At 38.1% G+C, this 72,089-nt stretch overlaps 2 protein-coding genes, 1 long non-coding RNA gene and 1 other non-coding gene across 10 annotated transcripts; 2 read left to right on the forward strand and 2 right to left on the reverse strand.

Annotated features, from left to right (window-relative positions):
* Nucleotides 1–18,106: 18,106 nt before the first annotated feature.
* On the reverse strand, nucleotides 18,107–24,753 carry LOC142181249 (uncharacterized). Its single transcript, XR_012709846.1, has 2 exons — nucleotides 24,376–24,753; nucleotides 18,107–18,409 (listed from the first exon to the last, which is right to left on the reverse strand). It is a non-coding gene; the product is annotated as an uncharacterized LOC142181249 (long non-coding RNA).
* Nucleotides 24,754–28,263: 3,510 nt separating this feature from the next.
* LOC107798656 (replication protein A 70 kDa DNA-binding subunit A-like) lies at nucleotides 28,264–42,797 on the reverse strand. Of its 6 annotated transcripts, none has more exons than XR_012709848.1 (14): nucleotides 42,641–42,797; nucleotides 42,002–42,044; nucleotides 41,145–41,205; nucleotides 35,690–36,190; nucleotides 35,467–35,554; nucleotides 32,756–32,934; nucleotides 32,606–32,675; nucleotides 32,394–32,520; nucleotides 32,136–32,296; nucleotides 31,922–32,045; nucleotides 31,523–31,831; nucleotides 31,289–31,434; nucleotides 29,724–29,784; nucleotides 28,264–28,435 (listed from the first exon to the last, which is right to left on the reverse strand). XR_012709848.1 is itself a non-coding variant. In XM_075254138.1 (14 exons), the coding sequence occupies exons 5-8, from the start codon at nucleotides 35,475–35,477 to the stop codon at nucleotides 32,433–32,435; spliced, it is 300 nt and encodes a 99-aa protein (XP_075110239.1). In that variant the 5' UTR covers nucleotides 35,478–35,554; nucleotides 35,690–36,190; nucleotides 41,145–41,205; nucleotides 42,002–42,044; nucleotides 42,641–42,797; the 3' UTR covers nucleotides 28,264–28,435; nucleotides 29,724–29,784; nucleotides 31,289–31,434; nucleotides 31,523–31,831; nucleotides 31,922–32,045; nucleotides 32,136–32,296; nucleotides 32,394–32,432. The 6 variants fall into 6 exon arrangements, 3 of the variants coding, with proteins under 3 accessions (XP_075110239.1, XP_075110238.1, XP_075110237.1); XM_075254138.1 differs by having other exon boundaries at nucleotides 32,804–32,934; XM_075254137.1 differs by having other exon boundaries at nucleotides 31,983–32,045; nucleotides 32,603–32,675; nucleotides 32,804–32,934.
* Nucleotides 42,798–43,480: 683 nt separating this feature from the next.
* On the forward strand, nucleotides 43,481–47,242 carry LOC107798125 (histone deacetylase HDT1-like). Of its 2 annotated transcripts, none has more exons than XM_016621088.2 (10): nucleotides 43,481–43,635; nucleotides 44,665–44,735; nucleotides 44,839–45,056; nucleotides 45,175–45,200; nucleotides 45,279–45,317; nucleotides 45,398–45,555; nucleotides 46,236–46,286; nucleotides 46,377–46,467; nucleotides 46,743–46,869; nucleotides 46,940–47,242. In XM_016621088.2, the coding sequence occupies exons 1-10, from the start codon at nucleotides 43,623–43,625 to the stop codon at nucleotides 47,001–47,003; spliced, it is 858 nt and encodes a 285-aa protein (XP_016476574.2). In that variant the 5' UTR covers nucleotides 43,481–43,622; the 3' UTR covers nucleotides 47,004–47,242. The 2 variants fall into 2 exon arrangements, with proteins under 2 accessions (XP_016476574.2, XP_016476575.2); XM_016621089.2 differs by having other exon boundaries at nucleotides 45,440–45,555.
* A 1,427-nt stretch (nucleotides 47,243–48,669) lies between these two features.
* On the forward strand, nucleotides 48,670–48,752 carry TRNAL-UAA (transfer RNA leucine (anticodon UAA)). The gene has a single exon. It is a non-coding gene; the product is annotated as a tRNA-Leu (tRNA).
* Nucleotides 48,753–72,089: the final 23,337 nt, after the last annotated feature.

Raw genomic sequence — 72,089 nt, forward strand, 5'->3', positions numbered from 1 at the left:
CCAAATAAATATTATGGGCTAATATAATTGAATAAGTTATATATGTTCAATATATATAGATTAAATAAATAAGTCTTGATCCATTGGGCTAGCCCATTTAATTGAATAAAGTGATAAGCCCACTTCATTAAGCCCAGACGTCATCTTCCTAGAGGCCCAGTTTGGTACTGTAACGACCCGACTGGTCGTTTTGAGCTTTAGCACGTTCTTCAGCGGTTTGAGGCCATGAACAACTTCATTTCAGGTATTATGACTTGTACGCATCGTCGGAATTGAATTCCGGGCAGTTCGGAGTTGATTTGGAAAGAGAATTCTCATTTTGGAAGTTTTAAGTTGAAAGAATTGACTAAGGTTGGATTTTTAAGTAAACGACCTCGGAATCGGGATTCGAAGGTTCCAGCAGGTTCGTATGATGATTTCGGACTTGGGCGTATGTCCGGATCGGGTTTTGGAAGATCCGGGAATGTTTCGGCACCTATTATGGAAGTTAGCATTTTTGAAAGAATTTAATAAGTTTGGGTTGAAGTGCATTCTAGTGTTATCAATGTCGTTTGGGATTCCGAGTCTGGGAATAGCTCCGTATGGTGATTCTGGGGTTGGGAGCGTGATCGGAAGTGAATTCGGAGGTCCGTAGGTCATTTTGAAGTCATTTGGCAAAAGATAGAAATTTGAAGGTTTAGGGAAGTTTGACCGAGAGTTGACTTTTTGATATAGGAGTCGGAATCTGATTCCGAAAGTTGGAGTAGGTCCGTAATGTCGAATATGACTTGTGTGCAAAATTTGAAGTCAATTGGGCGTGAATTGATAGGTTTAAACATCAAAAGTAGAAGTTTTAAATTTTGAAGTTCATAAAGCTTGGATTGGAGGTCGATTCTTGATTGTAGCGTTGTTTGATGTGATTTGAGGCCTCGACCAAGTCCGTAATGTGTTTTGGGACTGGTTGGTATGATTGGTTGGGGTCCCGGGGCCTCGGGTGGATTCTAGATGGTTAACAGATCGAATTTGGAGTTTGAAGAAGAGTTGAAGTTGTTGGTTGCTGGTGTAACCGCACTTGCGAGTCTAGGGCTGCAGGTGCGGAGCCGTAGAAGCGGCCCTATGGTCGCAGATGCGGTATTGGTGAAAGAGAGCTGGGACCACAGATGCGATCATTTGGCTGCATCTGCGGTAGAGAGGGCGCAGAAGCGGAATGGGCTGGGGAGCCCCGAACCGCAGAAGCGGTAATTGGTCTCGCACCTGCGGAACCGCATAAGCGGTCAGGAGATCGCAGGTGCAGAAAGTGCTGGAGACAGTGGGTGTTTTAAAAATCGGGGTCTTGGCCATTTTCTCTCATATTTTCTTGGCCTGGGCGATTCTTGGAGGGTTTCAAGAGGGGATTTTCATCATCAACGATAAGGTAAGCTATCCCCCACCTATCTTGAGTTAAATACATTGATTATGTACGAATTTGAGCATGGAAATTGGTAGAAACTTGAGGTTTGAGGGAAAACCTAGAAAATTAATATTCTTGGAATTTGACCACGATTTTGGGTATGAAATTGAGAGTAAATTATATATTTGAGTTTGTGAGGTTATGGGTAAAGTTTATCTTTGAAAGTTTTTGGAATCCGGGCACGTGGGCCCGAGGGCGTATTTGTCAACTTTTCGATCAGGGTTAGGAATTGTTATAAATTGGATCGTTAGGGGTAATTGAGTATATATTAATGGACTAGTGTTATTATTAGCTAGGTTTGAAGCTTTGTTCATCGATTCGAGTCTTCGGAAGAACGTGGGATGCCGATTATGGATCTTCGGAGTGAGGTGAGTTTCCTTTCTAACCTTGTAAGAGGGAATTATCCCCATTGGTGAAATAATTGGTTATGTGCTCCTATTTGTGGGGGCTACGTACGCACGAGGTGACGAGAGTCCGTGCGTAGCTACTAATATGTGTAAGTCCGGGTAGTCTAGGACCCAAAAACATGCTATACTTGGAATATATGTAACCTTGTTGGCAGTTGAATTGCTTAAATCCTATCGAATTGGTAAATAAATTTCTAAAAGGATTAAACTTTATTTTCTTAAATCATTAAAAGAGAATTGGCTTTTATTTGGATAAATGTTCCCCGATAAATTCTTAATTGACTGTTTGAGCATGTATTTCTATGTGTACCTGCGTCGCATGTATGCTTCGCGAGCAGGGTGTTTGTTTATTTTATGTTGACCGCGTCGCATGGAGGATTCGCGAGCGGGGTAATAGATGCATCTATGGTTCGCGCCATTCGGCCCTCGACAGTGCACATTTTACAGTTCTGTTGGATCGGGCCGTACGACCTCGGCATGATTTGTGCATGCTTGTATTGCTTGCCTTGAAACTTATTGAAGTTGTTATTGCCTCTTCCCGGCTTAAGAATATTTGTATAAATGATGAAAAGAAATTTTGAAATTTGCTATAAAAGAAAGAATTGTTTTCTTTCTTCAACCCATCGAATTACAATCATGTTTATAAAAATCCACGATTTAATATATTGTTGATATAACATTATTGGACCACTAGTAAGTGTCGAAGTCGACCTCTCGTCTCTACTTCTTCGAGATTAGACGGGATACTCATTGGGTACACATTGTTTTCGTACTCATACTACACTTCTGTGCATTTTTGTTGCACAAACACATGCATCTTAGTGGCCTAGTGAGCGTAGCAACATGGTTGATACAGAGACTTAGGTGAGCTGCATTTCCCGAGACGACCCGCAGCCAGCAAGTCTCTTTCAGATTACTGTATTTATTTTATATCCAATATTGTATTTCGGACGGTTGTTGTATTACATTATTTCTTAGAAATTGTTCATGCACTTGTGACACCGGGTTCTGGGATGTCTATGGGTTTATTCAGAAATTTTAAAAGTTGTTAAATGTTTCATTATTTATTTAGAGGAATTTACTATATATTATTTAAACTTATGAAAGAAGTGATTTTGGAAGTATTTAAAACGAGAATTTAATTAAGTATTTTGGTTGGCTTGCTCAGCGGTGTCCGGCGCCATCACGACCCTTAGTGAATTTTGGGTCGTGACAACATGGTATCAGAGCTCTAGGTTCCCTTATGTCTCACAAGTCATGAGCAAGTCTAGTAGAGTCTCGCGGATTGGTACAGAGACGTCTGTACTTATCTTCGGGAGGCTACAGGGCTGTTATGAGTACTTCCCTTCTTGATTCCTCATCGTGTGATTTGATTCCTTGAGGCTTATGCCCGTGTTTCCTTCCTACTCAATCTTATGCGACGCGAACCGCTAGTTATAAATCAAGAATTTAGGATTGTAATAGTACTACGAATGTAATGCGAGGTGTTTCTCCCTGCGGGGTTGTTTGAGCTATTATCGTCGCCTTGTGGAAGGATATTCTACTATTTCAGCTCAGTAGCGGTACTTCTGAGAGCTCTGAGGCTAGGCACAAGTTTCCATGATGCTTATGAACGATTATTCTGTAGTATTGATATGATGGTAGGATGTTTGCCTATGTGTCGGGGCAGTGAATGACTTAAAGGGAGGTTTATTCAGTGCACGTATTTTATTCCCGGCGGGGGAAAGGCAATCGGACTAAGAACGTTCCGATTTGGGTTGATGGAGTAACAAGACTTGGTATTTGCGAGCGTGGTGGAGTGTTCTTCTATGATGAGGTGTCATTGTCCTTATTGAATGTACTAAGTTCGATGGTGTTATGATCTTCTACAATTCACCTTTGGAGCAGGATATTGCGAGATAGTATTAAAGAAGCGATTGTCAGAGATCGAGGGGTGTGGTGGTTCAGGATTGAGTCGGTGTTTCTAATGTCGACGGTTCGAGAAAGATGATTCTCGTAAAGGTTTAAAGTTAGTAGCGATTTGGGGGGTGGGGGTGGGGGGTTAAAGTACTACGAAGATAGATTTTATTAAGCCAACAACCGAGCAGCAAAGAATGAGGAAGGACATGTGGGAATGTCAGGCAGTGGTTAAAATTTCTAGAAGGCCAGGTATAAGAAGCGAAGGTCGAGTAGTTGATTAAAGGAGTGAGTTCCGCCAAAGTGGGAGAGTGGTGGAGTTGCATATGGGTTTTGTGATAGGATGACAACACACCTTAAGGAAAAGTTTTGAATGATCTGGGGGTTTTATCGGTCGATGATTGGGTTTACAGATTTAATTTGAAGCATGGGCTATTATGCGGCGAGAGAATTGATATAACGGAAAAGAGCTTTTTGAAATGAAGAAGGATACAATATAACTTGAATTGGAAGGATGTTGTCGCACATTTAATTGATGTCCACGAGGGGTGAATGGACTTATGCAGCTAGAGAGTGAGCCCGAACTTAGGGTGGGTTATTGATGTCGTAGTGATTGTACCCCGTGCAGCAACATTGGAAGATGTCGGGAAGTGATTTCCATAGGTGGGTTATTCCCCGTGAGCAGGTTAGCGGTCGCGTGGTTGGCGAAGCTTCTGCGAAGCATTCTATTGGTTATACCGTAAAGAGATCAGTCGTGCAAATGTCGTTGATGATTCAGAGTATAAAAGGGGGGTTTAACATTTACGGTCGATTGCGCATGGTTATGTCAATAAGAGATAAGGAATCATGGTGAATTTCAGAGTTATGTAATAGTGGCTTCAAGCTAAGTGAGAGAGTCCCACCGCCTACGATTGGGTTGTATGGTTATCTTCTTGTGAGGTTTCGGGTTATCGGCGTATTGGTAAGTTATTTCAGCTACGGGAAAAGAGCATAAGTGATAATTTGAGCAAAGGAATTGTTAAAGGTATGCTATGATTGGCCTTATTGGCTCTTGCTCAGACTCGGGGAAGGATTCAGGATTTATGCCTTGTATATATGCAGGTTTCAAGGGAAGTGATTCTGTCGGGTGCTCCGTCGAAAGGGTATTCATGTGCTAGAAGATTGATGGAGCTGATTATATTCGGGACCCATTTAGAGCGGGTGGCTCTCAGCAATGGTCCTAATGAATTCTAAAGTTAAAGTGTGGTGCCTAATGATTTCGAGCCTACAAGTACGGTTAAGAATCGAGCTTTTGTAGTAGTTTATGAGAAGAGGCCCAGAATGTTCTATGATGTTTTGACTTGCGGTGTAGCATTTGGGAGGTATTAAATGGTTCGTGGGATTTGAGACAGTATGGTTTCGTGATTCGAGCTCATTCGGGATGAGTGCGGATGGAAAGTGTTATATGTGGAATAGAGTTATAACTATTTCTAAGGCGATCAATGATAAATTGGAAGAAGATATATTGATTAGACATAATTGAATTGGCATATTGGCGGCAGTGATCAGTTCCTGCAACGGGACCAACTTATGCGAGTGATTTGTGACGGTATGTGCGAGGTCGGTCGGCCACCGTAATTGATGTTATTCAGAAAGTATTCTACTATTATGGCCTATCATGTGTAGGCGGATCCCGGAAGGGCTATGGTGGCTTAGACCACTACTTAGAGATTTGCATATTCCACGGTTATAAGAATTCACTTGTGTGTTGCTATGGTTCTCCTGAAGTGAGTTAAGTGAAAAGTTTTTACATGATGAAGTGTTGATCTGTTAGCGGTTCAAGAGTTATGATGAAAGTCGTGTCCTATCGTATATTGGCATGATGGGTGCAGTGAGTGGTATGGAATTCGAAGTGAGGATCAAGGTTGCAGTTAGGTATTGGCAAGGATGTCACGAGCTCAGATGAGCAGGAAAGGAGTTTCGATGTTTAAAGTAAGTTGGTATTGTCTTCAGCGTCACCTGAGATCGGTGTTTTGTGAAAAGGGCTTTGCATCCTTGTTAAGGATTCTTGGTCGCTTTTTAGCGTTAGTGCGGCCGATAGTTGGATGTACAAACCTGTTATTTGTTATGGAAGGTTATGGGCGCGTGCCCCACGGGAAGGTTGTATTAGTGTGGCATGTAGCTACTTGATTGAGTGAAGAGTTAAGTCAAGTATGAATATTGTAGTGATGTCGTTAAATTGAGAATTGATGCTTGGAGGGCATGCGATTTATTGGGTTGCGGACTGTGGAGGATTACTCCGGTTATGATGATTGTTCTTATGTGTTATGAGAAAAAAGGAGTTATCATGGATCTTTGAAAGGTTATTAGCCTAGTTCAGTGCGATCAGAATCAACTTGAGGTCTGTGGATGGATTTAAATGTGAATATGGGCCTTATATCAGGCCGAATGTGTTCATTTCATCATAGTGCTCCTTATGGAGGAGTATTCAGACATGGGGTATTATTTCGTCGCCAGCTATTTCATGTAATGATGTATTGCGCTGTGTGAGTCGTGAGACAACTTGGTGAATTTCTTATGTGTTGAGGTTCTACAAAGAGATGATGTTATATGAACAAGATGGCTCTCGAGATTCAGATCGTATGTCGCACCTCAGTTGTGCTTGAGTTTTGTAGCCTATGGCGCTATATGTCTCCCCAATGATGGTATTATGCACTTAGTGTGCTTGTGACCGATATTCGGTATTTTGTTGTAATGAGCAATCTGGCTCGGTGTGTAACTCCTTTGTAATTTTTATGTGTGGATCGGGTGGTAAGCCGCCATGGGTATGTTGTTTGGATCGGGTTTCGCGCCGTAACAGTGTGATGTTGAGTATAGGTTCCTATATCTATTTTTATGTGTTTTGTTTCCTATCTTTCTAAGGAAAACTCATATTAATTGTGTGACCGCTTCGCATGTATAATTCGCGAGCGGGGTATTTGTTTAATTATGTTGACCGCGTCGCATGTATGATTCGCGAGCGAGGTAATTGGATTTCCTTTTCAGAGTTCATTTTCCTTTTGTATCGCGTTCGGATTGGTAGCCTATTGGCACGTTATGGCATAATATGGGATTTTTGATCATGTCCGGGGTGGCTTATTGCCTGAGTAGTTCGTACTGGATGAGACAAGATTATTGGATTTAGGGTCATTGCAATCTGAATATATGAAGTATATTAAGGAGAAAAGACCATTATTTGGTTCAGAATAAGGTGATGGTTCCTGTCAGGAGTATAAACCCAATGAATTGTGGATTTGGCAGTTGGTTATGAATTTCTATACATCTTTTCCGTCGTGGCGGTATTTTAAGAGTTAGAGCAAGACTTATATATATCATGAGGTGCATTGGGAGCATCAGATTCGTGGAATTTTGACTAATTTGATCAGAGAATGTTATTGTGGTCCTGTGAGTAAAGTGGTGTAAGGTGTGAATTCGACTAAGGTACACAGACATGTTTTGGTGCTGCGTGTAGTTAGTGATTCGGTGAGCGTATGTTGGAAACATGCCTGGCAGAGAATTCCGGATGTTGGAATTGGGCTCTAGGTCTTATCTGCATAAGTGAAAAAGGATGTCTTCATATTTATCGAACTAGGGTGCTCAGCTGAGTTGTGGTAGCACGGGTAGGTGCTTGAGGTGTTAAACGGTGATTTCGGGCACTCCCAGCACAGTTCTTAGCACGTTCGAGGACGAAAGTATGTTTAAGTGGGAGAGAATGTAACGACCCGACCGGTCATTTTGAGCTTTAGCACGTTTTCGGCGATTTGAGGCCATGAACATCTTCACTTCAGGTATTATGACTTGTACGCATCGTCGGAATTGAATTCTGGGAAGTTCGGAGTTGATTTGGAAAGAGAATTCTCATTTCGGAAGCTTTAAGTTGAAAGAATTGACTAAGGTTGGATTTTTAAGTAAACGATCTCACAATCGGGATTCGAAGGTTCCAGCAGGTTAGTATGATGATTTCGAACTTGGGCATATGTCTGGACCGGGTTTTGGAAGACCTGGTAACGTTTCGGCACCTATTGTGGAAGTTAGCATTTTTGAAAGAATTTCATAAGTTTGTGTTGAAGTGCATTCTAGTGTTATCGATGTCTATTTGGGATTCTAAGTCTGGAATAACTCCGTATGGTGATTCTGGGGTTAGGAGCGCAATCAGAAGTGAATTCGGAGGTCCGTAGGTCATTTTGAAGTCATTTGTCTAAAGATAGAAATTTGAAGGTTTTTGGGAAGTTTGACCGAGAGTTGACTATTTGATATAGGGGTCGGAATCCGATTCCGAAAGTTGGAGTAGGTCCGTAATGTCGAATATGACTTGTGTGCAAAATTTGAAGTCAATCAGGCGTGAATTGATACGTTTAAACATCGAAAGTAGAAGTTTGAAATTTTAAAGTTCATAAATCTTGGATTGGAGGTCGATTCTATATTGTAGCGTTGTTTGATGTGATTTGAGGCCTCGAGCAAGTCCGTAATGTGTTTTGGGACAGGTTTGTATGATTGGTCGGGGTCCCGAGGGCCTCGGGTGGATTCCAGATGGTTAACGAATCGAATTTGGAGTTTGAAGAAGAGTTGAAGTTGATGGTTGCTGGTGTAACCGCACCTGCGAGTCTAGGGCCGCAGGTGCGAAGCCGCAGAAGCGGCCCTATGGTCGCAGATGCAGTATTGGCGGAAGATAGTTGGGACCACAAATGCGGTCGTTTGGCTGCATCTGTGGAACCGCATCTGCAGTAGAGAGGGCGCAGAAGCGGAATGGGCTGGGGAGCCCCGGACCGCAGAAGCGGTAATTGGTCTCGCACCTGCGGAACCGCAGAAGCGGTCAGGAGACCGGAGGTATGGAAAGTGCTGGAGGCAGTGGGTGTTTTAAAAATCAGGGTCTTGGCCATTTTCTCTCATATTTTCTTGACTTGGGCGATTCTTGGAGGGTTTCAAGAGGGGATTTTCATCATCAACGATAAGGTAAGCTATTCCCCACCTATCTTGAGTTAAATACATTGATTATGTATAGATTTGAGCATGGAAATTGGTAGAAACTTGGAGTTTGAGGGAAAACCTAGAAAATTGATATTCTTGTAATTTGACCACGATTTTGGGTATGAAATTGAGAGTAAATTATATATTTGAGTTTGTGAGGTTATGGGTAAAGTTTATCTTCGAAATTTTTTGGAATTCTGGCACATGGGCCCGAGGGCGTATTTGTCAACTTTTCGATCGGGGTTAGGAATTGTTATAAATTGGATCATTAGGGGTAATTGAGTATATATTAATGGATTGGTATTATTATTGGCTAGCCTTGCAGCTTTGTTCATCGATTCGAGTCTTCGGAAGAACGTGGGATGCCAATTATGGATCTTCGGAGTGAGGTGAGTCTCCTTTCTAACCTTGTAAGAGGGAATTGTCCCCATAGGTGAAATAATTAGTTATGTGCTCCTATTTGTGGGGGCTACGTACGCACGAGGTGACGACAGTCCGTGTGTATCTACTAATATGTGTAAGTCCGGGTAGTCTAGGACCCAAAAGCATGTTATACTTGGAATATCTGTAACCTTGTTGGCAGTTGAATTGCTTAAATCCTATCGAATTGGTAAAATGAATTTCTAAAAGGATTAAACTTTATTTTCTTAAATCATTAAAAGAGAATTGGCTTTTATTTGGATAAATGTTCCCCGATAAATTCTTAATTGACTATTTGAGCATGTATTTCTATGTGTACCTGCGTCACATGTATGCTTCGCGAGCAGGGTGTTTGTTTATTTTATGTTGATCGCGTCGCATGGAGGATTCACGAGCGGGGTAATAGATGCATCTATGGTTCACGCCGTTCGACCCTCGGCAGTGCACATTTTACATTTCTGTTGGATCGGGCCGTACGACCTCAGCATGATTTGTGCATGCTTGTATTGCTTGCCTTGAAACTTGTTGAAGTTGTTATTGCCTCTTCCCGGCTTAAGAATATTTGTATAAAGGATGAAAAGGAATTTGGAAATTTCCTATAAAAGAAAGAATTGTTTACTTGCTTCAACCCATCAAATTACAATCATTTTTATAAAAATCCATGATTTAATATATTGTTGATATAACATTATTGGACCATTAGTAAGTGTCGAAGTCGACCTCTTGTCTCTACTTCTTCGAGATTAAACGGGATACTCATTAGGTACACGTTGTTTTCGTACTCATACTACACTTCTGTGCATTTTTTTTGCACAGACACATGCATCTTAGTGGCCTAGTGAGCATTGCAGCATGGTTGATATGGAGACTTAGGTGAGTTGCATTTCCCGAGACGACCCGCAGCCAGCAAGTCTCTTTCAGATTACTGTATTTATTTTCTGTCCAATATTGTATTTCAGATGGTTGTTGTATTATATTATTTCTTAGAAATTGCTCATGGTTCTGGGATGTCTATGAGTTTATTCAGAAATTTTAAAAGTTGTTAAATGTTTCATTATTTATTTAGAGGAATTTACTATGTTTAAACTTATAAAAGAAGTGATTTCGAAAGTATTTAAAACGAGAATTTAATTAAATATTTTGGTTGGCTTGCCTGACAGCGGTGTCCGGCGCCATCACGCCCCTTAGTGAATTTTGGGTCGTGACAGGTACCACGTGTCATATGACGCGGTATGCCAAGTTAAACAAAAGAGCCAATAAAATCATGTCACATGTCAAAATGACAAGGCATGCCAAGTCAAATTAAAGGGCCAATAAAATTACGCCACGTGTGTAAGTGACATGTTTTAGCCAATCAAATGGGGCTATGTCACACTTAAATTTGATTGGTTGGAAAGAGTTTGTTCTTATCATAACTCTTTCCTCTCACAACTATAAATAGGGGTCTTCATAACTCAGAAAAGACACCAGAAGTTATAACAAGAAGCAAGAGAGAACTCGTGGATCAAACGCCGCAAATTTCTTTACAAGTTTCAGGCTTCAAGCAAGCAAGCTCAAGTTCAAGTTCAAGAACGAAGAACAAATCAAGTATTCAAGATCAATAACGAAGAACAATTCAAGTATTCAAGATCAAGAATGAAGTCAAATCAAATACGAGGCGTTCAAGATCAAGGCTACTTGTTCGTGATAAAATTCGTGGCAACAATCAAAGTGTTCGCGACAGATAAATCAAATTCAAGTTCAAGATCAAGCTCAAAGTCCCTTGAATTTATACTAGAAAAGTAGAATAAGAGGAATCATAGATATTGTACACTCATATTATTTGAAATCAAATACTACGATTGTTACGATATTTTCCGATCTTGATTTTATTTTCTCGACGTAATTTATTGTCTATAAATTCTGGCACGTCTAGTGGGATAATCTTTAACTCTCATCTCAACTTTTCAATCACCAAAATTCAAGAGAATCGAAATGGCTTCAAAGAAAATCAACTTCGGTTCAACTTCCACCAAGGCTGCTAATTCCAGGTTCTATGCTGATGTGGAAAACATACTCGAACTTACCTTTATAAGCTTTGGACCAGTTACTAGGAGCAAAGCAAGCTCGTTAGGACAACAAGCACCCCAAGTGTCATCCGCATCTACCCCTATTTTCGGATATTCATTCTTAAAAAGAGCAAGATCTTCCACAAACGCACCCGAAAGAGGAAGTAATGTTGCTGAAAAGATCAAGAAAACTCTTGCTCTTCTTGACCTCTCCGGATCCAAGCATTCTGCTGTGAAGGAAGATGATGATGCTTCAAGTGATGGATCCTCCCCACTTACACCACATAGAATGAGTCAATCAAGGATTAATCTGTGTGACAATCCAAGCTACTCACCATTGTCCACAACAATCATGCAAGCCATGGTGACAAACACTTCATATGTGGAGGAGCAGTTGGCAAACTTGACGGAAGCAATCGCTGGTTTAACAAATTGTATGCAAAATCACGATGCTAGAATTGACAATCTAAGAGACAGGGTGGGAATCTTGATGGAATAAGAATCCACCCATGTACCTGGCAAACTCCCAGAAGTTCAAGAGGTTGATCCTCCCCCGTGAAAAGTTACATCCACTAAGGAAATTCCAGTCTCTACGGAAAGGATGATTCCAATCAATCAACTAAAGGAGTTCATTGAAGGGACTATAAAAAACAAATATGAAGTTGCTTCCAAGTCCTCATTTACCTATGCAAAGCCGTACACTTCAAGCATCGATATGTTGAAGATGTGTGCTGGCTATCAACCTCCAAAATTTCAACAGTTTGATGGCAAAGGCAATCCAAAGCAATATGTGGCGTACTTCGTTGAGACATGCAACAATGCTAGGACTTATGGAGATTACCTCGTCAAGCAGTTTGTCCGCTCATTAAAAGGAAATACTTTTGATTGGTACACGAACCTCGAAGTTGGATCTATTGATAGCTGGGATCAACTAGAGCAAGAATTCCTCAATCGCTTTTATAGTACGAGGCGTACTGTGAGTCTGATAGAACTTACAAATACCCATCAACAAAAGGGTGAACCAGTTATCGACTTTATTAATCGTTGGAGGAATGCAAGACTCAACTGTAAAGATAGGCTAAGTGAAGCTTCAGGCATAGAGATGTGCATCCAAGGCATGCATTGGGGATTGCGCTATTTCTTGCAAGGTATCAAGCCTAGCAAATTTGAAGAACTTGCAACTCGTGCCCATGACATAGAATTGAGCATGGACTCTGCTGGAAATGAAAGGTTTCCCATCTATGAACCTCACAAAGGGAACGACAAGCAAGAAGTGGGGCAAGTTCGTACCCAAGTCTGAAAGCAAAGAAGCTAGGAATGTCAACACGTCACCTATGAAGTTCACGACGAAGGTGAGCAAGAAGAATAGTATGAAATCCACTTCTTTTCAAGATAATCCAAGTGGAAAGTTGACTCTAAAAGAAATTCTAGAGAAAGAGTACCCATTTCTGGATTCTGATATGCCAACCATTTTCGAAGAACTCCTCGAGTTAAATCTCATTGAGCTTCCAGATATGAAGCGACCAAATGATGCTGGGAAAATAAATGACCCAAATTACTGCAAATATCACCGACTTGCACCCTCTAGAGAAATGCTTTGTCTTCAAGAAAAATGTTATGAACTTGGCATATGAAAAGAAGATCGTTCTTGAAGATGAGAAAGCAAGCGTGAACCAAGTCTCTATCACCTTTCGCTCATTCAGTCTAGATTAGTTATGCAGTTTAAAAGGAATAAAAAATGAAGAATTACTTGAGAACAACAAATTTGAAGACGATCAACCTGATGATGATGAAGGTTGGACATTGGTAACTCGTCGTAGGCGCCACAAAAGGAGCACACGAAAAGAATCAATAGAACAACCAACAAGGAAGATGATGGTAAAAAGACCAACGAAAAAGAATCTAGTTAGGCATTTAAAGAGATCAAAAGTGGAGGTGCACCACTCTCAAAAGCTACGAAAAGAGTGATGACCTACCATTGGCACGATCTTCGGAAAAGCTCGTCGAGTCCACTCCTCAAGAAGTTAATGTTTGTGAGGAAAAAGTCATGTTCACAACCGCCCATTATACCTGGTTGGCTATATGCATGATGAAAGGGTAAATCAAATTTTGCTTGATGGAGGATCCTCAGTGAACATTTTGCCAATTCGCACTGTGAAAGAACTTGGTAGTCCCATGAACAAACTCTCAAAAAGTCGTGCGATGATCCAATGATTCAACCAAGGGAGGCAACGAGCCATAGGTGTGATCAAACTTGAAGTCACCATTGAAGATATGCAATCAAGTGCATGGCTACATGTGATCGATACAAAGACTTCATACAATGTCTTTCTTGGAAGGCCTTGGATATATGAGAATAAAGTAGTTCCATATACCTATCATCAATGTTTAAAATACTACAAGGGTGAAGTCAAGAAGAAGATAGTTGTTAATGATGAGCCATTCACCGAGGCTGAGTCATACTTCGCCAATGCAAAGTTCTACTTGAAGAACCGTATTGTGAAGGAGCTAAAAGCCGATAATGGCATGAAAAGCAAGAATAACGAGCCCACAACTAAAAGAGAAGAGGTGACTACTGGTGAAGCCAAAGCTGTTACTGATGAGGTACAACCCAACGCGAATAAATCTTATAGAGGGAATATTACGTCTTATGGCAAGAAAGTAAGTCCTGCGCTCCAATATGTCCCTAAAAGGAAGAAAGATGAAGGTGAATCATCTAATCTCCAAGCTAACACGCTAAAGGAATTAACTCTTTTGGTCAAACAAATTGAGGAAGTAAAGTCGTCCTCAATGCCGCTTACAGGGTTTGTAGCTCAAAAACGTTTGCAGAATGTGGCACTCCCTACAAAGCGAACAAATGAAGGTTTTGATCCTAACACTTACAGGCTATTTGCAAAAGCTAGATACAATCCTAATGAGATATCAAAGTTAAGGAAACTACCATCAGAAGCTGCAACGAGATAACCACGTGAACGTTCTGGGATACAAGCAACTGTCACCAGTGCACATCTTAATAAGAAGGGTGAGTAGCAACTACATCACTGTAGAAGACAAATCTGTCGCTTCTAACAGGCCTTCTGTCTTTGACCGACTTAGAAAATCAACTATGAGAACTTTCGTATTAGAGAGATTGGGTTCATTAAAGAAGGGGAATAAGTTCTAGAGAAATTATCGAAATACAAGAACACTCGCTTCGCCCAAAATTCAGAAGATCTCTAAAGATTTCCAAAGTTTGGTTCCTTCTAGAATGAAGCGACAAATAAAAGTCATGGTTTCGTGTGATGAAGTACTGAGGGTGAAGCCATACACTATGGTCTACACTAAAGAACGTGAAGAAGACAAAGAAAGTGTGGGTTCTTCGTATCACATTACTGTACAAGGCGACAATGGTGTTCCATATTCAATGGAGGATAATGCAGAATTGGAGGATGTCTCACCATGTTATCACATATCCTTCAATAATGGGGAACCTCAAGAAGATGAAGATGCGAAAGATGCTCCCCTGGAACTTGAAGAAGGGGTGAAGGCAATAGTTGATGCCTTAAAAGAAGTTAACCTTTGAGCTGATGAAGAATCAAGACCCACCTACCTAAGTGCTTTACTAGAAGTTGATGAAGAAAGCACTTATATTGAGTTACTCAAGGAGTTTAGGGATGTCTTTGCTTGGAGCTACAGAGAGATGCCTGGCTTGGACCCGAAAGTAGCAGTCCATCACCTTACCGTCAAGAATGGTGCTCTCCCTGTTAAACAAGACCAAAGGCGCTTTAGGCCAGACTTGGTTCCTTTGATTGAAACCGAAATTAACAAACTCATCAAAGCTGGCTTTATTTGTGAAGTCAAATACAAGCCATGGGTTTCAAGAATTGTTCCTATAAGGAAGAAAAATGGCCAGATTCGAGTGTGCGTTGACTTTAGCGATCTCAACAATGCATGTCCGAAAGATGAATTTACGCTTCCTATTCTAGAACTAATGATTGATGCTACTACTGGGTACGAGGCAATATCATTCATGGATGGTTCATCAGGCTATCACCAAATTCGCATGGCGCCAAAAAATGAAGAGCTTACTGCATTTCATACCCCCAAAGATATTTATTGCTACAAGGTAATGCCTTTTGGCTTGAAGAACGCTGGTGCTACTTACGAAAGAGCTATGTTGAATATCTTTGATGACCTTCTCCACAAGAATGTCGAATGTTATGTTGATGACTTGGTAGTAAAATCAAGAAAGAAGAGAGACCACTTGAGAGACTTGAGAATGGTATTTGAATTGCTCTGGAGGTACCAACTTAGGATGAATCCATTGAAATGTGTCTTTGGAGTTGCTTCTGGAAAGTTCCTTGGTTTCATTGTCCGACATTGAGGGATTGAAATTGATCAAGCCAAAGTGAATGCCATTTTGAAAATGCCTAAGCCTCGGGATATTCACGAATTGAAAAGTCTGCAAGGAAAGTTAGCGTACCTTAAAAGATTAATCATAAACCCAGCTGGGAGGTGCCGACCATTTAGTCGTCTTATGAAGAAAGGCGTTCCTTTCAAGTGGGACCAAGTTTGCAGCAATGCCTTTGAAATTATCAAAAACTACTTGATGAAACCTCCGGTTTTAGCAGCTCCTATACCTGGAAAGCCATTGATACTATACATTGCGGCGCAAGAAAGGTCTGTTGGAGCACTGTTGGCCCAAGAAAATAGTGAGGGGAAAGAAAACTCTCTTTACTACTTGAGCAGGATGATGACACCAAACGAGCTGAATTATTCGCCAATTGAAAAGTTGTGTTTGGCGCTAGTCTTCTCAATTCAAAAGTTGAAGCACTATTTTCCAGCTCATGTTGTTCGTCTTGTTTCTAAAGCAAATCCCATCAAGTTTGTGATATCAAAACTAGTCCTTAGTGATTGACTAGCGATATGGTACCTCCAATTTCAATAATTTGAGATTTTGTACATCCCTAAAAAGGCTGTAAAAGGACAAGCATTGACAAACTTCTTGGCAGATCATCCGATACCTGATAATTGGGAGCTGACTGATGAGCTACATGATAAGGACGCAATGATCGTTGAAGTTCAACCTCCATGTAAGATGTACTTTGATGGTGTTGCACATCGTGGAGGAGCTGGTACTGTCGTAGTATTTATCACTTCCCAAGGTGAAGTCATGCCCTACTCCTTCACCTTGACACAACTCTGTTCCAACAATATTGCTGAGTTTCAAGAATTAATACTTGGGCTTGAAAGGGCCGTTGATATGAAGCAATTGCAGTTGTAAGTCTTTGGTGACTCTCAGTTAGTGGTCAATCAGCTTCTAGGTAGTTACGAGGGTAAGACGCCTGAACTATGCCCATATCATAATACGCTAAAAAGTTAACATGGTGGCATGTGCAAAGGAAAGAAAATAAGAAGGCTGATGCTTTAGTTTCCCTAGCTTCATCATTAACCCTTCTTGATCAAGCACAAGTTACTATTTGCCAAAAATGGGTAGTATCGCCGCCAAATGAGGCTGAAGGTGAAAAAAATGAACTCAAGCATCTTGTCGCTGTTTTTGAAGTTGAGAAAAATGAATGGCGACAACCCATTATCGACTACTTATGCTATGGGATACTTCTAGAAAATCCGCGGAGAAGGACTGAAATCCGTCGTCGCGCACTCCTTTACTACAAAGATACCTTATACAGAAGATCATTCGAGGGAGTACTCTTGCAATGCTTAGGGGAAGATGAAGCACTCCAAGCTTTACAAGAAGCGCATTCTGGGGTATGTGGGTCACACCAGTCTAGACCAAAGATCCACTTCCATATAAAAAGGATGGGATATTATTGGCCAAATGATGGTAAAAGATTGCTTGGACTACGCTCGAAGATGCAAGGCTTGTCAATTCCATGTGAATTTTATTCATCAACCTCCTGAAGTGTTACACCCGACTGTTGCATCCTGGCCATTTGACGCTTGAGGATTGGATGTTGTTGGACCACTGCCAAAGTCCTCTGGTGGGCACCTATACATCTTAGCTGCAACTGACTACTTCTCAAAATGGGCTGAAGTTGTTGTTCTTAAGGAAGTAAAGAAGAAAAATGTTGCAAGTTTCATCCGAGTAAACATTATTTATCGCTTTGGCATTCCTTGTTACATAATAACGGATAATGGCAAGTCGTTCGACAATAGGTTGATGAACAAGATTTGCGAACTCTTTGGCTTCAAGCAACGTAACTCTTCTATGTACAATACTGTCACCAATGGTCTAGCCGAGCATTCAATAAGACTCTATGCAACTTGTTAAAGAAAGTCGTCTCCAAATCCAAACGAGATTGGCATGATCGTATGGAGGAAGCTCTGTGGGAATATAGGACAACTCACCGCACACCAACACAAGTGACCCCTTATGCACTCGTCTATGGAGTCGAAGCTGCCTTGCCGCTCGAGCGTCAAATACCTTCATTACGATTAGCTATTAAAGAAGGGATCACTAATGAAGAAAATGCTCGACTTTGGTTAGTAGAGTTGGAGGCTCTCGATGAGAAGAGGTTGGAAGCTCAACAGAGTCTTGAATGTTATCAAGCTCGATTGTCTCACACTTTCAATAAAAGAGTTTGTCCGAGATCCTTTCAAGTAGGAGATCAATTCCTTGTCGTATGAAAGACCCATACTTACTTCCCATAAACTTGTAGGGAAATTCACTTCAAAATGGGATGGGCCATATGTCATACAAGAAGCTTACTCAAGCGGGGCTTACAAGCTGGTTGATGCAGATGGCATGAGAATCGTCCCTATCAATGGCAAGTTTATGAAGAAGTATTATCCTTGAAGTCATTATGCTCCTCGACGTACGAGCCTAAACTGCAAGTCATGTGTCACGACCCTAAAACAGACTCAGTCATGATGGCACTTATCGTAAAACTAGGTCAGCTGACACAAACCCCCAAAACCAACCAAACAATTATAATAAGTCATTTAAAAGTCATTAATAAGCTAAAATCTCAAAATTTAAGGTAGAATAGAACAGTGCGAAAACAAAACACGGCCCGACATCAGGGTGTCACCAGTCATGAGCAACTAAAACTCGTCTATAAATACGAAAAGACAACAAAGTCTGAAACAAAGCTAATACAAAGCGGAATAAAGATAGGAAGGAGAAGCACTGGGCTACAAACGCCAAACAGCTACGTAGTCAACTCCGAAAGCCTGCTAGAAGACAAATCAGCACTCGCTAGCGTGACCCGAGACTCTTGGATCTGCACACAGGGTGCAGGGAGTAATGTGACTATGCCAACTCAGTAAGTAATAAAAGTAAATGCCGCTGAGCAGTAAGAAACATGTAAACCACAACATAATGCTACAACAAAACAGTATAAGTCCATAACAATGCAGTAAAATAGTAAAACTCGTAAAAACATCTCAGTTCAGTAAAACCTTTTACAACATTTTTAATAGTTTCAAACGAGTGATGAAAACTGTGAGTAATATGATAGAAACGTAAAACATCCCCTCGGGCAAAACAAGTACAACAACCGCCCCTCGGGCAAAATATCAACAGATCCACCCACTCGAGCTATCTCACAATCACTCGTAATCAGCCCCTCGGGCAATATCATGAAACAATAACAGCCCCTAGGGCTAATATCACATCTCACACTGGGTATCCGTGCTCACTAGAGGTGTTCAGACTCTGGAGGGGCTCCTACAACCCAAACGCTATCACAAGCCACCTCGTGGCATAACAAAATCAGGCCCCTAATCTCTCATATATCACGATCAGCACACATGCTGAGGTGCGCAACCCGATCCCATAATAATCCTCACAACACAAACCCTCGGCCTCACTCAGTCAGAATCTCTCAAGCCCCTTGGGCAACAGTAAAACATGATGCTCAACCCAAAATATCATTTAGAAATATCAGAATGGAGTAAATATGACTGAGTTATGAAAACAGTAGAATACAGTATGATTGAGTATAATTATAAAGTAAAACAGTAAGGAATAACAGTAAAAAACCCTAAGGGTCCAAAACAGTTGGCACGAGGCCCAAATATGGCATTCAACCCAAGACATGATAATACTTTCCAAAACACAATGATATCAAACAATTTTCAATCAAATACGCGACTTAATAGTCGTACGGAACGAACCAAGTCACAATCCCCAATGGTGCACGACCTCACGCTCGTCATCTAGCGTGTGCGTCACCTCAAAGTAGTGAAACGATGTAAAATTCGGGGTTTATACCCTCATGGCAACATTTATAATCATTACTTAACTCAATCTAGTCCAAATTCTAGCCCGCAATACCTTTGCCTCTCGACTCGGCCTCCGGATGCTCCAAATCTAACCAAAAATAGATTTATACCATCAAAATATACTAAGGGAACGAAACTCACTCGAAAATAACCAATTTATATAAAAACGAAATTCGTCAAACCCGACCCTCGGGCCCACATCTCGAATTCCGATAAAATTCACAAAACTAGAATTCTTACACTCTCACGAGTTCATACATATCAAGAATACCAAAATCCGATCACAAATGACCCCTCAAATCCCTAGATAAAGGTCTTCAATTTCCAAGCCCTAAACCCCCAATTTTTGCTACTAATTTCCATATATTTCAAGCTTAATAAGTCAAAAACCATCATAGAAACAATTTTAGGGTCCAAAAACCTTACCTCCACGAAATTCCCTTGAAATCCCTCTTCAAATAGCTCCCTCAAGCTCAAACCCGAATGAAAATGGTGGAGAACAACTCAAAAATCGCGAAGGAGGGTTTATATACATTTTGGCCCAGGGTTTTCACACCTGCGGTCCATTTTCCACACCTGCGGAGCCGCTTCTGCATTCAACCAAACCGCTCCTGCGGTTTTCACTTAAACCCCCTGGAACCGCACCTGGGCATATCCTTCCGCACCTGCGGTCTCGCAGGTGCGCTGAAACTTCCGCACATGCGCCTTCAGACCATCTCGCCCAATTCCACATCTGCGTCCACTGTTCCGCTTCTGCGGTATCTGCAGGTGCAATTATGACAGTAATTCAGCAACTTCAGCTGCAAATTTCCAACTCCCAACTTCCCGTCAACCATCCGAAATTACCCCGAGGCCCCCGGGACCTCAACCAAAAGTACGAATACCACTATCAAAACTTATACCAACCTTCGAAACATCTAAAACAACATCAAATCAATAAAATAACATCAAATTTAAGCTTAAAGTTTCAAAAACTTCCAAATTCCGCTTTTGATCAAAAAGTCTATCAAACCTCGTCCGAATGACCTGAAATTTTGCACACATATCACATATGACATAACGGACCTACTGCAACTTTTTTTATTCCATTCCGACCCCTATATCAAAATCTCCCCTATCAACCGGAAAACGCCAAAATTCCAATTTTGCCAATTCAAGCCTAAATCTACTCCGGGCCTCCAAAACCCATTCTGATCATGCTCCTATGTCTCAAATCACCTCCCAAAGCTATCAGAACCATTGGGATTCACATTCAAGCCCTTTTTTATATAAGTCAACATCTGGTTGACTTTTCCAACTTAAGCTTACTCAAAAGAGACTAAGTGTCTCCTTCCTTTCCAAAACCTCTTCGAACCCGAACCAACCAACCCGATATCATATATCACAGCTGAACAAGACAATAAGAAGTATAAATAGGGGAAACAGAGCGGTAACTCCTGAAACGACCGGCCACGTCATTACATCATGACGCTCCTCGTTGCACGAGCGTAAACTGCATGTTGCTACACTCCTGGCCCGCAAGAGTATAAACTGTGTACGGCCCAAAAAAAAGTCCGCTAGGTTGAAAATCTCGAAAGAGGCGGCCTAGGCAAAAGTTAGGACATAAAAAAAATCTACCCAATCTTAACTACGGTATGACTTGATCCTCTTCACGAGGTACGTAGGCAGCTTAGAGTTTCATTCTGAGTTCAGTCGCATAAGTTCAAAAGATACATAATCCCCTAATCATTGTCCGAATGAAGTACGATGAAGTGTAATTCATTCAATCAGCACTTGAAAATCGAGTTGAGATACCATTTTTCTGTTAAACTTTGGATCCCATTTGATTTAAAGGGGGCAGCCACTATAGTAAATTGGAGTCTTAAATAAAATGATTAATATATTTTAGGAGGCTGCCAAACATTTGCATTGAAGTCCGAGGATTCGCTATGCCTCCATGTTCGTCAAACCTTCAAGTTTTTGGTGTACCTTCACGACATTTCAAATTCAGTGAGACTTGAACCCAAGATATTTGGAGAGAATGAATCTCTTGAATTTGAATTTCTAAAAATTAAAAAGGTCTTATAATCTCGAGGCTTCCACACCAAGATATAGAATTTTTGGTGAAGTCGCGCTAATTTGGAACTGTCGGTATATCAGAAATCGAAGTCAACTTCGAACTATCTTCTGAAGCTATCCTTAAGGCATTAAATTTTACATGTTGGATATTTTTTAGATTTTGAAGTTTAGTTTCCAAGAACTCAAGTGGTTCGTGATTTCGATGTCCCTACTTCAAGATACAAAACTTTTGGTGAAGTCGCGCAAATCTGAAATCGTCAGTGTGTCAGAATTTTACGTTGAATTTGAAATATTATCTGAAATTATTCTTAATGTTTTAAATTTTGCATTCAGGATATGATTTAAATTTCGAAGTTTGGTTTCTGAAAAATCAAACGGTTCGCAATTTCGATATTCCTACACCAAGATATAAATTTGTTTGGTGAGACTGCGCAAATCTGGAATTGATAGAGTGGTGCAATATAAAGTTGATTCAAAATTTTATATGGGACGATTATGAAGTTTTTTGATTGAGAATTTTGGATATGTTATAGATTTTTAAGTGTAGTTTTCAAGAAATCAAACGGTTTGCAATTTCAATATTTCTACACCAAGATATGGTTTTTTGGGTGAGACTGCGCAAATCTGAAATTTTCAACGTGGTGGAATCTAAAGTTGGTTTCAAAATATTATCTGGGGTGATTGTGAAGGTGTTTGATTCTAAATTTTGGATATATGTTAGATATTGAAGTCTAATTTTTGAGAAATCAAACGGTTTGTTATTTGGACTCTCCCGCGACAAAATATGAATCTTTTGTTACAAATGCATAAAGCTAAAAATTATTCGACTAAGACAAAAGTCGAACAATGTAAAGCAAAAGAGAAGATGAAATATTTAAGCCCTCGAAGTCTCCAAGTTGAAGTCTCCAAGTCCGTCGGTCTTCAAGTTTCAGTCTTCAAATTCGTCGGTCTTAAAATCGAAATGTTTAAACCTCCAAGTCTTTAAGTTGAAGTCTTCAAGTTGAGGTCCTCAAACTCGTCGGTCTTCAAGTGGAAGTATTTGAGCCCTCAAAGTTTTCAGATTGAAACGTCAAAGTCTGCCGAATCTTCAAGTTTGTCGGTCTTCAGGTTGAAGTTTGCAAAGTCTGGCAAATCTTCAAAGTTTTCCAAGTGTTCAAGTCGATGTCATCAAGTCCATGAAGTCTTCGAGTTGAAGCTTTATAACTTTCCAATCTTAAGATGGACATATAAGTCCTTTGCACCCTAAGTTGGCTTCTTCGTGGGTTTGCCCTTGAGAATGGTTATTTTGAGAGTAATCTCTCTGGTAGTCGAGCTACACTGAAAGTAATCTCTCTAGTAGTCAGGTCACATTGAGAGTAATCTCTTCGATAGTCGGGTCATATCGAGAGTAATCTCTCCGATAGTCGAGCCACATTAAGAGTAATCTCTCCGGTAGTCAGGCCACATTGAGAGTAATCTCTCCGGTAGTCGGGCCACATTGAGAGTAATCTCTCCGATAGTCGGGTCATTTTGAGAGTAATCTCTATGGTAGTCGGGCCACATTGAGAGTAATCTCTCCGGTAGTCCGGCCATGAGAGTAATCTCTCCGATATTCGGGCAGGGATGAGTACTCATCCCTTCACACCTTAAAACACCCTTCTTCATGCGTGGATAATCTCGTTGAGCAAGAAGATATCCTTCTTATTTTACCTACCAAAAAAACCAGTAAAGGAAGAAAAGCGCAAGAAAATAAGAAGAAATTACCTTCGCGTCAGTGCTACCAAGTCGTCAAAAGTAGACTCAAAATGGTTGCCAAACGCCGAAAATGATGCTAATAGAATAAAGAGTATATTGTATTTATAGATGTCAAGAGGCGATGGTTGAAAGTGAAGTGCCGATGTGGGAGGCAAGTAATACAATTGGTCTCCTAGAAATATTCGGCTACATGCGGCTTTTGAGGACAAATTTCCGAGTCCCTTGGTGTCCAAAGCCGGTATGGTTGCTGTGTAATCACAATTATAATTGTCACACCTCCTTTTTTACCTACACCCCGGAAAAGGGGGTATATAAGGGAGTTTTTTCCAACTTAAAGTGACAATCGAAACGGGATTATTTATTTATTAAGTTCAGAGTCGCCACTTGTGAGATTTATTGTGTCCCAAGTCACCGATTTCAAATCCCGAATCGAGGAAAGATTAACTCTGTGTTACAGTCCGCGAACCAGAAATCCGAGTAAGGAATTCTGTTAACCCGGGAGAAGGTGTTTGGCATTCCCGGGTTCCGTGGTTCTAGCACGGTCGCTCAACTGTTATATTCGACTTAATTATCTGATTTTAAACAATTTTGGACCTATGTGCAGATTTTAACTTTTAACCGCTTTTATTCAATTTTAAAGAAGATTGAACGTCGTTCAAAATACGTCTTTGGATCGCACCACATGAAATGCACCCGCAATCCTAAACATATTTTATTCAACGTTTTAAGATTTGATTTGGGTCACATGAAATGCACACCCGAGTTTAGGAAGGTAATATTATTAAAATACGCGCCTGAAGAAAGCTATGATGTTTATGATTTAACGGCCTAAGTATGCTACTATCGATTTAATTAAGTAAAGTGAAATAAAGGAATAACAACAAAACTATCCAAAGTTCAAATCATATTAATATTCGGTACTTGCCATGGTCAATTTATCCTAAGAAATCCAAGTCCCTTTTTTTAAAATAAAAAAAGAAGAAAGATTCCACAACCCCACTGCTCGTCATTCTCACCACACATATAATAATCAAAATCATCACCAAGAAAACAAAATCATCAACCACACATGTAATAATCAAAACCCACATTTAATTCTAATTCAATCATGATCTAACACAATCCATATATAAAAATAAAGATCTGAAGCTTAAGAGAAAGAGAAATGAACCTCTACATATCTGAAATTTGATTGTTTGATGGAGAACACGAAAAGGTAGCAGAACGCGGATGAGAACCGGAATCGGCACCGGAAAGCATGCCCAAAACAAAGCTAACAGAGGATAAACTTATCGTCCAAAGAAAATATCAAACCCAAAAAAATGAATAGGATCAGCGATTTCCTTCTCCTAATCCCCTAGTGTATTTGCTACTGGAACAACACTTCCCTCGATGTCAACTTCGTTTGCTTCCATTGCAAATGCATAATATGCAACTGGAATTTCATAGGATTTATAGGCAGCACAATCGAATAATCAAAAGTAGTAATTAATTATTTGTGACATTGCAAATACGTTTCTCTGGATATCGCTTTTCTAGTGTGTTGGATAGAAAAGACCCTCTCTGTTCTCGTGTGTGTGTGTTTTTTGAGTGGAAAATCACTGAATTTTTTGGTATTTTTCTGTGCCGATCTGCCGTTCCTCTTTTTTGTCTAGGTCTAGGTCTTGAAAACTTAAGGGTAGAGTTTCTATAATTGAGTATTTTATATGCAAGTGGGAAGGGATGATGGCCATTGGATTAGAAGGAAATAGATGGCTAGGATTAAATCTTGCACTTAAATGGGCTAATGGGTTGGGAAGAATGGGCTAAGGGTAATTGGGTTGGACCATGTCTTTTTGTGTTTCAATTTGGGCTAAGAAAACTCCAAAAATTATTAATTAAAACCATAACTAAATTCCCTTAATATAAGATAACTATACTACATGATACAAAAATAAATTCTAATTAATTAAACTAAACTATATTAAAACATGAAACTATTACATATATTTTTTTTGTATTTTTCAAGATTATATAAATATAAAATTAAGGTACTATTTTTTGTATATATTTTTTTTTACTTTATGGAAGGTACATAAAATAAAAAATATTTTTTTGTAATTTTTATTTTCTTGTAGTAAAATAAAGTAAAAGAGTAAAAATGAGTTGACATAGTTATATTGGGCCTAAATTAAATATTTACGTGCTAAAATATGAAAAATCTTGGGGAGGGTCAAAATCGCATGTCTACAATAATTGGAGACAAAGTCCAATCGGAATTGTCAACTGAAAAGAAATGTAAATAAGAAGATTACCGAAGAAAGTGGGGTTGAGCTATCTGAACTTATGTGTAATTATTACAAGTAAAGAGAATATTAGCTCGTTTGGCCAAGCTGCAAAAATCAGCTTATTTTGAGAAATATTTTTTTTCAAAAGTGCTTTTCTCAAAAGTACTTTTAGTGAGAAGCAGTTTGTGTTTGACTAATTAGTTTGAAAAACACTTCTGAGCAACAATTAGTGTTTGGCCAAGTTTTAAAAAACTGTTTCTAAGTATATTTTTCTCAAAAGTGCTTCTCAAAAAAGTATTTTTGGAGAGAACATACTTTTTTTTGCTTCTCCTCAAAAGCACTTTTTTTCTTTCCAAAAGCTTGGCCAAACACCTCAATTTTTGGTCAAAAGTGCTTCTGGCAAAAAAAATACTTTTGGCCAAAAAGAAGCAGAAGCAGTTTTGGAGAAGCAGGAAAAAGTAGCTTATCTCCAAAAGCACTTTTTTGAGAAGCACTTTTGAGAAAAATACACTTAGAAGCAATTTTTTAAAGTTTGGTCAAACACTAATTGCTGCTCATAAGTACTTTTCAAACTAATTAGCCAAACACAAACTGTTTATCACCAAAAGTACTTTTGAGAAAAACACTTTCGAAAAAAAACACTTTCAAAATAAGCTAATTTTTGCAGCTTGGCCAAACGGACTATAAGTATCAAAACTTTTAACAGTTACGTCCATACTTGGAATTTTTATCTCTTATTATTTAGCTCAAATCTACTTGGCAATTGTGGAAGAAGAACGACATGCTGTAAGATACACGTATAAACTACCATTTTTCTTGAAAAAAAGAAGAGATGTTACAATTTTTGCAGTAACTTCAAGCCTATTCTTTGGGGCTCGCTAGCTTACATCTCGATAAGTTTTGAAGTAGGGGTATTTGTAGGCATATAAAATTTATTGGATTCAAATTTATTAAATAATTTGGATTATATTTTAAATATACTAGTCCAAATAAATATTATGGGCTAATATAATTGAATAAATTATATATGTTCAATATATATGAATTAAATAAATAAGTCTTGATCCATTGGGCTAGCTCATTTAATTGAGTAAAGTGATGAACCCACTTCATTAAGCCCAGATGTCATCTTCCTAGAGGCCCAGTTTGATGCCACGTGTCATATGATGTGGCACGCCAAGTCAAACAAAAGAGTCAATAAGATCATGCCACATGTTAGAATGACAAGGCATACCAAGTCAAATTAAAGGGCCAATGAGATCGCGTCACGTGTGCAAGTGACATGTTCTAGCCAATCAAATGCGGTCATGTCACACTTCAATTTGATTGGTCAGAAATAGTTTGTTCTTATCATAACCCTTCTCTCTCACAACTATAAATATGGGTCTTCATAACTCAGAAAAGACACCAGAAGATATAACAAAAAGCAAGAGAGAGCTCGTGGATCAAACGCCGCAAATTTCTCTACAAGTTTCAGGCTTCAAGCAACCAAGTTCAAGTTCAAGAAATCAAGTTCAAGTTCAAGAACGAAGAACAAATCAAGTATTCAAGCTCAAGAACTAAGTTAAATCAAATACGAGGCGTTCAAGATCAAGGCTACTTGTTCGTGATAAAATTCGTGGCAACAATCAAAGCGTTCGCGACGGATAAATCAAATTCAAATTCAAGATCAAGTTCAAAGGCCCTTGAATTTATACTAGAAAAGTAGAATCATAGAGATTGTACATTCGAATTATTTGAAATCAAATACTACGATTATTGCGATATTTTTCGATCTTGATTTTATTTTCTCGACGTAATTTGTTGTCTACAATGTCATTATTATAGTAGGAACTCAGTTTTTTTCTTTAATTTTTATTTAATAAAAATTAATTACACATAGTTTTTTATAAAATTTATATTCATTAATACGAGATACATACGCAATGCGCGTACTATAAGACTAGTTTACTTTAATATAGTAGAGTAGGTAGTCTAGAGTATTTATAACAATAGTATTGGTACGCGATCTCACTTTCTGTTGGTAGTAGGTTTTTATGACTAACCGTTGTTTTGTTTCATTGTTGGTCACTTTACTATCTTGTTGTTATTTATTCTGCTTTTATATGACTTTTGCAATTGTCCCTTCTTGTCTATATTTTCATTAATGTAACAACTTCTCTATCCTCACAAGGTAGGAGTAAATTATGTGTACACACTACCCTCTCAGACCCCACAGTATGGAATAATACTGGTATGTTGTTGTTGTTACCTACATAATTCAAATAGAAAAATGTTAATAAAAAATTTAGGTAATTGAAAGTCTTAAATATTAAAAAATTAAAAAATATTTTAATTTATATTACATTATTAGATCTTTTTGGAATAAAACTTGTTCAACAAACGACTTTGTGGAATCACACAATTATAATCTTTATAATTTGTTTATTTTATTTGTCATTCACCTAATCATACATTATGCTTATAGAAAATAATATATAATATCAAATACATTATTTATATATTCTATATGTATTTATTAATTCATAATTACTGTTATTATTTTTAGTAAAAAAAGAAATAACATTTACTCTTGTATCACATATATACAGATACTATTTTAAGAGCTATTTCAATCCTAATTTTATTATTATTGATATTTAATATTTTGAAGTCAATAAATTACAAAATTATTTAAATTAATAATTGGATGTTTTCTAATGCTACTAGGATGGTGTAGCCCGTGCCAGCACGGGCCCAACGTTATTTAACTCAAAATTTAATGATGCAAGTATGGAATCTAGTAGACAATATTTTATGTTAAGTGGTACACACTTAATTTACATATATGCGTTCACAAGAGCATTACATTAAGGGATGCCTAAAGTGCCACAACAGTTACAACATGTATGATACAACTATTTACATATGCGGTCTTTGGTCTTTTTTCTGATCCTTTTCCTGTTAGTTCTTCACCAAAAATATCTGCAAACAAATAAACATGTTATAAATTAAAAGGTTACAACGAAGATTACATGCTTGTAATTTCAGGTAAGCAACATAAAAAAGTACTTATTTAATAGTAGCAACATATATAAAACAGAAAATAATTGAAACAGAAAAGCAGTCACGATAAACTTTGTAGCTTAAACATTTAAATTTATGTCAAGAAAGATCAATTTAAATCATTGGTGATTTAAGTGTGGCCATAAAAGCAAAAGAAAACAGAACATCAAAACGAATCTGACATGTTGAAGTGTTTTTGAATCGACGAAAGCCAAAAAAAAGAGTTAAAGACAACAAATGTAATGCTCTGTAAACAACATCAGTAATGTAATTCGGTTAAGCTTGCTTTAACAAAACCAAGTAGGCTAGGTAAAGGTTAGCACATAGCCAAGCATATTATATCTTTGATTCCATTATTTATGTTCTGATGTGAAATATGGACTAAGAAGGCCTCTTTGCATATAGCCAAGGTTGTTCGTTTTTGCCCCTACAGACTTGGAGGAACTAAGAAAGCCTTTTTGCACAAAATTTGTCAGTTGGAATTAAGTACGTTCTACAAGATCGTAACTGCAACGAAATAAAAATTAAGCTCAAGCATGGAAAAGATCTTATTAGAACACACATTCTCAATTCCAATATTAGATTTATTTGTGAAAATCATATTCAAATAACAATTCATGGCACAACTTGTATAGTATTAGCTTTCAACAAAAATTCATTCCACATTCTATCAGAGTCTGTAAGAACTGCATCGAAGGACAAAAAAAAACTACTCAATTCATCAAATAGTCATTTGAATGACAGGGAAAAATTAGAGGAGAACTACAATGAAAGAAATCATAGTAACAGATAAACCATTAAAAAAATAGAGATAATTTGGATCTCCTAGATTAGCCAAAACTTAAGCATACTACTTTAATAACATCAATAGTTAAGGGTACCGTTATATGTTAACTAAGGAAAGTCGAGCAACAACAGGTAAATGAAATATACTAACTTTAAGCTTTGAATAGCCCAGTCGCCACACCAAAAACATTAGCACAGCCCTATGGGCATGCAATTTTTTTTTAATTGAAATGCATAAATCAGCAAAATCTGAACAGAGGAAGATGAAATATTATGGAAGACGGGAAAAGATAACGAACAAAGAGCAAGAAAATGGCCAATATACGTATACTCAGATGCAACGTTAAAACCACTTTGTATTAAGTATTGTGAAAAGGCTGACATATTCTCGGATAACATTTTAAAGAAAGTGAAATTGTACCTCTGAGTACCCAAGAAAGGCTGCTCCAGAAGGATTGACCAACCCAAAAACAGAGCACGAACTGAAACAGAGAAGAGAAAGAAAGATATTAAACAATATATTAAAAGAGTCATATTACTCTGTACAACGTTTCCATCAAGTTCTATTTACTCTGTCATAATAATGCTGTCCTTTTTGGTTTTTCCAAAAATAGGTACTCATATTAAAGAGGAAAGTTCCTCCCTCAACATTTAAACTGGTGCCAAATACATATTACATTATATTGTTTCAAACTTAACGTGACACCTTACCAACTAACATTTGAAACATTATGTTTAACACTTCCAAACAGATCCACCAAATTGCATAAGACAATCTATCCGAACATCTCACTCTCAATAACAACAAAATACGTATTTTTAATGGGACATATCCATGGGGACTTTAATTTAGTAGCCATATTAGTTATTACTTAGTTGTTGAAGAAATAGAAGATATCATTATTTACGGAGAAAAAGTTGAGAAAGGAAAATCATGATTTAGCACAAATGCACAACTCAGGCAGATCAACAAGTGGAGCAGCTATCCACAAGAGAGTATTCTTATGGGATGTTAGCTGGTTCATTGAAGTCGGCATAGAGGTGGATAACACTAAATATGACATTTTTCTTGCATTGTGATAACTCGACTTACCTCCCAAAGAGAGCTTTAGCGGCACATACATTACATGGTGACATAAAATGGTTATTTAAGTGATTTGTCAGTATATAAAAAATCAAGGAGAATAGATATCTCATCAGGCATTTCAAATTTTTATGAGACCAAAAAGGAAGCCAAAATTTAATCAGGAAACTTATGCAGACAAAAAATATCTCGACTCCTTTACTTGCATATTCCTCACTATTTAACTTCAAATTTTTATTCTTTGTTGTTCTTCACCCATTACTTTGTTGAGCACTAACAATTATTTTATAACTGTACATGTATATTTTGGTGAAGAACTACTAAGAAGAAAGCTAAGAAGAAGATTAGATACAGCAGAAAAAATGCATCACCATTTGTCAATGTGTAAATAGTATAAAATGTAAATAATTCTCTCATATATGATATAAAGAATATGACACACATGCATCTAATAATATGATACTGTTACGTACGTAAATAATGTATTATTTTCCAACCAGACAACATTCAAGAGTGGATATTTTGTTCCAAATAAATAATACCTTGCTATTAACATATGATGTTGTGTACCTACTTTTGAAGTCAATGCTAATAACACCTACAGTACAGTGCTATATTAGTTTATCCGCTTTTATCTCATTTTTTTTAGACTGATAACATTTATCCACTATTATTTCTACTTGTGCCATCCTTAGAAAAAGCTCGAAATCTTAACTCATAGAATTTTTATTAAGCCTTCTAGTTAAAGTTCTATAAGCAGTCGGCATACCAGAAGGACCTGATAGCTTCATAGTTGGGTCTAAAATAGCATAGAAAGGGGCGGGCTTGCAAAGTAATTTGAACTGGACCATACATTCTATAATATTGATCTTATTAGTAGATTTGTAATCAAGAATACTAACCTCGTGTCGATGCGACATATTCCGAGTAGAGGAATATCCAGAAAGCAGTCGTAAAAGTGAGCTTAACCGTATTCAAAAGCAACAACAAGTTGTGGCTTTACTTGCATCCCAAAATAGTAGCAAAAGATGTTACACTGGCAAAAATGCTAACAAACGATAGTCGTTTAAGGTGTTTGTTTTTTCTACAAAGTTGAATCTCATATTAAATTTAGAAGGAACAGAAATTACAAATACCTCTCAGCAATTTTTCGGAGGGGAAATTTTCATTTCCGCCTTACATTTGTAGGAATCGTTGCCTTTGGTTGTTATGTGTGGGTGCTCTTGCTTCTCTGGGGCATCGGGTTCAATTTTTTGTTTACTTCCTTCCACAACATCCTTGATGGTGGCCGGCATTTGTGAGACAACCGAATTACTTTTATCTATGAAAGACAAAATAACTAATTTTCCTGCCTCATTATTTCTTGTAAACAACTTTTTTATTTGAATCTTGAAGATATTGCCAGTCAGTAGCTTTTGTGCGTTCGCAAGAGGCAACAGTCCTTTCTGTAAAAATGAAATTAGTTATTTATGTTTGAGGGGGGGCTCAACTGGTAGAAAATAGTTATTTGTGGTTTTTCGAAATTGACAATGTACCTAAACATTGCATATATCATAAATCTCTTCCGAAGTGAGAAGCAATATTTTTTCTGCATACCCGTCGACAATAGTTGTTGTTGCAGAACCGCTCTGATCTGTGAGCGTCACTTCAAATTGGCACCTAGTTGTAATATAAAATGATTGGTTAATTAAAAAGATGGTGAATGTAGAATGTTAAATATAAACAGTTATGTGAAAGTTGCATGTATACGTGGGAACCAATTGGGTAGCTTGACGGCAATTAGTGCAATAGAACTTTCTCCGTGAGATAGCTCGTGTGAAGTGTTGTTTGCAGTCTGAACAAGCTAGGATACAAAATCGTTGGTTCTCATTTTGTAGTGCAACTTCAGCATGTATGTAGAATATTTGACCCTGGAAAACACAATGATGCCGCATATTAATTTTTTCTTATTAGAGAATAAAGGTAAAAATTTGTAACAATGCATATATGAATATTTAGTGCACTCACTGGATTTTGCTGTCGGATTTCTGCAATCGGTACTATCTCTTATTCGAAAGGAACAAATAAAAGAGAGCCTGTTGGACCTGTGCTCTTCATTGTGTACGTAATAAGCATTTGTTCATTTTGTTGGGCCCTTCAAGTATGTTAACATTTCAAAATTAGTTCTTGTATATGTTCAAGCACATATACGACCAATAATGTATTGATTATAATACCACGTTCTCAGCGCATTTGCTTGTGGGTATGGAGGATTGATTTCAATTCTTGTACTGAATTTGTTAGTCAATCCTACATGCATTTGAACATTCATTTCTAATTTGGTCGTCTGGTATATGAAAAACTAAAATATAATTGCTTATATACTTTACTTGTATTGAATTTGTTACTCTATCTTGCATGCATTTGAGGTGTTTTACCTGACGACGACTTTGGTCTTGCAACTTTTTTAGCAAGAATGATTGGGTATTCTATTTTAAGCAGTTCGAGTAGTTTGTTCCCATCATGATCAATAAAATCTTCCCAGAGTGTGAATTTCGTTGGTTTTTTGCTGTATAAAATAGAACAAAATTGTTAAATCACTATCTTAAATCAACATGGGAATGTCAATGCTTAAGCAGCATAAATGAGCATCAATTACAACATTTAAATATTAGACATGATTAAAAAATGAACACATATTGGTATCTTAATGTGTAGAAATTTCTATAATGCAATCAGTTTCGAAGAAAACAGATATTTCCTGAGGTCTTGACTATTGGTCCCTAACAAAAGCTTCTAAAGCAAAATAGTTTGAACTATCATATGTTGTCGAAGAGCCAATAAGTCTCAAATCTAGAATAGATGGTAGAATTGCTTTATGCTTATTAAAAGAGAAATAGATATAATTCACAACTTATTGTAGCAATGATCCAATTAGTTTCAACATAAAGATGTTTTGAATAAGTTTTGATATTGCGATGTAACCAGAGCCCAAAACACAAAGAAGGAAACTGCAAAAACCAACACGTATCATCAAAATCGCATCACCAAGAAACTCTGAAGAATTCACATATATGATAAAAAAAAACCAAAACCAAAGAGCAAATGAAAATTGTAGATATCAAGTAAAAGCTAGTGGCCAGAGTGAAGAAGAAACTTAAGGAAAAGCTGGAATGACGACATGTGTGTTTTATGTCATTTCTAAAAAGTTCGAGGGTATATTAGTCCTTTCGGGCCAATTCTTACAAATTTACTATACATGTGGCTTAGTTTTTCTATACAAAATGCTACGTGTAAGTTTTAAATGAGCCCAAGTGAGTTTTACATAGACAACATATTAGGTTTCCTCCATTTTGTTTGCACTTTCAGATTTCCATTGCTTCTTAGAGACATCTTCATCTTCCTCAAATTGCTTCTACCTGCAGGTTTGTTTTTATTCAATTTTGCTCATGTTTTTTGCTATGCATCTGATAAATGTTTAGTGTCTTTTTCAAAATGCATGAGAGCAATCTAGTCATCTAGCATCACTTTTGTTGTATCATACATATACGTGGCTTTATTTGCCTACCCATGAGTCTACCTGTAATTGTTATATGACTCGAGGTGTACATCTCTTCTCTTTAATATCTTAATTCCCTTTTACAAGAATATTTAATAGAGATGTTCGTAACATTGATATGCTACTTTCTTATATTAGATCTTTCAGCATTGGTAATATTTGCACATTTGAAATACAATAGTTTATAAGCATGTTTGTGATATCCAAACTTTTAGTACTTAGGAATCCACAATTGCATGAATACTTTGAATAGAATTTCTATAAGCTACTTATTAGCTTTTCTTCAAAGACATTCAAATGTTTAACTCTAATTTCTTTTAATTAAAAGCTAGTATATATAAGATTCATCAATTTTATACAATTTGTGTAAGAACTGCTATATCTTAAATTCCTAATAAGAGGGAGATTATATTGGCTATAATTTGAGATAGGTTATCTATTTGTTCAGAAACATATAAAATTAGAGGAGACAAAGTCGCTCATCTTTATTCAGCTTTCTAATTACATGAATATTTTGGTCAATCTTAATCCAAAGTATTGAATGGAAAAAAGCATATTTTTGAAATATAATTTGATTTAAAAATCCAATAGCTAAACATGACATCAAAAGGATCGAATTTTTTAGTAAACCCGGATGAGTTAATAGTAGGTAAAAAAAATTAAATATAATCATAATTTTTGAGACACTACCTTTATTAAAGAACAACTACGGGTAAATTAGAAAGTTATTGTTAAAGAGAAAAATAAGCAACTACATATTTAATTATGTTATATTTCTACATCTGAAGGCAGTATATTTTTCTCTGAATAACTCTTAGCAACAATCTAATTCTTTGACGCATATAACATTAAATAATTTTTAAGTTAGCTTTTAATAGTTTCTTTCTAATTAGTGATTTTTCCATAACTAAAATTTCTTTGTTTGGATCATTACTTCTAATTTTATTGAAGAACAAATAAAGATTTTTAAAATGTTAAAGGCCAATGATATGGTTTTTAGACTCTTTGATTGGTGCGTACTTTTAGCCACCAAATATTGTCACTCTATGCAGCTATCCCAACAATTGTGGATATATAAATCAAAATAAATTGAAAGTTTGAAGTTAATTTTGGAAAAGCATAAATTACTTGCAAAAAAGATGAGCCAAATTAAAATTTACAAAATCAAAAGCGCAATATGATATCAATCCTAATTTTACTTAGATTCTTATAGCAAGAGAAACAACAAGATAAGAACTTTGCATTGTTGAGAATATATTTAAAGATATAATCAAATATTATTAGTAGTAAAAAGCTTAAACCATAATAATTCCAGGAATACGTAGTAGATCTAAGTATGCTTTGAAAGATTATAATTGCAGCAAAGCGAAAATTGAATTGAAGCATGAAAAGCAGCCTTTAAAAGGGTACAATCTCAACTTGAATTTCGGTTTTAGTTATTGTGGGCTATTGTTAGACAATATACGAAAAGTGACACATTACATCATACTTGAATCAGCAGTTGCTAGTTGGATCCAATAAAACAGGTTTATGTATACTTACTAATCATCCATGATGATAAAATCTTGAATTCTCCGTCCATTTGAAGCATAGGTTGAAGGGCTTGCCTTGAGCACGATGGCAAGCACATCTTGCATTTAAAAAGAACGATGAATAAGCTAATAGACAATAAAAATTGATATAGACAATAATCATAATAATAACAATACTAATAAATGTGAATTTTAGGCAAACAAACAACATAAATAGATAAATCTTCAATTACCGAATTCAGATCCTTCGGGTTGATATTCAAAGTTGCCAAATGGTGTAAGATTTAGGCGCGTTGGCGGAGGTAGTGGCTCTTCTGGAGGATTAACAGTTTCTATTGGCTCAACAATGTACACCTATCAATTGTCCGTGTAAATTTGTTAAGTGGATTTCCGTACATATAGTTTGATTCTTTGACTTGTGCAACTGACACCAAGTAAGTATGGAAAGGGCGAAACAGATCTGCAAAATGCATTATCTCCGCATTGAATATAACGCATTCCACTTGATTTACCTGTAACAAAATAAGGCACAATTAGGATAATATTAACTTAATTACTATTGGCAAACTTATGAATCCTTTAAAAATTATCTCTTCATCTTGCAAAACCATCAGCTGATATTTTTTCGTTTTCTCTCTGTTGTCTCTAGGTCTGCCTTTATCAACTACTTGTATCTTGCAGGTCCATTCTTCCGTTTCTGGAGTAATCGCATTGATGTTGAATCTTTCTGCCATCTAGACATAATCGACAATCATAACGCATCACAATTATAATAATGAGCAAACGTAAGATTGTTAGAATGATTATAATACAAAATCAAAGAATCCAAAAAGTAAATAAGTTCTACATCACACTTACTATTAGGAATGATGGTCTAAGTTATGGAAAAAGCTTTTTCAATAATTTCATCATAAACTACATTATATGTGGAGTGATCATCATCATCGTCAGCTATAACCGGTCTAATTAACATCTTGACACAGTTAGAACCTTTAGCTCTTGATAAAGCAACGTACAATTGACCATGAGAAAATACAGGTTCTCGCAAATAAATGCCAACAAAATCTAATGTTTGGCCTTGAGCTTTATTTATAGTCATGGCGAAACATAACCGTATCGGAAATTTTGTTCTTTTAAATTGAAGGGGTAGTTTTTCATCTTCTGATGTTAATAGTGGTATTCGCGGAATGAATACATGTGTATTTTTAAAATCACCACTGGATATTGTAGCACTAATAACATGAGATTTGAAGTCATTACATATTAATCGTGTCCCATTGCACAAACCGTCGCAGGGATTCAAATTCCTTAATAATATAATTGGACAATTTTTTTTTAGACACAATTTATAAGGAGGTAAACCAGGAGGATTTAAAGCGTGCAAAAAGTCGTCATATTCACTTTGATCTTTTGGATCAATTGTTTCATCGGTAGCTAAATAGACTTTTTCATCAGCTGTAAATTGAGCAATTAGCATATCATTTATTTCATCAACGAAGTCGTTCTTTGTAGTTAGAATTGCGCGAGAAGTAATAAAAGAAATATTTGAATGAGTTAAATATAAATCAGGATAAGTAACTTTAAATAGATGATTCAAGGAATTTTTTTCAGTGGTGAAAGGTATGATCAGAGGACGGGGAATTTCTATTTTGTTCTTATCATTTTTGTTTTCTTTTCCATTACCAATTCTCATCAAATATTCACAAAAAGTTGTGTCTGTTTTCGCACGCATATTTTCGGACAGTTGTAATTTTTCAAGTTGATGCCAAATTTCAGAACATAATAAGCTTTCACGAACAAAATCTTTCCTTTGTCCACCACGGACAACGGGAAGAGTTTGTCTAAAATCGTCACTGAATACAACAACCTTTCCGCCGAACAACATAGTTGTTTCCATTAAATCTCTAAGGAGCAAATCTAGTGCTTCAACCATTTCTTTTTTTGCCATTGAAATTTCGTCCCATACTATTAGTTTTTCATCTCGAATCAACGATGCCAGTGAACTTTGTTTGCTAATATTGCAACTAAAATTTCCATCAGCATCAATAGGTATTTTAAATCGGAAATGAGCAGTTAGGCCTCCAGGAAGAAGTGGAGCAGCAACACCTGAACTCGCAGTCGCTAATGCTATAAATCCTCTATGTCGTACTGTAGCTAACAAGGCACGATATAAAAAGCTTTTTCCAGTTCCACCCGGACCATCAATGAAGAATGCTCCGAGTTTATTTGAGAATATTCTATCAAGGATTACATTGTAAGCTCTTTTTTGTTCAATGTTTAGTTTATATGGCAATAGTAAATCTTGTTCAGTAACGATAATATTCCTTTCAAAATGTACATCTTTAGCTTCTTTGGCTGTTGCAGATGGTTGAATTTTGCCCTGAGTTAGTTCAAATTCGTTGATATCACGACCCATTGAATGAAGAATATCATTAATATGATTTAATACTTTGTGACGAATTTCTCGTGTATGCATGTTTGGGTATTCATTGAAATCTTCAGACATCGGGATTTCAAATTTTTCCCACAACTCTCTTGGATTAGCGGGATTGCAATATACTAATAGTACATCAAATAAGTGTCTCAAACTGTGTGGCATTTGGTAACTTACTGCTTCCGACATGCATTCTATTAAATTATTATCGTAAAGTAATAATCCTCTTTTTTCCGCAGCTTCTCTAAACGTGCCACAAGTTATTCCATTTACAGTTCGCAAAATTTTATACGATTTTGGCCCTCTTACGTTCATTAAGAGCAATCTAAGATAGTATCTTTCTCCTTCGGTTGGATGACATGTCACAACTCTACCAATAGCATATCCTTGTTGGCGACGCGACCACATCTTGTATGTTGTGGACCATACAAAATATTCTGGAAATTCCCGATATAATAAATTCAAAGTTATAGCATTTTCGTTTTCGTTATTCATTCTAAAAAATTCAGTTAACATTGTTTTTTTAATCATAGGATTATTTACAATTCTACTAATATTGTCTGTATTTTTGAAGGAAACAATTTGTTGTCCATCAAGATGCAGTTGAAGATGGTATACATTTGGAATCATTTCACTGATAGGAAAAGTAAATATGCGCCACACAGCCTCAGGTGGTGACACCCACCTAGCAGGTTGATATTCCTTTATTTCATCTACTTCTATATTCGTCTCATTAGGATGTATATGAAATGCAATTTTATCATGTCCTTTGCAAATATACTTGTAAATGTACTTAACAACTTTAATATCAGAGCAAATCTCCAAATTTATATGACAATTAAATTTACTAAGTAAGAATGGATTGTAAGAAACAACCCATGAATTATCAAAAAGTTGTCCTCTAATTTCCACAGATTTTCCTGTATTTCGTCTTCTATAAATAGGGTATGAATTTTTTCCTTTAGTTGTCTGTTCAGCAAACTCTTTTGGAAATTTAAATTTACAATGACCGTTTTTTTTCTTCATACAGGGGCTTGTTGGATTTAATTGACCACAAGGACCATGTAGCATGTGTTGTGTAACAAGCTTAAATAAATCAGAATTTCTTTTAGGATCCTGTAATTCAGCGCAAACAAATTTATCATATGCCTCAGGGGTCAGTAGTTTGTATTTTTCATCGAGTATAATAAGAAAATGAGCATGTGGAAGTCCCCGTTTTTGGAATTCGCCCGTGTACATAAATGCTGCAACTTTACCAAATATTTATCTTTTTAGTATATCCCTTTTAAGCTCTTCTAGTTTTGCTCGAAATATTCGGCTAACTAAATCGGGTCTATTCTGAGCTTCATCTGTCGACAACAAGTTTTCTTAAATTTCAGGCCACGAATGGTTACATGTTATAGTTAGAAATATATCGGGTATTCCAAAACGTTGTACTAATGCAGTAGCATCCATATACCGGCGACGCATATCTCTTGGCCCTCCTGTGAAGCTAAGTGGAAGTATTTTGTTTTTACCTACCTGTGAGCCTTCTCTCTCACCGCGTCGCAAAAGATCTAAAAGTCCCGCTAACACATCCATCCTGAATAAATCTTGATTGAAAAAAGCGAAATCTAATCTTTGAGTTTCAACTTTTATCCATTCGTCTACAGCATATTGTTGAAATAATCGTCCTGAATGTAAGATTATATTTTCATCATCTCTAATTTGGAGCTGATAACAATAATATTCACGACAAGAAACTGTTTCTCTTTTTCGTTTGCCTTTTTGCATCACTTCAGCTTCCATGTCAAGAAATCCATCAATTGAAGTCATATTTGTTAGACATGGCAATTGTTCATATTCACAATACGGATGTGTTCTGGAAGGGGTAGGTGAAGGCTTAACTTTTTGAATACCACAATGCCAACCATTTTGACCGTAAGGGAACAGTAATGGATATTGCAATAGGTCGTAACATCCGTAATAATAATTTACCAGCTGACTTCTATCACTTTTTGTATATATTCGGATATGTGGTGTAGGAATGCAATTATTGGTATCTTGTTCTACCCATATTCCTGCCACTTCTGACGTAGTTGGTAGATTGTATATTCGTTGATCTAAACCAGCATCACACTTAAGCGCAATGTAGAAATCTGATAATTGTGGTATATTTATTAAGGATTTCAAAAACGTAGTATAAGGATTGGTTTTTAATATTTCCATTAATTTTTTCACAGTATCCTCGTTCAATTTATTGGAACATGCCATTCGATTGCTCACCTCATTTTCATTATCATAGAAATATAATTGTAGATTTTTTCCTTTTTCATTACTTGGTATCAGGTCATTCATGAAATGATACATTTGTCCTTGAACTCGAAATGTATAAATACCTTTATTCCTTTTCGCCAACGCTTTGTCATAACTTACTCCCAGGGATGTGAACGCAAATATATTATTGTATGTTCTTATGTAGGTTCGAAAATGCTTTGATTCTTCAGTATTTCCTAGACACAGAGTTTTTAACTCTTGTGGTACTTGATGTGAAATCAGCTTAATAGTGCCTTTGCGACAACAGAATGCGGGTGGTTCGTATTCAAATTTTTTGGCTTCGCAAAATTTGCATTTGGGAACAGTTTTTAACATAACATAATCAATTGATGGTTGAATTGTTATTGACTCTTCAGTATATTGTTCATGATTTGTATTAGATGTAGATCCTGGGATGCAACAATAACAAGTATAAGTATATAGTTTTGATAGTTATAAATGCATATACATATTTATACTTGTGTGTACCATCAAGAAGTCATAGTCTAGCTCTCTAACATGCTTCATATATTGAATATCCCACAAAAGGAAGATATTGCTCGCTTGAAATATTAGCACTCATAGAGGATGATGCGATAACAGAGCTATTAATTAGCGAGCAAGCAGGAAGTTGCCGACCACTTGTTTCGTCCTTACTTGCTCGCGCTCGTGCTCGCACTAGGAGAGCCTCATTTTTATCGCCTTGCATCATCTTGTATAATTCGCGTCGCCTAGCCTTCTTGTCAGCATATATTTTTTCACAACTTTCATTTTATGATTTTTACTCGACATATTCACGCATCTATTTCCTAAAGGAGAAATGTCAAGTGCATACTTGCATTACTGAATATGTTTTCAACATTGTCTAATATTTATATATGTTTATTATAATTTTTTAAAAGAACTCAAGCAAAAACTTACAATACTTAAAATAAATCACGAGATATTAGAAAATTTACCTTTCGGTTCAAGTGCCACTGAATAACAGAGGTAGAAAACAACCACAGCGAATCGCTAGAACTGCAATAATAAAGAAGATAAATTGAGAATCTGCATGCCTCTCAAATACATAGGGATAGTTTGTATTTTCAAGCATAACATAAAGCACATCCTAAACATCGGCATGAGCAACTTGCAACAATGCCCAACTTAGTAGCCAACCTCTGTCACTCCAGCCTTACGAGAAGACTTATATTGCTATTTATATATCCTACTAAAACAAATAAACGCCAACCAACTATGAAAATATATATGTACAAGTGAATATATGAAATTAATAAAATTACTCGAATATGACTGATTGCGGCATTTTGTTGGTATTTTCATCATACACCAGGATGTACACTTGCTCGATTCACTGCAGATTTCTCACTATGGGAGAAATTAACAGATAGTAATCCATATTTGCATTTACCCCCTTTAAAAGGGCTATCGAGTTCAAATTTTTTCTTCTCTCTTATTCTCTTATTGATCATTTTCTTTCCAGTCTCATATATTAGACGTGCGGTATAAGAGCATCCTTTTTATCAGCATCACTCTATATAATTCATGTTGCCTAGTCGTTTTACCGGTAGTATTTTTCAAACGTTTGATCCTTTTTATACTTACTTGAGAACAATGAAGTCCATTTTATTCATTGAAAAATAAGGCTTCAAAAATACTAAATTAAAATTAAATCTAGATATATAGTAATATAAGTTGTGCGTTATTGACATACATTACAAACAAAAAATAACTCTAATAAACAGATAATATATATAAATAAATAATCTACTAAGAAGTTAAGGAAAAAAACCAATAGAAGTGCAGTGCTTACAGGATGATGCAGAGGAGACGGCTACCACAACCCATAGTAAAAACTGAAACAAAGAACATGAAATAAAGATAAATTAACAACAACATCAGTAATAAAAAAAAGTTGGAGAAAGGCCCAAAATAACATAAATGGATAAAACAAAGAAAGCAACAAAGAGAGAAGGAAAAATCATCCGCCAAATCACACGTACCTAAAACAGAAAGAGGAAAATTGCAAAAACCAACACATATCTTCGAAATCCCATCACCAAGAAACTTAGCAAAACTTACAGGTAAAACAAACCCCAGAATCAAAGAGAAAAGGGAGATATGTAAAAAGAAAAAGAAGCGAATTTTCAGAGAGATGAGGAAACTAAGTAGAAATTAGAAACATTAGCAATGGTCGAGCAAAATAGTTTTAGATCAAAATCAAATTTTAACTTCTAAAAGGGATTATTACTGGGTTCTATTTGCTTTCTCGGTGGGAAAAAAAACAGACTTTTACCAATTATCAAAACCCCCAATATTCCCCCAATTTCATCCATGAAAGCCCTAACTTTGAAATTTCCCGTTGTTGTCTGAGTTGAAACAAATTGGAACAAAAAAGGAGAAACAACACATAGAAAATAACAAAATTGATATTAAAGACTAAGAAATTTACCTGAAAGTTCAAGAGATTTGAGAAGAAAACTGGACAACTCACAGGCCAACAAATGCCAAAACCAAAAAGAATTGAATCAGACTCAAAATAAGAACAAAAATCCGTCATTGACATACACGAGATTTTTCACATGTTTCCTTTCAATTTTTCTTTTTATGTTTTTTTAATGATTTTTCTCTTTTATATGGAGTTAAAGGCAAACAACTTTATTAAGAAAACAAACACTTAAAAAGTGGATGAAACATCCTAATTTGGATTGAAAAGTGCAGAAATTCTGGAATTAAAAAATTAAACTTCTAAATATTAGGAAAATAATTAAATAAGTACTCCTAAATATTATAGAAATAATTAAATGAATACTCCTACATATTAGGAAAATAATTAAATGATTATTCCTAAATATTAGGAAAATAATCTAATGACTATTTCGTCTAATGTGAACTATATTTTAAAAGGGTAAAAAAGACGAACAACATTTCGCTAAGGGCTTTCGTGCTTTTAATATAGTATAGATAGATATAGATATAGATAGATATAGAGATAGATAAATCCACGACCATATATGAAATTTGTATTGTCAAGTCAAAAAAGCAATAAACGATGAGTGTGTTTGATATGACACATGTTGTTTACTTGATGGATAAAAAATAAGTTAAAAATTAATGATGTTATTAACAAACCGTATGATATGTTGATTCAAATTTTGAATAAAAAATTAATAATAATGTCGTAATATTAATTAGATCAATCAATATAAGTTAGAACTTATACGAGTGTATAAAAAAATAATTTTCACATTTTCCTGCTTTAAATAGAAAATGGAATAAGGAAATGATTTTGTCATACCAAACACTAATCATTGCCCAATTCGAGTCTCCCGCTTATAAACCTATACACTTCCCAACCCTAACACTTCCATTTCTCTCTCACTCTCTCTAAAACCCTAGAGTTTTGTCTATATTCCTCTTTTCTCGAATCAGCAATGGAATTCTGGGGTACAGCACTCTCTCAATCTATTTGCCTTTTTCTTTGTCTATCGTTTCGTTATTTTTAATAATCTGTATTCCTCGATGACTGTTCGTTATATTTAGTTTTGTACTTTGTGTTAGATGTTATTGATTTGATTATACGTTTCACCACAGTCTCTTTATCTGTTACTTCCGTCTTTCCATTGTTTCTTATGCTTTTGATGTTGATAAAGTTAATTTATTGCGCATTTTTTGGATTATTTACTGTTTTGTGATAGCTTCTCGGGCTGTGTAATTTTTTTTAATGGTTATATATTTTGCATGCTCAACATTGTAGAGACTGATAATAAGCAGCTTGAAAATGCTTATGTTATAGTGCAAGGCTGCCTTTATAAAGAGTGGACTCTGCTTTGGCATCTAAAGGGTGGGCCCTTCCCTTGTAAAACATTTTTTTTTTGTATACAGCTAGAAAACAATTTTTTTGTATATATGTAAACTTTTGAATTGCCTTGATATAAGGGAATATAGTTCAAAAAGTGAATTTTTTAAAATCCCCTTGTTGCAATTCATGGCTCTGCGACTGTACATTATGATCCTGAAATATGGTGTGTTTATGTTGCAAATTGGGCAGAAATTCTGTCATCAATTTGTCCTTTGGGTTCATTTCCCATACTGACTATATAAGAGGGTGTTAGAAGGTATTTGATTTAGCTCTTTCAGAATCAGGAACTTTCTTGGAACCTTAAGTGTTTGATGCAAAAGAGCCTCTACTCTTCATCTTTATATTGGATTTCCTTCCATTGTTTACTTAGATGACAATGTGTCTTGATATTTATTATATAGCTCAAAAACCAGTACATCAGAAGCTCTATTGGATTTCTAATTCAATTTGAATGTATTTTTCTGCCTCTACTCTTGTGTAATAACTATATTGTCAGACATTTTTCTTTCTTGTTCTTTGTGTTATACTGCTGATACTTCATCAATAATGTGTTTCTTTCCCGCGTTGTATTGGAATTGTGCAAATGCAGCTTTTCTAAACTTACTTACATTTAGGTGCTGAGGTGAAAAGTGGACAACCTTTAACTGTTCAACCTGGAGATGATATGGTTTTGCATCTTTCACAGGTATTTTAAGTTGTCACGAATTTGATAGGAAAATTCATTTGATATAGCTTGTACCTTGTAGGCATCTCATTTTTGTATTCTGTCAATATATTCCTCTTTGTAGGCATCTCTTGGTGAAGCAAAAAAGGATAAAGGATCGGAACCTGTATGCTTGTCTGTGAATGTTGATGGAAAGAAACTTGTTCTTGGAACACTCAACTTAGATAAGCTGCCTCAACAACAATTTGACCTGGTTTTTGATAGAGACTTTGAACTATCACACAACTGGAAAAATGGTAGTGTCTACTTCTTCGGATACAAGGCAGCTAACCCATACGAGCAATATCCTTTTCATCGTCTGTTAACTACTCTATCTTTTTATAATTTCCTTTCTTTCCATTAAAAGAAGGTATAGTTGTCAAAATCTTTTTGTTTCCTTGACTATATTTCTGTGTGGCACGGAGGAAGATGAAGAAGATGAAGATGGTAAGTTAACATCTTTGTTTAACCTTATTTAATCTTCAATGGATTAGGTCATGACTTAATTGTTATTTTATTGTTCAGAGTCTGATGAGGAAATACCCCTTACTCTTGCCAACATTGGTAAGGACAATGTTTTGTTGAGCTATTTCTTGGATGTACCATGCATTTTAGTTCTGAAGTATTGCCTACACGCCAAACAGGAAAGGCTGAAGCTAAGGCTAGTGCAAACGATTCTACTTCAGGTAAGCAGAAGGTGAAGATTGCAGAACCTAGTAAAGATGCAAAGGCGGATGATGAAGATGATAGCAGTGATGAAGATGATACGTCTGAGGATGAAGAAGATTCTGAGATGGGGGAGGTATGATTTTCTAATACATGTTGTAATGCATGTTATCATCCAAGGTTCTTCGACTCTAGGGTAAGCACAAAAAAAAATGGTTTGTACTTGTTTGAGCTTGTCGAACAATTTCCAGTCAGTTGAAATAGGTTATTCAACCTCTGGTATTTGAGTGATCTTTCAAGATCTAATTTTTAAGATTTTGAGATTGGTCAGCTTTATATAGTTGCATTGGATTTGATTTCCCAAAGAATATTATTTGTGTTTGGTCTTCAGAAAACAATAACCGATTTAGTTACTTTGTTTGCTGCTAAACATATTTTCGAGTAGTATAACAACCAATATTTGGTTTAAGGAACAAAGGGCCGAAATGCGATTGTCAGATTTAGGCCATTGTTTTTGCCAATAAAACAGCTATCAAAATGATTATCAGATTGTTTTTGTATGTTATGGTGCATGTTGAAAAGGCAGAACGCTGCATCTGTTTTGAGCTTAGATCATCCTCTGGTCTATGCGAATAATCTGAATTGTTGCTTCAGCAGTCTGAAGCATTAACCACAATGCAAAAGAAATTTTCTTCTGCATACTATAGCTTCCATATTTTTGAACTCCTGCTAATTAAATGTGGCTTCATTGATATCACTTCTAGTGATCTATGCTTTCTTTCCATTAGCATTTTTAATGGACTATCCTCTGTTCAGGATGAAGATGATAGTGATGAAGATAAGTCTGATGAGGAGACACCAAAGAAGGTAGCTCGTAGTTATTGGTCTTTTCTTTTTTCCTGAATTTCTTGAGCAGGAAGGTGGGTTAACAGTACCTGGGTCAATCTTCTTTTTTAGGCTGAGCCTAGCAAAAAGCGACCTGCAGATTCAGCAACAAAAACTCCTGCACCCGATAAAAAGGCAAAATTTGCAACACCTCAAAAGGCTGGTTAGTTTTTGTCTTTGGTTAATGCTTACCTTAATGTCAATCTTTGATATGGATTGGCTATGTTGGACTGTCTGCTGCTGTCCTTTTGACTTGCATGAGAAAATTGGACCAGTAACTGGAATAACCTTTGATTCTGTTGGAATGAGAATATGATTCTAACATTTAAAAAAAAAGATATTAGTAAATGTGCAAGTGGCTTATTTTTTGCATCTTTACTCAAGTTAATATGGGATTAAGTTATCTTGTTCCTGAATATTTTCTTTTGGGTGGTTTAGATGGTAAGAAAGGTGCTGTCCATGTGGCAACGCCTCACCCCTCAAAACAGGCCGGTAAGACTCCTGGAAACAAGTCAAACCAGACTCCAAAATCTGGCGGAGCTCTTGCCTGCAAGACATGCAACAGGTAACTTCAATGCTGTTTTATTTATTTTAGGAGCATTAGGTTATCTGGATTCATATATTTCTCCTTGCAGGACTTTTGGTTCTGAAACTGCTCTAGAATCTCACTCAAAAGCTAAGCACAGTGCCGGGAAGTAAATTGGCGGAGAATCGTTTGCCTGGAGATGTTAGTTTTGTTTTATCAACGTTGGAGGGAATGATAATCAGAAGAGTGTGTTAGTATTTAGTATATCTTTGTTGATTTACCCTATGTAAAGCAAGAGTTAGGACCAATTTTGCTGCATACTGGTACTAGTGAAGGTTTATTTTGATGTTGACAGTTATGTTGGTTGAGATTCGATTCAAATTAATGGTCGTTACCTATTGGTATTTTGCTATGTGCTTCGCATTTTTGCTGCTTGACGAGTTCCCGCATTTGCAGAGCATGTGATTTTCTGTTTCTTTATTTGATATTTCCAGATCCCATATTCTCTTTAAGGATGTGGTTTCTGTCTGACCACGTTCTTGGGGAATAAAAGTGCTTATTTATATAAAAAATTGCTTATTTTGGAGAGTTAAAGGTCTTTGGTCATTTTTTTTATAGGAAAAACTGATTGAATTGTAGACTTAATTTTTTTGGCTGTGGGGAGAAAGAAAAATTGGAGTTCTTGGAAACAAATTTTATTTGGACAAAAAGTACTTTACAAAATTAACAATATATATTGATTGGAAATGTTATAATATACGTATATTGTTTTGAATTTGTGATACTCCAAAATGGAAAGCTTAAATTAGAAATGTATTTCTTTGGAACAAACTGCTACAACAATGGAGACCGTACAGATAGAGAGGCATTTCTTTGGAACAAACTAAAATAGAAAAAAATGTAGTATAAAATGGTAAGTAGCAAATATGAAATTGGTGAACTGACCTGAACTGACCTGCATTTTCCTTCAATGTGTCCTAATGGAAAAGAAACCAAACGGCAGTAGTCAGTACTGAGAGAAATTGATACAGAAGAAGCAATTTATTTTGAAAAGTATTTTTGGTGAGAAGTAATTTGTATTTGACTAATTAATTTGAAAAATACTTTTGAGCAGTCATTAGTGTTTGACCAAACTTTTAAAAAAAATACTTCTAAGTATATTTTTCTCAAAAGTACTTTTAGGAAGAAACTAATTTTTTCCTTTTCTCAAAAATTAACTCCGCTTCTACTCAAACATACTTTGTTCATTCTAAGAATTTGGCCAAAATATCTTAACTTTAATTGAAAAACACTTTCGGCACAACAAAAAAACGCCTTTATCCAAAAAAAAAAAAAAAACTTGGCCAAACAAGACTATCAGTTGATATTCCAATAATACCGCTGGTATACGTGTCAGCAATTCATAAAATAATCAGATCAATAAAGCCAAATATGCGTTTGAATAACCCGTGAGAATACAGGAAACCATTTAGAAAAATATCAGTAATGTGCATCAAAACAAGTGCAAATAAAATTTCAGAGAATAAGGTAAAACACTAATAAGGCAATAAACCAACCCAAAAAATAAGAAATGAAAAGCGAGTTATTGAAATAGTTTAGTTCGAAGTTTTATCTCTCTTCTTTTCCTCATTTAAAAAAAAAAAACTTTTAAAATTACTCAACAAGTCAATCTCCAAATTGGTAGTTATAGTTAAATGAACATCTAAAAGAGTAGTTCTCTGTTAGTAAGACAAACCTCCAAACGAAACAAACATATACACACAGGAAGATTTCAAAATATAAATAAAAAATTAACTGATAAACATTAAAATAATTTTAGCAACAAAACAAAGAAGAAGAGCTGGTTTGCCCGAGAGGTTAAGGGGGAAGACTTAAGATCTTCTGCACATAAGTGCGCATGGGTTCGAACCCCATAGCCAGCATATATGTATTTTTAAAAATAAAACCAATCTTCCTTTTGTCTAAAACTTTATGTAGTTCTCAAAAATATTTTCCTTTTTATTCCTTTTCTAATATTTGAACTCACGCTTGGTAGCTTAGCTTTTTCTATTTTTATTTTTTCATTATCTTCAGATATAACTTAACATAAGGTACTTTCATATCAACTAAATTTTTTGAAGAATTAATCCAAATAACCGTCCACTCAACTGCTTAAACCGAAAATAGGCAGTGGAGGTATAATATAAGCATAATTCATGCATTATATATGTATAATTATGTATAATCAATGTATAAACTATGTATATCGCTAGAAAAAACAAACAATAACTATTTTCATTATTTTCAGATATATCCAAGGCTGTGTCCAACACTTCACACAAGGATTCTACTTTCATATCAACAATAAAGTTTTGAAGAATTAACCCAAATAGCCACCACCCAGCCGCTTAAACTGAAAATAAGCAGTGAATGTATAATATAAACATAATCTATATATTATATGTGTATAATCAATGTATAGAAATACTAGACATGACAGTTAAAAATAAATGTACGAAGCTATGGTTTTGCTTCAAAATAAATTTGAACTATTCGAGATATAGTGAATTATTTTTGACATTTAGTGGTAAGAAGATTGATATTACTAGGCGATAGAATTTCAAAAAATTAAATATAAATTATCCTTGAATATTTTTTAAAATATTACATGTGTCTTTGTGAATGGTAAAAATGCACGAAAAATGGCTAAACCACTACACATTCAGACGAAAACATACATAATAAGTTCAAAAAAACTTATTAAAGTCTGGTTTTAACTCTTTACTATATCTTTTTCAAGTCGGCCTTAGTAAACATATAAAATAATATGAAACATATAGACTATTATACAACATGTAGCTTTTCTCAAACACAAAATTTGACGAACAAATATAAATCGATGAGAGCTTGTGCAACAATTCAAAGATTTTCAAAGACAATGACGACGATATGTGAAAAGTGCATCCAAGACTTGGCACATATATTTATTTTGAGGACAATTATACAAAGAGATTTAGAAAAATAGTTGTTGGCCTCACGGATATTCATCGATATGACTGTCGTTATATAAACTCGAAGGACGGGGTGCTATATGGTGAGGATGTCGATATACGTCTATACAATTTCACTTACAATGTAATGTTGAGGATAATTCTATGTGAGCTTAGTTTTCAACACACTTAACGTCTTGAATAAATCTGCTATTGAGAGCCATGAGATACCATGAATTAAGTAATTGTAGGGACATTGAGATCGATGAAGTCATGGAGGTAATGCGTAAGATGAGAAGGGGCAGAGCTACCGGGCCAGACGAAATTCCGGTTGAACTGTGGAGGTGTGTGGGTAAAGCAGGCTTGGAATGACTTACTGCATTGTTTAGTGTTATATTCAAGACTAATAGGATGCCTGAAGAGTGGAGGTGGAGTACAATGGTCCCGTTGTATAAGAACAAAGGTGATGTCCAGAGCTGTAACAACTATAGGGGCATCAAATTACTAAGTCATACCATGAAAGTTTGGGAGAGAGTGGTAGAAATGAGAGTGCGAAGGACGGTGTCTATTTCAGACAACCAATTCGGGTTCATGCCGGGGCGATCTACCACATAAGCTATCCACCTTATTAGGAGGATGGTGGAACAGTACAGGGATAGGAAGAAGGATCTCCACATGGTATTTATTGATCTGGAGAAAGCGTACGATAGGGTTCCTAGGAAGGTCTTATGGAGCTGCTTAGAGGATAAAGGGGTCCCGGTTGACTATATTAGGGTGATTAAAGACATGTATGCTGGAGCTAAGATTCGGGTTAGGACAGTAGGAGGAGACTCTGAACACTTTCCAGTTATTACGTGGTTGCACCAAGGGTATGCGCTCAGCCCATTCCTATTTGCCCTGGTGATGGATGCACTGACTCATCATATTCAAGGGGAGGTGCCATGGTGCATGCTATTTGTTGATGACATTATTCTAATTGACGAAACAAGAGGCAGCGTCAACGAGAGGCTAGAGATTTGGAGACATGCTCTTGAGTCTAAAGGTTTCAAGTTGAGCAGGACGAAGACGGAATACCTCGAGTGCAAATTTGGAGTTGAGCCGACGGAAGCGGGAGTTGAAGTGAGGCTTGACTCTCAAGTCATTCCCAAGAGGGGTAGTTTCAAGTACCTTGGATCGGTTATTCAGGGGATCGAGGAGATTGAAGAGGATGTCACACACCGTATAGGGGTGGGGTGGATGAAGTGGAGGTTAGCGTCGAGAGTCTTGTGTGACAAGAAAGTGCCACCGTTACTAAAAGGTAAGTTTTATAGAGCAATGGTTAGGCCTGCCATGTTATATGGAACTGAATGTTGGCCGGTAAAGAACTCACACATCCAGAAGATGAAAGTAGCAGAGAAGAGGATGTTGAGGTGGATGTGCAGGCATACAAGGATGGGTAAGATTAGGAATGAAGATATTCGAGAGAAGGTGGGCGTGGCCCCATGGAGGACAAGATGCGGGAAGTAAGACTCAGATGGTTAGGGCACATTCAGAAGAGGAGCACCGATGCACATGTGAGGAAGTGTGAGCGACTGACTGTAGTGGGCACGCGGAGAGGTAGAGGGCGACCTAAGAAGTATTGGGGAGAGGTGATCAGATAGGACATGGCGCGACTTAGGATTACTGAGGACATGGCCCTTGGCAGGGAATTATGGAGGTCGAGCATTAAGGTTGTAGGTTAGGGGAAAGTTGTGAATATTTCTACAGCACAATAGAGTGAGACTAGCTAGTTAGGATTTAGACTAAGAATGTCATTGGTTGTCTATTGATGTAGGGCTTTACGTGCTAGTTTTACTATACAAGCCATTTATTTCGTATTTCGTATTCTGTATTTCATATCTCTTATATTGTTGTTATTGTATTATGCATTTTTATGGTACTAATATATCGGTTCCTGTTGCTTTTTTTGAGCCGAGGGTCTCCTGGAAATAGCCTCTCTACCCTTCGGGGTAGGGGTAAGGTCTGCGTACATATTACCCTCCCCAGACCCCACTTGTGGGATTATACTGGGTCGTTGTTGTTGTTGTTGTAGAACCATGAGATACCAGATGAGGTAGTGACGTATTTGTTTGACAAAAAATGAGTTAATCCTTAGTTAAACTAATTAATGATTTATCAAGGTGAGACAATCCTAATTAAAGCTAATAATTATATATCTACAACGGATGATATGGATAACAGTATATTCAAAATGAGATGTGGGTAATAAATATAACCAAGTGTTATGCTATGTAGAAAGAGCAAGCAATAAATAACATTAAGGACAGTAAATATAAATAGAGAGCAAGAGTCGCCCAATATTGAAGAGGGTGAGGGATTCCTTCCCCTGACAAGGATGAATAACATGAGTGAGATAGAAGATTATGCACCTTCTTGGATCTGATGGAAAAGACAATAAAATAGTTCACCAATAGGATCAATCTTAATAAAAAGTAATTCTTTGTATTATATCTGAGAGCTTATCCTTTTACAAGTGTTCTAATCATATCGAATCTCCCCTTTTCTCCCTCTTTCTTTCTATTTATATGGGATATTCCATAGGAACTCTAAAGTACAAATAGAGAGAATATTCACTGGACTATTCCCTCTTGTGGACTCCAATATAAACTAATCGTTATTTTTGAGTCTACTGCCTGACCTCGACCACGACCAGTTGTCGAGATACTTAATGCATGAGGTTACTGACCGACCACAACCATGCCACACTTTAACAATTTCCAAGTTACGAGGTAGAGGTCTTCCACGGTTGATCCCGTAGCCTCCACGACTTCGGGGTCCTTGATGACATCTTTACCTTCGTCACCGTCATGCCTCAACCTCGGTAATTGCTATGCTTCTGTGCCTTTTCCCTCTAACTGTTGAGTGTATGTGCAGTCTTGGGCGATGCTGTAGCATTCTTGGGCCATGTTCTGTTCATCGTGGATGCTGAATACTCCCCACGGGGTGGAAACTTGATGGCCTAATATAAGCTGGATGGGATGGCCCTCATGGCGTGTATCCAAGGCCGTCCTATGATAGCATTGTACGCCGTATCTTGATCCATAATGTGGAACGTAGCTTCTAGAGTGATACCACCGGAAGTCCGCTCAACTGCATTATTAAAACCTGTTAGTGTGATGCAGCGTGGCACTATTCTATTTTTGAGCCTCATTTGTGTGAGAACTAGAGGGTGGATAATGCACGTGCCGCTTCCGTCGTCTACCATAATTTGTTTTACATCAGTATCTGAAATGTGCAAAGTAATAACAAGAGCATCACAGTGAGGGAAGGTCAAACCGTGGGTATCCGACTCGTCGAAGATGATACTTTCTTCGAGGTCGGCATACCATTCATAGGTGATTAATCGCTTCAACTTATGGGTGGTTGTGAACTTTACGTTGTTGATTGCCGTATCGTCGCCTCCACCGACGATAATTTGGATGGTCCGAGCTGGGGAGGGTGGCGAGGGGATTTGATGTTGTTTTTGTCCTCGAGAAAAGGTCGCCCTTCCTTGGTCGCTCATCAGTTCTCTCAAATGCCCTTGGTGGAGCATGTTCACTACCTCTTGCCTTAAGGCGATGCAGTCTTCGGTCTTGTGACCTCATTCCTGGTGGAATTCGCAGAGGGCATTCGACTTTCTGGTATTTGGGTCGGACTTCATCTTTTGTGGCCATTTCACCTTTGGGCCGAGCTTCTCCAGGGCGTAGACTATCTCTGAAGGAGAAACACAAAAATTGTGAGCAGATAGTAGTGGAGGCATACCTCTTTCGTTTCGGTGAGTCCCTGTATGCGGACTGGATAGACCATCACCATGGCAGGGGGAGGGGGTGGTATGATGGCAGTTTTGACATATGATTGGTGTCCTTCACGGTTGAGGCGCGGACCTGTATGGTCCCTTCTGCTATCATTTCTACGATCTTTTCTCGACTCCATTTGGACCGATGTCAACAGTTGGGTTGGTCCGTTGAGGTCGTCCTCGTCATCTCGCACCTCGTCACAATAGGCATTGTGTATCTCATCCCAAGTGGTAGGGGTATTTCATTAGTCGACTCAATAATTTCCTGGTCGCCTGCGAACCGCTCCTATTTAGCCCATTTTGGAAAGCTGCTACCGCCATTCCCTTCGACACATTTGGAAGAGTCATTCTAACATGGTTAAATCGGGCGAAGAAGTCTCTGAGTCCCTCATTGGGTGACTGTTTAATGGCGAAAATATCATTTACCCTTGCATGTTCTTTCTTAGCCCCGGCATAGGCGGTGACGAACTTGTCGGCCATTTCTTCAAATGTTTCTATGGACAACGCAGATAATTGTGAGTACCACATCAATGCTTCCCTGATTAGGGTTTCACCAAACTTCTTTAGCAATATGGATGATACTTGTTCTTTGGCGAGGTCGTTGACTTTCACGGCGGTGACGTAGTGGGCGACATCATCCTCAAGGTCTGTCGTGCCGTCATATATCTTCAGGTATGGAAGCATTTTGAATATTTTAGGTATAGCATGTGGCGCAGCCTCGTCACTATACGGTTGTTCCACGAACCGTCCGACATCCCATTTTGGCAACAACTTTGGGGCGCCCGATATCTTGTCTACTCTTTCTTGGTGATCCTTCATTTGGTTGCAGAGCACTTTGTTCTCATTATCCATCTCCTCCATTTTCTTTAGAATGGCTGCAAGGGTGTTATTACTTACATCATCAACAGTGTGAGTGATACCTGTCACAGGAGGAGGGTCGTGCTGCTCATCGGTTGCTGATGTGATGCCGACTCGTACATCCCCCTTGCTTGCCTTTTGGGCGGGTTTGTCGAGTATGCTGGTCAGTGTATTCGTTAGCCATGCTTTTAGTAGCTTTTTCACTGCTGGTGGTGCCTCTTCCGCTATAGACGTAGAGGCCCCTTTTCTATGGGAGGTTGTGATGCTGCCGTGAGGGAGGGGTGAACCGCTTCGTCTAGGGGAAGCGTTTGGTGTCACATTCTCCTCGTCTGTTCCGTCAACCTCGTTGATGGTGTTTAGGAGGTTAACAGTAAGGCCTGCCACTACCTTTAATCTTTCGTCTCCATTACCTATCATGTTAGAATGTGCACGTAGAAAAAAGAAATTTTTATGTCGTGTTTTTTTAGATCTAGAAACACTAAGATTTTGACTAGGAAGTCCCCACAGACGGCGCCAAATTGTTTGACCAAAAATGAGTTAATCCTTAGTTAAACTAATTAATGATTTATCAATATGGGACAATCCTAATTAAAGTTAATAAATTTATATCTACAACAGATGATGTGGATAACAGTTGTCACACCTCTTTTTTCTCACCCCCAGAAGGGAGTATATAAGGGAGTTTTTCCAATTAAAGTGACAATCGAAATGGAATTTATTGTTAAAAGATTCAGAGTCTCCACTTGGGAGATTTATGGTGTCCCAAGTCACCGGTTGAATCCCGAATCGAGGAAAAGCTTGACTCTGTTTAACAGTCCGCGAACCAGAAACCCGAGTAAGGAATTCTGTTAACCCGAGAGAAGGTGTTAGGCATTTCCGAGTTTCGTGGTTCTAGCACGGTCGCTCAACTGTTACAATTAGCTTAATTATCTGATTCTAATACACTTTTAAAGCTATGTGCATTTTAATTTGAAAATCGCTTTTAATTATTTGTAAGGAAGATTTCAACGTCATCTGAAACACGTCTTTGGACCACGCCACATGAAATGCGCCCGCAGTCCGAGACACATTTTATTTAACGTTGTTGAGATTTGGATTTGGGTCGCATGAAATGCACACCCGAGTTTAGGAAAGTAATATTATTAAAATAACGCGCCTAAAGCAACTACGCGTTTTTAACTTTGCGAGGGCCATGAAAAATTCGCTAAATGGCACACCTCGATTTCTAAAGAGCAAACACATTAATTAAATGAGGGCCATGCATTTAAAATTTTATTTGGCACGGCGCACCTCAACCCCAATTTAAAGGATATCAAAACTAGATGTTTGAGGGCCATAAGCTATTTTCGTTATCTAATATTGGCTCACCTCCAGTAACTAAAATAATGAAATAAGGCTTAAAGAAATTATAACTATTCCTAAGTTGATGCTCAAATTCAGATTATTAGTCACAATGCCAGCATTAGGCGAAACTTAATCCGTCCTCATTTTTCTCAAAGCTTGGGCCTGGCTTGAGGCCCAATGCCCAATTGCAAAGAAATTCAACACCCAACGGAAAGCTAGGAATATGCAGTCCTGGGGAGAACCACATTGGTGCCAGATTGATGCAACAGTAATTCATTCATACAACTTCTAACTTTGAAACAAATATTAAAACTCATGGCACATATGAGAATTACATTCAAAGGTCAAGACATGCTTTAAAAATTTCGATTATGTTACTAAAATATGTGTACAAGTTGCCCACCATTTAATAAGACTACACGACCTTAAGCTTTCTGAGAAAAAAACGAGTGCAAGTATTAAAACCAAACTCACAAGTTTTCAAATCTGATTTTAAACTCAAGTTTTGCTTACAACCCTTTAAACATTTGAGAACTTATGTGTGAATATGAACAACACTAAGCTAATGTGCCCCTGAATTCAGTAAACCAAGTCCCAGGTTTGTGCATAAATGAATTTGAATATGTGATGTATAAAAGCCAGGCCCAATCCAGACTTAAGAGCCCATATACTGCCCAGGCCCAAAATCAGGGAATCAGACTCGAGTTCGAGTCCATATCAGCAGCAAACCTGCTGCACTTTAACACGATAAATCTCCCAATCCCACTTCACGTGCATTCTCAATTTTAACTATAGAAACTTTGCAATTAACAACATACTCTTGTAATTTGAACTCACAAACACAACATGGATCTAAAATCAATTGACACTTCTATCAATAAAAAAACCTAGAGAATTGAACAAATGGAAATCAGTAACTCTAACAGTAGCCCCATTACAATTCCAACATAAGACTCAAAGTTATTAAGCATAACTTCACGTTAAGCATGCTGAGATAAGAAATTGACACTACAAGCTGAGAAAGAAACTAAAGAGGAAGAACATCTGATAAAAGGAAAACATAATCTTCATCTCTCTTCAACAAAATACTTCACGAACTATTCTTTACATGCTTAAATCAAGGATATGTACCTGGAGATGGAAGGAAACAGGGATTAAGAATTAGCAGCAATAACAAAGATCAACCGCAGGAAGCAACCAGTGAACCAGTTTTAAACCAAAATGATGCTCAGCTAGTCCACAAAACAGTCTCAATCGAGTAGTAACCCAGCTGGTTTCAGTCCAAACTTAAAACAACTAAATTCAATCCATCTCAACACCAGATGAATCAGAAATGGCTTCAGCAAATTAAAAACTAAAAAAACTCAGAGAAAGAGTTCAATAGAACAGTAGTTTTTCTGAAATTCTTAGCAGTGTTTTAATTTTCTGGATCTTTTCTCCTAGGTCTCTTGGGTCTGCCTTTCAATGCAAGAAAAGGTGCCTTTATGGGCAAGCCAATAGGGCAACCTTTCAGATTTTAGTTTTTACCCTTTAACCCCTTTTTAAATTTGCTTTTAGCTTAGAGATCCCTAGCCAGTTTCTGTTTTTGCTTAACTACCCTCAGTTTAAATATCAGAGTTTCAAAACAGCTCCCTCCCCAGCTTCCTAGAAGCTTCCTGTTCTGTTACAATGAGATTCCCTATACAAATTTTCCTACATTACCCTTTAAAAATTCTGTTATTTACTTCTAAAAAACCAGACCAATACATGGGTCAAATTTACCCAGTTCCAAGCCCTATAGGTCTGTAGATTCCCATTAATTCCCCTCTTGGGCTTTTGATTCTTTCATAGCCCAATTTAGGTTAAATGCAGCCCAAACCAAGACAAACGTGAATGAACTAATTACCCTAGCTACATGAAAGGAAAATAACCAGGTTATGGGCCTAATTTAATTAAACTAGGTGATTGAACAGAATAACAACCAGAAATTAAGCCGCGCTTAACAAACTACAGAAATCAGAGAAGCGAATTTGGGATGATAAAGCAAACGAGGAATAAAAGCGCATAACTTATCCTTTAACCAGAAAATTTGGTCAAACTTCAGTTGAAGTGACCAGAGAAAGAAAACAAGAAAAAAAAATGAAGGATAGATGAGGAGGAACGGAGATTAAAATGACACCAAACATGAACAAAGAAGGAAATGAGAACTTACCGACCAAAAGCTCGAAACCGGGACTCGACCTTCTGATTTCGTCCCCAAATAAGGTCAATCGTTTGTTCTTTGTCAAGAACAAGCGAACAACGTTATTACGAGACAAAACCGACCCAAAGAACTCAGAGGAATGGGGCAATAACCCTGCATGCACAAGTTTGGGATTTGGCTTCTAGGATTCAATTTTCATATTCAAGATTCGAGACACTCCGACAGTATTTGAGGGGAATGGAGTGGGGATTTGGAACGAGGGGAGTGAGGGGGTTCTGGTGTATCGATTTGGGGTCGTTTGGTAGCGGCACCGCCGGGCTCGAGGTGGGGAATACTGGTGGCGTTTCTAGGGTTCTGAGATGGAGGAGATGAAACAAGTGAACTGAATTGGTCTCTGAGGTATTCAGACAATTTCAAACAATATTGGAGAAATATTCTGGGCCGTTAGATAGAACAAAATGAACGGCCAAGATCTAATCAAAACCTATGAAACTCAAAACGACATAGCCCCACCCCCATACTACATAGTTTGGTCAGGCTGGCTTGGACTGGGGCGGGTTCAGGGGTGTTTGGTCTGGGCTTGGAGATTGAGAATAAAGTAAGGCCCAAAAAATTTGATTCAAAACTCTTTTATTTCCTTTTCTTTTCATTTCCTATTTCAATTTTCTTTTTGGTTTCTTTAAAATCAAAATTAAAAATAATCCTAAATTAATCACTAATGAAATTATCCTTATTACATTAATTAACTCTAAATAATATTTACCACAAATAATTAACAACCAAATTCAAAGAAAAACTACCAAAATTCGAAATTAAAATTAAAATTAAAAGAGCAAAATAAACTATATTTTTTGTAATTTTTCCCATTTTTATAAAACAAACTAATTTGTCAATTAATACTAAAATGTAGAATTAAATCCTACATGAAAATACAACATATTTTTGTATTTTCTGTTAATTAAATAAACTAAATATGCACACACAAATGCAAACATTTAACATAAAATGCCACAAAAATCCACAAAACTGCAAATACTGAAAGAAATTATTTTGTATTGAATTTATGAGAGTAATTCATATAGGGCAAAAATCATGTGCTCACAGCTGCCCCTATTTGCCCGGAAACACGAAGAGTTTTCATGCAAAGATAAAGTGAGCGTATACGAGCGGTTTTTGCCCGTTTGAATACTCCGTGGGAAGCATTTTTGAAAGAGTTGACCGCACCCTGCTTCTGAGGTTGCCTACGTATCCTTGGCCGAAAAGGAATCAGCCAAGTGTAGTTCGGGAAGTTTTGGTAGCTGGGACTACCATGAAACTGTGGTTTTACTGTTGTTGTTGTTGCTACTACTGCTTACTGCATCCCCTTATTACACCATGATAAAATAAAATGAATCTAGACTAGACTATGATCTATGCATTACAAAATCCTTTCTATCTTCAAACTTGCTCTTGCTGTTCTTGTTGCCTTGTTGACTTGTATTCTCCCGGTGGAATCCTTTTGTTGCCTCCTTGAATTATAATCTGAGATGCTTTCCATTTCTCCAGGTGGATGCCTGACTACCAACTACACTTTGAGATGTTTTTTTTTCTTTTCTCCAAGTGGACACTTGACTGCTGAACCTGAATGTATTCCCTGCTCTCTAGGCGGGCTCCTGACTACTTAATTTGAAATGCATTCCCTGCTCTCCAGGCAGGCTCCTGACTTCAATGAAATAGACGAAAAACAAAGAAAATTTTCTGCCCCAGTTTGGTGGCTGGGTAAACATGTAAGTGCAAAATGGATCACATCACCATATATCAATAAGAACTTGAAAGCTAAAACTTGAATTGAACTCCCTTGTTCTCCAGGCGGGCTCCTGATTGCTGACTTGAAATGTATTCCCTGATCTTCAGGCGGGCTCCTGATTGCTGACTTGAAATGTATTCCCTGATCTTCAGGCGGGCTCCTGACTGCTGACTTGAAATGTATTCCCTACTCTCCAGGCGAGCTCCTGATTGCTGACTTAAAATATATTCCCTGCTTTTCAGGCGGGCTCCTGACTACTAACTTGAAATGTAATCCCTGCTCTTCAGGCGGGCTCCTGATTGCCGACTTAAAATGTATTCCCTGCTTTTCAGGCGGGCTCCTGACTTGAAATGTATTCCCTGCTCTTCAGGCGGGCTCCTAACTGCTGACTTGGAATGTATTCCCTGCTCTCCAGGCGGGCTCCTGACTTCAATAAGAACTTGAAAGCTAAAACTTGAATTGAACTCCCTTGTTCTCCAGGCGGGCTCCTGATTGCTGACTTGAAATGTATTCCCTGATCTCCAGGCGGGCTCCTGACTGCTAAACTTGAAATGTATTCCCTTGTTCTCCAAGTGGGCACCTGATTACCACAAAATAAACAAAAAAAAGAAAACTTCTGCCACAATTTGGTGCTAGGTGCATCTGTGAGTGTTAATTGAATCATGTTACCAAATATCTCTATGAATTTGAAAGCTAAATACCATTATCCAGGAGGGTCCTGAAACTCCTAGTTAAAGGGGGGACTTTCGCTAAATCTTGTTATCTAAGAAGGTCTTAAAACTACATCCCATTATCCAGGAGGGTCCTGAAAATCAAACATCAAGTCCTATCTTAAGAGTGACGACTTTTACGGATGAATTAGACTACCCTACAGCAGAACTTACGCTAAATGTTGTTATCTGATTGAAATCTTAAAGCTAAGTCCTGTTATCCAGGAGGGTCCTGAGAATCAAAAATCAAGTATTATCTTAAAAGTGACAATCTTGCGGCTAAATTATATTACCCTACACTAGAACGTACGCTAAATGTCGTTATCTAATCGAAATCTTAAAGCTAAGTCCCATTATTCAGGAGGGTCCTGGAAACTCCTAATTGAATCTTATCTCGAACATGCAAACTTCTGAACCTGCTTATATTCCTTTGGGATACATTTATGCTAGATTACGCTATTTCTGAACTTTACACTAGGTCCCATTTTCCAGGAGGGTCCTAAAAATCAAAAATCAAACCTGTTTGGTGATCGCCTTTCTCCACGGAGGGTTTCTCCGAAACAACCGAAATTTCCTGCCCCTGTTTTAATCAAAGAAAAATTTCGTCAGTTTAAAATGTGGTGGATAGTTGATGGCATTCTTGCTGAAGGTCTCTCCACTGCATTGTTTGTTTTGACTGGCTTCCCCAAATTGGCCCTGAACCGCTTAATTTTCCGACTGACTTTCCAACCTCTATGACTTTGGATGACCCAAATGTTCTATACCCGAACCGTTGTTTCACACCTCTGACCCCTTTAACTGAACCCCTGCATCTCCCATGAAATTTACTAAATCATTTTGCCGATGGAACTTTTGCTGGCACTTTATCCCACTTTATATCATGCTATCTTTGGCATGCTCTGGCCATACTGTGCTTTGCAATCTTGAAGCTGGTAGTGAGCTATGAAATTTCTTCTTATTTGCTTAAACAGAACTGACATTGGGAACATCTTAGAGAAATAAACCAAAAAGAAATGAAATGCAATGACTTTCAGAGTTAAGGATAAGAAAATCCAAAACTGGAAGACTATCTGAAGAGGAAAAGGAAAAGAGACTTATCTGAGTGGAGCAGCTGGCACCAATGATCATGACATTCATTTCAGATTAATCGGCCCAATCTGTCCAACCAATCAACTTTCAGTTGCCATACTTTGTCTCCCCGAAATTTCCATAAGCTGATTTCTTCACCCAAATCCTGACCTTGTTCATCCTGCGGTGCCTTGAAAGGCTTTCACCAGCAGACCTCTCTCATTTTTAATTTCTCTCGGATCTTGTCGCCTTACGGTTCCCGTGAGGGTTTTCACCAATAAGACTCTCATTTTTGATTTCTTTTTCTTGTTTGGACCAGAGTGTTGTCCCTGATATGAATCATCTCTACCTGCTCAACTTGGCATTTCTCGAAGATTGATCAGAAGGTCTTTCTTTGGACCGTAATGTGGCTTTTGGATGGGATTAGAAAGAAAAGGTATAAAAGGCTCAAAACAATTCGAATGGGTTTAAAATTACAACTTTCGGCATCAAATTTCTTGCAACAACCACAACTTCTGCCCCAGTTTCTTACTTGGGGACTTTTGGATTTTTATTTTGATGAGACCGAACCATGAGGCTGCCTACGCATCCTTAAAAGGAATTAGGTCGAACGTAGTTCATGTCATAGAAATTACTTTGTTGTTGTGATTTTCTCTTTTCTCTTTCTTTTCTTTCTCTTTTGCTTTCTTTTTCTCTTTTTGTTGTTTTTCTTCTTCTTTTTTCTTTTTTTTTCTTCTTTTTTTTTCTTTTTTTTCTTTTCTTTCTCTTTCCATTCTTTTCTTTCTCTTTTTCTTCTTCCTTTACTCATCTTTCACGCTTGTATTTCTGATATTCGCTACTGATTCCGAAAGAGGGATATGAAAGAAAATAAATAAGGCTCAAAGAGGGTGTCAAAGGATAAAGTGTTTTAGATAGCAAAATAAAATGCCTTCGTCATTCCACATCTTCAAAGATATGCCAAGTACAAACAAATATAAATTAACCAAAGAGAATCATACATAGTATCTATTGACTACATCAGAGTTGATAGCCATTTCTACACATTTGCCTTCTACATCTGTCAAATACAATGCACCATTGGATAACACTCTAGTTATAACGAACGGCCCCTGCCAGTTTGGGGCAAATTTGCCTTTTGCTTCAACCTGATGTGGAAGGATACGTCTTAAAACTTGCTGACCTACTTCAAACTTCCGTGGACACACCTTCTTATTATATGCTCTTGCCATTCTTTGTTGATATATTTGGCCATGACACACTGCTGCTAATCTTTTCTCGTTGATCAAACTCAATTGTTCCAGGCGGGTTCTGACCCACTCATCATCATCGATCTCAGCCTTCGCGACAATTCGAATGGATGGAATTTCCACTTCTACGGGTATCACTGCTTCGGTGCCATATACCAACAAATAAGGAGTCGCCCCTACTGAAGTACGGACAATAGTGCGATAACCTAACAATGCAAATGGCAGCTTTCTCATGCCATTGCCTGGACCCTTCCATTATTTTTCTAAGTATCTTCTTTATGTTCTTGTTGGCTGCCTCGACTGCTCCATTCACCTTGGGGCGATATGGGTTGGAATTGCGGTGTGTAGTCTTAAACTGTTGACATACCTCTTTCATCAGATGACTATTGAGATTAGTCCCATTGTCTGTAATGATCACCTTTGGTATCCCAAACCGGCAAATGATATTTGAGTGCACAAAATCAACCACCTCCTTTTTGGTTACCGACTTGAATGTTTTAGCTTCTACCCACTTAGTGAAGTAGTCTATGGCTACCAAAATGAACCTGTGCCCATTGTATGCTGCTGGCTAAATTGGTCCAATGACATCCATGCCCCAAGCAACAAAGGGCCATGGTGCAGACATTGTGTGTAATTCAGATGGTGGAGAATGAATCAAATCTCCATGCACTTGGCACTGATGACATTTACGCACGAAACTGATACAATCTCGCTCCATAGTGAGCCAATATTAACCTGCTCGGAGAATCTTCTTTGCCAGCACATACCCACTCATGTGCGGTCCACAAACTCTAGAATGTACTTCGGTCATAATAGCTGTAGCCTGCCTAGCGTCTATGCATCTCAGCAGCCCAAGGTCTTGAGTCCTTTTGTACAGAACCCCTTCGCTGAAGAAAAAACCGCTTGCCCATCGCCTAATTGTTCTCTTTTGATCACCTGTGGCTTGTACCAGATACACTCCCATTCTGATGTATTCCTTGATATCGTGGAACCACGGTTCGCCATCGAGTTCTTCCTCCACCACGTTACAATAAGCATGCTGATCGCGGACCTGAATATGCAATGGGTCAACATAAGCCCTATCCGGATGATGTAACATCGACACCAGAGTAGCCAAAGCATCGACGACCTCATTGTGGATCCTCCGAATATGCCTGAACTCTATTGATTGAAACCGTTGACAAAGATCATGCAAACATTGCCGGTACGGTATGAGTTTTAAATCCCGTGTTTCCCATTCTCCCTGAATCTGGTGCACCAGAAGGTCCGAGCCACCCAAGACCAAGACTTCCTGGACACCCATATCCACAACCATCCTCAAACCCAAAATGCATGCCTCGTACTCAGCCATGTTGTTAGTACAGTAGAACCGAAGCTGAGCCGTAACAGAGTAATGATGCCTTGTTTTAGAAACAAGTACCGCTTCTATCCTAACACCTTTCATGTTAGCATCCCCATCAAAGAAAAGTTTCCATCCTGGCCTCTCAACCTGTTCCAACTTATCAATGTGCATTACCTCTTCATCAGGGAAATAGGTCTTCAAAGGTTCGTATTCTTCATCCATAGGATTCTCAGCCAAATGGTCGGCCAATGCTTGTGCTTTAATTGCAGTCCGAGTCACGTAGACAATGTCAAATTCTATGAGCAAAATATGCCACTTTGCGAGTCTCCCCATGGGCATAGGCTTCTGGAAGATATACTTCAATGGATCTAAGCGAGAGATGAGGTAAGTAGTATAAGATGACAAATAATGTTTCAACTTCTGGGCTACCCAAGTTAGGGCGCAACACGTCCTGTTGAGATGAGTGTACTTAACCTCGTAAGGTGTGAACTTCTTGCTGAGATAATATATGGCCTGCTCCTTCCTGCCAGTGATGTCATGCTGTCCCAACACACATCTAAATGAATTGTCCAAGACTGTCAAATACAGAATCAAAGGTCTCCCTGGTTCTGGCGGGACCAACACATGTGGGTTTGACAAGTATCCCTTTATCTTATCAAATGCTTCCTGACATTCGTCTGTCCACTTGCCTCCAGCATCTTTCTTTAATAGTTTGAAAATAGGCTCACAAGTTATCGTGAGCTGAGCAATAAACCGGCTGATGTAATTCAATCTCCCCAACAGACTCATCACCTCAGTCTTGTTCTTTGGGGGTGACAACTCCTGGATAGCTTTGATCTTTGACGGGTCTAATTCAATACCTCGGCGGCTGACTATGAATCCTAACAACTTTCCAGACGGAACACCGAATGCGCATTTTGCAGGATTGAGCTTGAGATTGTACCTGCGAAGCCTTTGGAAGAACTTTCTCAAATCTCTGACATGATCAGACTACTTTCTAGACTTTACAATCACATCATCCACATAAACCTCGATCTCCCTGTGTATCATGTCATGGAATATGGTCGTCATTGCCCTCATGTAGGTTGACCTAGTGTTTTTCAAACCAAATGGCATGACTCGATAGCAATACGTTCCCCATGGCGTGATGAATGCCGTCTTTTCTGCATCTTCCTCATCCATTAAGATCTGGTGGTAGCCCGCATAACAATCCACAAAAGAGTCAATCTCATGTTTGGCACAATTATCGATCAATATATGGATGTTCGACAATGGGAAGTTATCCTTGGGACTTGCCTTGTTGAGGTCTCGATAATCAACGCACACCCTGGTCTTGCCATCCTTCTTCGGCACAGGTACAACATTGGTTAACCAGGTGGGATCCGGGTGACCCAGATAACTTTGGCCTCGACTGCTTGGTGACCTCTTCCTTAATCTTCACACTCACATCAGTTTTAAATTTCCTCAGCTTCTGCTTGACCGGGGGGCATGTCGGGTCAGTGGGAAATTTGTGAACCACTAAGTCAGTGCTTAGACCCTGCATGTCGTCATAGGAACATGCAAAAATATCTTTAAACTCGAACAGTGCTTTAATTATCTCTTCTTTGAGTTGTGGTTCAAGATGGATGCTTACTTTAGTTTCCCGGACATTATCTTGGTCCCCTAAATTGATTGCTTCTGTATCATTCAGGTTAGGCTTGGGCCTTTCTTCAAAATGGCTTAATTCTTTACTAATCTCTTCAAAGGCTTCATCCTCGTCATATTCCGATTCAACATCACATTCTATTTCTTAGATTACTATTTCAGAATTAGATTGGCTTCTAAGACTGGGCCGGAGATTCCGCATGCATGTCATATCATTGAAGCCAACATAAAAAGAACTGTACAAGGAAGAAAAGAAAAACAAAAATAAAATTATCAGGAAGGGAGAAAAAGGGAAATTGCATTTCAATGAAATTAGAGATAACAAGGCTTATACATCCAAACGGACGGAACATAGAATCTGAACTACAACCCTGGGATAATCCAGATAAACTGAAAGAAAATCAAAGAAAACTACCAAAACTCCTTCCTGGTGGGGAGAAGAGTAGCTTCCCAATTGTTAATCTTTGCACTGGGCCCAACAAATTGCACATCCGCCTTGCTAGAACCCTCTCCAGCTTCCACCGTGTTCACTTCGTCGAATATTCTCTTGAACTTTTCCATCAAATCTCCATCCATATCAACCACCGAACTGGGAATCGTCGTCACTGGGCGTTTTCTGGTACCAGGCCTGACAAATGATCTGGAAAGACGCAGGACTGGATTTGGAAGGGCCCATGCTCTCTATTTTATTTTTCTGGCTCTTCTCACGTCTGTGACTGTGGGCTTGAACCCCAGACCAAATGTATCCAAGTTTTTAGGAAGAGAAACCGGCTGTACGATACCTTGCAGAGATGTACCCAAACCTTTGCCCGGTACAAAACCATTTTTCAATATTTCAACGGCTACCATGACTGATGCAACAGCTACCCTTGGAGTTGGCACGCATTTCCCTTCTGGAATTTTATCTACCGACACCATGTCAAAAACCTGATAAACCCATGGTCCCTTGTCGTCTTCAACCTTTATGAGCGGAACAATGACATCATTTGGAACACACAAATTATCTTCACCGTGGACAATAATTTCCTGTCGATCCCATTCAAACTTTACCATTTGATGCAGAGTAGATAGGACTGCTTTGACAGCATGAATCCAGGGGTACCCCAGCAAAATATTATAAGAGACTGCCACATCCAACACTTGAAATTCCATAGTGAACTCAACGGGCCCTATGGTTAACTCTAGTATTATATCACCCACTGAATCTTTGCCCCCGCCGTCGAACCCCCGAACACAAATGATGTTCTTGTGAATTCTATCATCGTCCACTTTCAGCTTGTTCAACGTGGAGAGAGGACAAATGTTAGCACTAGACCCATTGTCAAACAGTACCCGAGTAACCATGGAATCTTTGCATTTTACCGTCAGATAGAGGGCTCTATTGTGCTCAGTACCCTCCACGGGCAGCTCATCATCAGAAAAAGTGACTCTGTTTACCTCAAATATCTTGTTAGCTATCTTTTCCAAGTGGTTTACTGAGATTTTGTCAGGAACGTGGGCCTCATTTAAGATCTTCATCAAAGCCCGGCGGTGCTCGTCTGAATGGATCAATAATGACAATAATGAAATCTGAACCGGTGTCTTTCTCAACTGTTCCATAATGGAATAATCCTGCACTTTCATTTTTCTCAAGAACTCCTCTGCTTCTTCCTCAGTTACAACTTTCTTCACCAACACTGGGTTATCTTTGGAGGTCTTATCTTTTCTCAACTCTTCGGGGGCAAAGCATCTCCCCGATCGAGTCAAACCATGGGTCTCACACACTTCTTCTTTAACCTCTTTCCCCTTGTAAGTCACTGTCACTCGTTCATAATTCCATGGGACTGCCTTGCTGTTGATTATCGGTAATTGAGCTACCGGTTTGATAATGACAGGGTTTGTGCGGGAACCCTTCACAATTACCATAGGCTTGTTCATCACTCCTGGTACAACCACTTTTGCTCTTTCATGTTTTCCTGCAACGTCACTTGAGGACCCCTTCTTGACCTCCACAAATGGTTCATTATTTGCCCCGTTCAACTTGACCATAGACTTCTCACTTGTTGACTTTTCCAACGGCTTGGCTTCACTAGCCCGAATCATCATGACAGTTTGCGAAGGCTTCTTAGGCTCCCCTCCCTTATGCACTATCTCAATCATATTTGTCTCATGATGGGCCGACAACGGGTTCTGGTTGATATTGGGTGCCTCCTGGGCCTGGACCTCAATCCGATTAGTGTCAATGAGCTCTTGAATAACTGTTTTCAATTTCCAGCATTTCTTTGTGTCATGACCTGGGGCCCCTGAACAATACTCACAAGTCACCGAGCGGTCAAGATTTCTGGGAGGGGGATTTGGCAGTTTAGCCTCGATCGAATTCAACATACCCAACTATCTCAATCTGTGGAATAGATGAGTATATGATTCTCCCAATGGAGTGAAAGTCTTCTGCTTCTGCAACCTCTCATTCTTAAAGGCTTGATTTGGCCGAAAACCTGTTCTAGGGGGGTTTCTATAGGCTCTTGGGGGTGGATGGGTATTTTGTGGATCTGGGTATGGATTTTGTGGAGATGGCGCACGCCATTGTGCATGAGCAGGAGGTTGGGTATAGGTTTGTGCGTGATGGACAGAAAAATGGGGATCTAGCGGTGGGTAGTAGTGTTGTGGTGGGCTATATGGAGTGTGGGGGTAAGTTTGGTGATAGGGTCGAGGCGGGTTGTAGTAACATGGAAGGTTCCTGGATCCGACCCAAGCTCCCGACTCAATTGTCGCAACATCCTCTTTCTTCTTCTTCCCGAGTACAACCCCAGTACCATTTTGGATGGCCTGGATGGTAGCTTTAATTGCTGAGTAGCTCATGATTTTATTAGACTTGAGTCCCTTTTCTACCATGCCTCCCATTTTTACAACCTCATTAAAGGACTTGCCCACTGCTGACACCAAATGACCAAAATAAGTGGGCTCCAGGGCTTGCAAGAAATAATCAACCATCTCGCTTTCTTTCATCGGAGGGTCAACCCTCGCTGCTTGCTCCCTCCAACGGAATCCATATTCTTTGAAACTTTCACCAGGCTTTTTCTCAATCTTTGTCAATGACAGACGGTCTGGGATAATTTCAAGATTGTACTGAAAATGACAGGTGAAGGCTTGAGCCAAGTCGTCCCATGTGTACCACCTATTGTGATCTTGTCTGGTATACCATTCTAATGCCGATCCGCTCAGACTTTGGCTGAAATATGCCATCAATAATTCATCTCTTCCGCCTGCCCCTCTCATCTTGCTGCAAAATACTCTTAAGTGTGCTACCGGGTCACCATGCCCATCGTACAGATCAAAATTGGGCATTTTGAACCCTGCTGGTAACTGAATATCTGTGAACATACATAAATCTTTATAGGCCACACATACTTGACCCCCAACCCCCTCATATCTCTGAATGATTGTTCTAAGCTTTTGACCTTTCTGATCATTTCCTCATGTTCGGGATTTTTGGGTGGCTTCTCGGTCTCTGCCGGGAGATCAAGATGAGAGGTGTAAGAATATGGTTCTGGAACTTTGAAGGTGAGTTCAGGGGGATAATACTGGTTGTCGTGAGTCTGGAACAGAGGTTCACTGGAAGATTGGTGTAATGCAGCAGGTGGAGGTGCCACAAAAATAGGAGTGATTGGTGGAGGAGGGTATGGGACTTGTTTGGGTGGTGGAGCTTGAGAAGTATGGGAAGTGGTGCCATGGCATTGTTGGTAGAGGGGAAAGGCTGGAGATGAGTTCACAGTGGGAGGCTCCTGAGGTTGGGCCGATGGTGGGATATAAGTAGGGTTGGCGGGATAAACCGGTGGTGGATGCCCCTTTGCCCAGGCTTGGTACATTTCAGCCATTTGATGCTTTAACTTATACATCTCTTCCTTCATCGCATTAACATCCAATTCTTCCACCTCTTTGGACGGGTCAACAATACTTGCCTCCAATTCTTGGTTGGCCATGTTCAGCTTGTCTTTTGATCGGGTATTGTATGAGTGAGTTGCCAGAATGCCAATCAACTAACCACCTACCTGGACTCAATATATCAACAACAACCTTGTTAGTGGTTAGGGCTTTAACAAATTGGTAACCGCACATTTGGGGAATGAATGCACTCAAGCAGTTAACCGTTTCTATCATGCATTTGATTGGCGCTTGCGTCATCCCGGATTTTCCATTTGCAACTTTCTTTCTTTTCCTCTTTTTCTAAATTCTGGCTTTTGCTTTTCTTTGTTTTCATCCTCTCATTTCCCTCGTGTTTTTCCATTGCTTCTTTCTCTTGGTTTTCTTATTTTCCTTTATTTTCTTTTCTTTCTCTCTCTTGTTTTTCCTCTCTTTTTTCTTTTGTTTACGGTCGAATCCTATGGAGATTGCCTACGTATCATGACCTCGCATGAATCAGACCGAGCGTAGTTCTAGGAGATAAGTGTGAATGTAAATAATAAAAATATTTTGGCATTTTCAGTTTTCATAAAAACAAATGTTTCGATTACAAAGACTTAAAACTAATAAATTCCAAAAGAAACTAACAGACCTTGATGCAAAGACGAAATATAGGCTCCGAATATAAACTATCATACTTCAACAAAAGAAAATACAGACTCGAAAACAATTGACAAACTCTAGCTAAAAGAAAACACGGACTCAACACAACTGACATACTCTAAAGGAAAAGGAAATACAGACTCAAATGAAAAATCATGAATACATCAATGCTCATGGTGCCCACGGGACATCATTCGGTCTCGTCGCGGGCCTATATGCAAGATCCCTTTGAAGTCGATCCAAGTCATTCATTATCTGTTTAACAAATGTCATCACTGCCGCGAAGAAGGTGCTGCGAGTCATATCCTCACAGACTTGGCACTTAACAACAATGTAATCGGCGATGTTTCTAATTCTCTCTCTTATGACACCTTTTTCTTATAACAGATGCCCGATCTGCTGGGCCCTGCCCTCCAAAGTTTGCTCAGCCACATGGTTCTGCTCCTGAAGTTGTTGCAAATCTATTCTAGTTGTGCCAATGCTGTATAACAATGTTCCCTTTCGACCTTGAAGTCTTTCGCCTGTTTGATAATTTTGTTTTTCGTGGCGATGACCCTTTTCTTTAATCCCGCGACCTCATTGTCGTACTTTTCTTTCAACTGCTTAATCAGGCGTGCTCGTTCATCTGCGTTTTTAGCCAATTGCTTTCGAGCCTTGGCTAGTTCACTTTTTGCTTTATTCAAATCAAAACTATAATCATTCACTTTCTGCCTCAGGTTATCTATGAGTTTTTCATCTTTGGCACTTCGGGCGGGGTTTTCTGCCGCTATTTTCATTTTCTGAATTTGGGCTCGAAGGGCCTCGTTTTCTTTGGCTAGCTTTTTCTTTTCTCCTTCATCCGCCGCGACTTGCAAGCTATTCTCGAATTGAAGTTCTCTGACTTGTTTTTCCAATTTTTCTATTGTGGCCCTGTACTCATTCTCCTTGGCCAACCAAGCCCATTGTTCTTGCGACGCCTCAACGAATTCCTGAATGTGAGGCTTTTTGGCTGGTCTTTCTGGTTCGGCCCTTGTAGTGTTCTTCTTTCTGTGTCAGACAAGATAGGTGGGTGAGACTTCCCCTCTAGATAGGTCACGCACTCGAGTGTTCACTGTCAAATACTGGCATTCGTTCCAGATAGAACGAACTGTTTCTTCATGGAACTGACCATCGGAACTAACCTCGACCGCATAAACACTAAGATCTTCATCTGGGTGCATCACCCGACACCTTCCCAATTGTATCATCACCCGGTAAGGAGCGTTGGGCTGGATACCTCGCAGACCCATTAGGAGGAAGTAAGGACCGGTGGCGGGCATGTACACAATTTCTTCAACAGGAAGCCAACCCAATGTCCATTCTATTTGTCCCGCAGTAATAAAACGAAGGCAGGACACCCAATCTCCAAACCCCTATGGCAACTTGAACCCTGAAATCCTTGTGTCAAACTCTTCAATGCAACTTTTCTTTGTGGATCCGTAACTCATATACTGAGAGCGATGACACAGGTGCTCGATTATCCACATCTGTAATAGCAAATTGCATCCCTCGATGAAATCTGCCCCAGCTTTACAAGTTGTGAGAGCTCGGTATATCTCAGACACTATCATAGGGGAAAGAATGCTCTTGGCGTTGGTAATCAGGACCTTGACAACTCCATCCACCCGCAAATCGATATTCCCGTATTTTCGGGGAAACACCACAAGGCCCAAGAAAGCTACCATGAAAGCGAAACGCCTATGCTCATCCCATTTTGTTCGGTTCCCTTTGCTAC

Source organism: Nicotiana tabacum, chromosome 5 (genome assembly GCF_000715075.1).
Source record: "Nicotiana tabacum cultivar K326 chromosome 5, ASM71507v2, whole genome shotgun sequence".
Classification (NCBI taxonomy): Eukaryota; Viridiplantae; Streptophyta; class Magnoliopsida; order Solanales; family Solanaceae; genus Nicotiana; species Nicotiana tabacum.

Coding starts and splice junctions, on each gene's coding strand:
- LOC107798656 (XM_075254137.1), bottom strand. Junction 32,676..32,803: donor AAGACCAAAGTCGTCGTCAG/GTAAAACACCTC, acceptor AAATGCATGTAG/GATTGACTAACAAATTCAGT. Junction 32,521..32,602: donor GCAAATGCGCTGAGAACGTG/GTATTATAATCA, acceptor ACATACTTGAAG/GGCCCAACAAAATGAACAAA.
- LOC107798125 (XM_016621088.2), top strand. Junction 46,287..46,376: donor ATGAGGAGACACCAAAGAAG/GTAGCTCGTAGT, acceptor CTTCTTTTTTAG/GCTGAGCCTAGCAAAAAGCG. Junction 46,870..46,939: donor GCCTGCAAGACATGCAACAG/GTAACTTCAATG, acceptor TTCTCCTTGCAG/GACTTTTGGTTCTGAAACTG.